Source organism: Rhinoderma darwinii, chromosome 11, assembly GCF_050947455.1.
Source record: "Rhinoderma darwinii isolate aRhiDar2 chromosome 11, aRhiDar2.hap1, whole genome shotgun sequence".
Taxonomy (NCBI): domain Eukaryota; kingdom Metazoa; phylum Chordata; class Amphibia; order Anura; family Rhinodermatidae; genus Rhinoderma; species Rhinoderma darwinii.
This window is the reverse complement of record NC_134697.1, coordinates 93,419,487-93,491,575: the sequence shown is the minus strand read 5'-3', so window position 1 is coordinate 93,491,575 and position 72,089 is coordinate 93,419,487.

Genomic DNA, 72,089 nt, shown 5'->3' with positions numbered 1-72,089 from the left:
TGTTCCTTTATATTACAGGCATTTTGTACCTATTCCTTCATATTACCGCCATTTTGTCCCTGTTTCCTCATCTTACAGGCATTATGTCCCTATTCCTTCATATTACCGGCATTAAGTCCCTGTTCCTTCATCTTACTGGCATTATGTCCCTATTACTTCATATTACCGGCATTATGTCCCTGTTCATTCATCTTACAGCCATTATGTCCCTGTTCCTTCATCTTACAGGCATTATGTCCCTATTCCTTCATATTACAGGCATTATGTCCCTGTTCCCTCATCTTACAGGCATCATGTCCCTGTTTCTTCATATAACAGGCATTATGTCCCTATTCCTTCATAATACCGGCATTATGTCCCTGTTCCCTCATCTTACAGGCATTATTTCCCTGCTCCTTCATATTACCGGCATTATGTCCCCGCTCCCTCATCTTACAGGCATTACCTCCCTATTCCTTCATATTACCGGCATTATGTCCCTGTTCCTTCATCTTACAGGCATTATGTCCCTGTTCCTTTATATTACAGGCATTTTGTACCTATTCCTTCATATTACCGGCATTATGTCCCTGTTCCCTCATCTTACAGGCATTATGTCCCTGTTCCTTCATGTTACCGGCATTATGTCCCTGCTCCCTCATCTTACCGGCATTACGTCCCTATTCCTTCATATTAATGGGATTATGTCCCTGTTCCTTCATCTTGCAGGCATTATGTCCCTGTTCCTTTATATTACAGGCATTTTGTACCTGTTCCTTCTTATTACAGGCATTATGTCCCTGTTCCTTTATATTACCGGCATTATGTCCCTGTTCCCTCATCTTACAGGCATTATGTCCCTGTTCCTTCATATTACCGGCATTATGTCCCTGTTCCTTCATCTTACAGCCATTATGTCCCTGTTCCTTCATCTTACAGGCATTATGTCCCTGTTCCTTAATATTACAGGCATTTTGTACCTGTTCCTTCTTATTACTGGCATTATGTCCCTGTTCCTTCATATTACAGGCATTATGTCCCTGTTTCCTCATCTTACAGGCATTATGTCCCTATTCCTTCATATTACCGGCATTATGTCCCTGTTCCTTCATCTTACAGGCATTATGTCCCTGTTCCTTTATATTACAGGCATTTTGTACCTATTCCTTCATATTACCGGCATTATGTCCCTGTTCCTTCATATTACAGCCATTTTGTCCCTGTTTCCTCATCTTACAGGCATTATGTCCCTATTCCTTCATATTACCGGCATTAAGTCCCTGTTCCTTCATCTTACAGGCATTATGTCCCTGTTCCTTTATATTACAGGCATTTTGTACCTATTCCTTCATATTACCGGCATTATGTCCCTGTTCCTTCATATTACCGGCATCATGTCCCTGTTCCTTCATCTTACAGGAATTTTGTACCTGTTCTTTCATATTACCGGCATTATGTCCCTGTTCCCTCATCTTACAGGCATTTTGTACCTGTTCCTTCTTATTACCGGCATTATGTCCCTGTTCCTTCATCTTACTGGCATTATGTCCCTATTCCTTCATATTACCAGCATTATGTCCCTGTTCATTCATCTTACAGCCATTATGTCCCTGTTCCTTCATATTACAGGCATTATTTCCTTGTTCCTTCATATTACCGGCATTATGTCCCTGTTCCTTCTAACTACAGGCATTATGTCCCTGTTCCTTCATATTACCGGCATTATATCCCTGTTCTTCATATTACCGGCATTATGTCCCTATTCCTTCATCTTACAGGCATTATGTCCCAGTTCCTTCATCTTACAGGCATTATGTCACTGTTCCCTCATCTTACAGGCATTATGTCCCTGTTCCTTCATCTTACAGGCATTATGTCCCTGTTCCTTCATCTTACAGGCATTATGTCCCTGTTCCTTAATATTACAGGCATTTTGTACCTGTTCCTTCTTATTACAGGCTTTATGTCCCTATTCCTTTATATTACCGGCATTTTGTCCCTGTTCCTTCTTATTACAGGCATTATGTCCCTGTTCCTTCATATTACCGGCATTATGTCCCTATTCCTTCATCTTACAGGCATTATGTCCCAGTTCCTTCATCTTACAGGCATTATGTCCCTATTCCTTCATATTACAGGCATTATGTCCCTGTTCCTTCTTATTACAGGCATTATGTCCCTGTTTCTTCTATTACAGGCATTATGGCCCTGTTCCTTCTTATTACAGGCATTATTTCCCTGTTCCTTCTTACTACCGGCATTATGACCCTGTTCCCTCATCTTACAGGCATCATGTCCCTGTTTCTTCATATAACAGGCATTATGTCCCTATTCCTTCATATTAGCGGCATTATGTCCCTGTTCCTTCATCTTACAGACATTATGTCCCTGTTCCTTTATATTACAGGCATTTCGTACCTATTCCTTCATATTACCGGCATTATGTCCCTGTTCCCTCATCTTACAGGCATTATGTCCCTGTTCCTTCATATTACCGGCATTATGTCCCTGCTCCCTCATCTTACCGGCATTACGTCCCTATTCCTTCATATTACCGGCATTATGTCCCTGTTCCTTCATCTTACAGGCATTATGTCCCTGTTCCTTCATATTACCGGCATTATGTCCCTGCTCCCTCATCTTACCGGCATTATGTCCCTGTTCCTTCATATAACCGGCAAAAAGTTCCCTCATCTTACCGGCATTATGTCCCTGTTCCCTCATCTTACCGGCATTATGTCCCTGTTCCTTCATCTTACCGGCATTACGTCACTGTTCCTTCATATTACCGGCGTTACGTCCCTTTTCCTTCATACTACCGAGATTATGTCCCTGTTCCCTCATCTTACCGGCATTTTGTCCCTGTTCCCTCATCTTTTTGGCATTATGTCCCTGTTCCTTCATCTTACCTGCATTACGTTCCTGTTCCTCCATATTACCGGAATTACGTCCCTATTCCTTCATATTACCACAATACGTCCCTGTTCCTTCATATTACAGGCATTATGTCCCTGTTCCTTCATATTACCGGCATTATTTTCCTGTTACTTCATATTACTGCCATTATGTCCACTGCAGGAGGGTACAGGGACATAATGCCGGTAATATGTCCCTGTTCCCTCATATTACCGGCATTACGTCCCTGCTCCTTCATATTATCGGCATTACGTCCCTGTTTCTTCATATTACCAGAATTGCGTCCCTATTCCTTCTTATTACCGGCATTATGTCCTGTTCCTTCATATTATTGGCATTACTTCTCTGTTCCTTCATATTATCGGCATTATGTCCCTGCTCCTTCATATTATCGACATTACGTCCCTGTTCCCTCATATTATTGGCATTACGTCTCTGTTCCTCCATATTATCGGCATTATATCCCTGTTCCTTTATATTACCGGCATTATTTCCCTGTTCCTCCATATTATCGGCATTATGTCCCTGTTCCTTCATATTATCGGAATTATGTCCCTGTTCCTTTATATTACCGGCATTATTTCCCTGTTCCTTCATATTACCGGCTTTACGTTCCTGTTCCTTCATATAACCGGCATTAATTCCCTTTCCCCTCATCTTACCGGCATTATGTCCCTGTTCCCACATTTGAACCGGCATTATGTGCCTGTTCCTTCATATTATCGGCATTACGTCCCTGTTCCTTCATATTATCGGCATTATGTCCCAGTTCCTTCATATTATCGGCATTACGTCCCTGTTCCTTCATATTATCGGCATTATGTCCCTGCTCCTTCATATTATCGGCATTACGTCCCTGTTCCCTCATCTTACCGGCATTTTCTCCCTGTTCCTTCATCTTACCCACATTTAGTCCCTGTTCCCTCATCTTACCGGCATTATGTCCCTTTTCCCTCATCTTACCGGCATTATGTGCCTGTTTCTTCATATTATCGGCATTACGTCCCTGTTCCTTCATATTACCTGCATTATGTCCCTGTTCCTTCATATTATCGGCATTACGTCCCTGTTCCTTCATATTATCGGCATTATGTCCCTGCTCCTTCATATTATCGGCATTATGTCCCTGCTCCTTCATATTACAGACATTATGTCCCTGTTCCCTCATCTTACAGGCATTTTGTACCTGTTCCTTCTTATTACCGGCATTATGTCCCTGTTCCTTCATCTTACAGGCATTATGTCCCTGTTCCTTCATCTTACAGGCATTATGTCCCTATTCCTTCATATTACCAGCATTATGTCCCTGTTCATTCATCTTACAGCCATTATGTCCCTGTTCCTTCATATTACAGGCATTATTTCCCTGTTCCTTCATATTACCGGCATTATGTCCCTGTTCCTTCTTATTACAGGCATTATGTCCCTGTTCCTTCATAATACCGTCATTGTGTCCCTATTCCTTCATATTACCGGCATTTTGTCCCTGTTCCTTCATCTTACAGGCATTATGTCCCCTGTTCCTTTATATTACAGGCATTTTGTACCTATTCCTTCATATTACCGGCATTATGTCCCTGTTCCTTCATCTTACAGGCATTATGTCCCTGTTCCTACTTATTACAGGCATTATGTCCCTGTTTCTTCTTATTACAGCCATTTTGTACCTGTTCCTTCATCTTACAAGCATTATGTCCCTGTTCCTTCATATTACAGGCATTATGTCCCTGTTCCTTCTTATTGCCGGCATTATGTCCCTGTTCCTTCATCTTACAGGCATTATGTCCCCGTTCCTTTATATTACAGGCATTATGTACCTGTTCCTTCTTATTACAGGCATTATGTCCCTGTTCCTTCATCTTACATGCATTATGTCCCTGTTCCTTCATCTTACAGGCATTATGTCCCTATTCCTTCATATTACCGGCATTATGTCCCTGTTCCTTCATATTACCGGCATTATGTCCCTGTTCCTTCTTATTACAGGCATTATGTCCCTGTTCCTTCATATTACCGGTATTATGTCCCTGTTCCTTCATATTACCGGCATTATGTCCCTATTCCTTCATCTTACAGGCATTATGTCCCTGTTCCTTCATCTTACAGGCATTATGTCCCTATTCCTTCATATTACAGGCATTATGTCCCTGTTCCCTCATCTTACAGGCATCATGTCCCTGTTTCTTCATATAACAGGCATTATGTCCCTATTCCTTCATATTACCGGCATTATGTCCCCGCTCCCTCATCTTACAGGCATTACCTCCCTATTCCTTCATATTACCGGCATTATGTCCCTGTTCCTTCATCTTACAGGCATTATGTCCCTGTTCCTTTATATTACAGGCATTTCGTACCTATTCCTTCATATTACCGGCATTATGTCCCTGTTCCCTCATCTTACAGGCATTATGTCCCTGTTCCTTCATATTACCGGCATTATGTCCCTGCTCCCTCATCTTACCGGCATTACGTCCCTATTCCTTCATATTACCGGCATTATGTCCCTGTTCCTTCATCTTACAGGCATTATGTCCCTGTTCCTTCATATTACCGGCATTATGTCCCTGCTCCCTCATCTTACCGGCATTACGTCCCTATTCCTTCATATTACTGGGATTATGTCCCTGTTCCTTCATCTTGCAGGCATTATGTCCCTGTTCCTTCATATTACAGGCATTTTATACCTGTTCCTTCTTATTACTGGCATTATGACCTTGTTCCTTCATATTACCGGCATTATGTCCCTGTTCCTTCATATTACCGGCATTATGTCCCTGTTCCCTCATCTTACAGGCATTATGTCCCTGTTCCTTCATATTTCCGGCATTATGTCCTTGCTCCCTCATCTTACCGGCATTACGTCCCTATTCCTTCATATTACCGGCATTATGTCCCTGCTCCTTCATCTTACAGGCATTATGTCCCTGTTCCTTAATATTACCGGCATTATGTCCCTGTTCCTTCATCTTACAGGCATTATGTCCCTGTTTCTTTTATATTACAGGCATTTTGTACCTATTCCTTCATATTACCGGCATTATGTCCCTGTTCCTTCATATTACAGGCATTATGTCCCTGTTTCCTCATCTTACAGGCATTATGTCCCTATTCCTTCATATTACCGGCATTATGTCCCTGTTCCTTTATATTACAGGCATTTTGTACCTATTCCTTCATATTACCGGCATTATGTCCCTGTTCCTTCATATTACCGGCATCATGTCCCTGTTCCTTCATCTTACAGGAATTTTGTCCCTGTTCTTTCATATTACCGGCATTATGTCCCTGTTCCCTCATCTTACAGGCATTTTGTCCCTATTCCTTCATATTACCAGCAATATGTCCCTGTTCATTCATCTTACAGCCATTATGTCCCTGTTCCTTCATCTTACAGGCATTATGTCCCTATTCCTTCATATTACAGGCATTATGTCCCTGTTCCCTCATCTTACAGGCATCATGTCCCTGTTTCTTTATATAACAGGCATTATGTCCCTATTCCTTCATAATACCGGCATTATGTCCCTGTTCCCTCATCTTACAGGCATTATTTCCCTGTTCCTTCATATTACCGGCATTATGTCCCCGCTCCCTCATCTTACAGGCATTACCTCCCTATTCCTTCATATTACCGGCATTATGTCCCTGTTCCTTCATCTTACAGGCATTATGTCCCTGTTCCTTTATATTACAGGCATTTTGTACCTATTCCTTCATATTACCGGCATTATGTCCCTGTTCCCTCATCTTACAGGCATTATGTCCCTGTTCCTTCATGTTACCGGCATTATGTCCCTGCTCCCTCATCTTTCCGGCATTACGTCCCTATTCCTTCATATTAATGGGATTATGTCCCTGTTCCTTCATCTTGCAGGCATTATGTCCCTGTTCCTTTATATTACAGGCATTTTGTACCTGTTCCTTCTTATTACAGGCATTATGTCCCTGTTCCTTCATATTACCGGCATTATGTCCCTGTTCCCTCATCTTACAGGCATTAGGTCCCTGTTCCTATATATTACCGGCATTATGTCCCTGTTCCTTCATCTTACAGCCATTATGTCCCTGTTCCTTCATCTTACAGGCATTATGTCCCTGTTCCTTCATATTACCGGCATTATGTCCCTGTTCCTTCATATTACCGGAATCATGTCCCTGTTCCTTCATCTTACAGGAATTTTGTCCCTGTTCTTTCATATTACCGCCATTATGTCCCTGTTCCCTCATCTTACAGGCATTTTGTACCTGTTCCTTCTTATTACCGGCATTATGTCCCTGTTCCTTCATCTTACTGGCATTATGTCCCTATTCCTTCATATTACCAGCATTATGTCCCTGTTCATTCATCTTACAGCCATTATGTCCCTGTTCCTTCATATTACAGGCATTATTTCCTTGTTCCTTCATATTACCGGCATTATGTCCCTGTTCCTTCTAACTACAGGCATTATGTCCCTGTTCCTTCATATTACCGGCATTATATCCCTGTTCCTTCATATTACCGGCATTATGTCCCTATTCCTTCATCTTACAGGCATTATGTCCCCAGTTCCTTCATCTTACAGGCATTATGTCCCTGTTCCCTCATCTTACAGGCATTATGTCCCTGTTCCTTCATCTTACAGGCATTATGTCCCTGTTCCTTCATCTTACAGCCATTATGTCCCTGTTCCTTAATATTACAGGCATTTTGTACCTGTTCCTTCTTATTACAGGCTTTATGTCCCTATTCCTTCATATTACCGGCATTTTGTCCCTGTTCCTTCTTATTACAGGCATTATGTCCCTGTTCCTTCATATTACCAGCATTATGTCCCTATTCCTTCATCTTACAGGCATTATGTCCCAGTTCCTTCATCTTACAGGCATTATGTCCCTATTCCTTCATATTACAGGCATTATGTCCCTGTTCCTTCTTATTACAGGCATTATGTCCCTGTTCCTTCTTATTACAGGCATTATGGCCCTGTTCCTTCTTATTACAGGCATTATTTCCCTGTTCCTTCTTATTACCGGCATTATTTCCCTGTTCCCTCATCTTACAGGCATCATGTACCTGTTTCTTCATATAACAGGCATTATGTCCCTATTCCTTCATATTAGCGGCATTATGTCCCTGTTCCTTCATCTTACAGGCATTATGTCCCTGTTCCTTTATATTACAGGCATTTCGTACCTATTCCTTCATATTACCGGCATTATGTCCCTGTTCCCTCATCTTACAGGCATTATGTCCCTGTTCCTTCATATTACCGGCATTATGTCCCTGCTCCCTCATCTTACCGGCATTACGTCCCTATTCCTTCATATTACCGGCATTATGTCCCTGTTCCTTCATCTTACAGGCATTATGTCCCTGTTCCTTCATATTACCGGCATTATGTCCCTGCTCCCTCATCTTACCGGCATTACGTCCCTATTCCTTCATATTACTGGGATTATGTCCCTGTTCCTTCATCTTGCAGGCATTATGTCCCTGTTCCTTCATATTACAGGCATTTTATACCTGTTCCTTCTTATTACTGGCATTATGTCCTTGTTCCTTCATATTACCGGCATTATGTCCCTGTTCCTTCATATTACCGGCATTATGTCCCTGTTCCCTCATCTTACAGGCATTATGTCCCTGTTCCTTCATATTTCCGGCATTATGTCCTTGCTCCCTCATCTTACCGGCATTACGTCCCTATTCCTTCATATTACCGGCATTATGTCCCTGCTCCTTCATCTTACAGGCATTATGTCCCTGTTCCTTAATATTACCGGCATTATGTCCCTGTTCCTTCATCTTACAGGCATTATGTCCCTGTTCTTTTATATTACAGGCATTTTGTACCTATTCCTTCATATTACCGGCATTATGTCCCTGTTCCTTCATATTACAGGCATTATGTCCCTGTTTCCTCATCTTACAGGCATTATGTCCCTATTCCTTCATATTACCGGCATTATGTCCCTGTTCCTTTATATTACAGGCATTTTGTACCTATTCCTTCATATTACCGGCATTATGTCCCTGTTCCTTCATATTACCGGCATCATGTCCCTGTTCATTCATCTTACAGGAATTTTGTCCCTGTTCTTTCATATTACCGGCATTATGTCCCTGTTCCCTCATCTTACAGGCATTTTGTCCCTATTCCTTCATATTACCAGCAATATGTCCCTGTTCATTCATCTTACAGCCATTATGTCCCTGTTCCTTCATCTTACAGGCATTATGTCCCTATTCCTTCATATTACAGGCATTATGTCCCTGTTCCCTCATCTTACAGGCATCATGTCCCTGTTTCTTCATATAACAGGCATTATGTCCCTATTCCTTCATAATACCGGCATTATGTCCCTGTTCCCTCATCTTACAGGCATTATTTCCCTGTTCCTTCATATTACCGGCATTATGTCCCCGCTCCCTCATCTTACAGGCATTACCTCCCTATTCCTTCATATTACCGGCATTATGTCCCTGTTCCTTCATCTTACAGGCATTATGTCCCTGTTCCTTTATATTACAGGCATTTTGTACCTATTCCTTCATATTACCGGCATTATGTCCCTGTTCCCTCATCTTACAGGCATTATGTCCCTGTTCCTTCATGTTACCGGCATTATGTCCCTGCTCCCTCATCTTTCCGGCATTACGTCCCTATTCCTTCATATTAATGGGATTATGTCCCTGTTCCTTCATCTTGCAGGCATTATGTCCCTGTTCCTTTATATTACAGGCATTTTGTACCTGTTCCTTCTTATTACAGGCATTATGTCCCTGTTCCTTCATATTACCGGCATTATGTCCCTGTTCCCTCATCTTACAGGCATTAGGTCCCTGTTCCTATATATTACCGGCATTATGTCCCTGTTCCTTCATCTTACAGCCATTATGTCCCTGTTCCTTCATCTTACAGGCATTATGTCCCTGTTCCTTAATATTACAGGCATTTTGTACCTGTTCCTTCTTATTACAGGCATTATGTCCCTGTTCCTTCATATTACAGGCATTATGTCCCTGTTTCCTCATCTTACAGGCATTATGTCCCTATTCCTTCATATTACCGGCATTATGTCCCTGTTCCTTCATCTTACAGGCATTATGTCCCTGTTCCTTTATATTACAGGCATTTTGTACCTATTCCTTCATATTACAGGCATTATGTCCCTGTTCCTTCATATTACAGGCATTATGTCCCTGTTTCCTCATCTTACAGGCATTATGTCCCTATTCCTTCATATTACCGTCATTATGTCCCTGTTCCTTCATCTTACAGGCATTATGTCCCTGTTCCTTTATATTACAGGCATTTTGTACCTATTCCTTCATATTACCGGCATTATGTCCCTGTTCCTTCATATTACCGGAATCATGTCCCTGTTCCTTCATCTTACAGGAATTTTGTCCCTGTTCTTTCATATTACCGGCATTATGTCCCTGTTCCCTCATCTTACAGGCATTTTGTACCTGTTCCTTCTTATTACCGGCATTATGTCCCTGTTCCTTCATCTTACTGGCATTATGTCCCTATTCCTTCATATTACCAGCATTATGTCCCTGTTCATTCATCTTACAGCCATTATGTCCCTGTTCCTTCATATTACAGGCATTATTTCCTTGTTCCTTCATATTACCGGCATTATGTCCCTGTTCCTTCTAACTACAGGCATTATGTCCCTGTTCCTTCATATTACCGGCATTATATCCCTGTTCCTTCATATTACCGGCATTATGTCCCTATTCCTTCATCTTACAGGCATTATGTCCCAGTTCCTTCATCTTACAGGCATTATGTCCCTGTTCCCTCATCTTACAGGCATTATGTCCCTGTTCCTTCATCTTACAGGCATTATGTCCCTGTTCCTTCATCTTACAGCCATTATGTCCCTGTTCCTTAATATTACAGGCATTTTGTACCTGTTCCTTCTTATTACAGGCTTTATGTCCCTATTCCTTCATATTACCGGCATTTTGTCCCTGTTCCTTCTTATTACAGGCATTATGTCCCTGTTCCTTCATATTACCAGCATTATGTCCCTATTCCTTCATCTTACAGGCATTATGTCCCAGTTCCTTCATCTTACAGGCATTATGTCCCTATTCCTTCATATTACAGGCATTATGTCCCTGTTCCTTCTTATTACAGGCATTATGTCCCTGTTCCTTCTTATTACAGGCATTATGGCCCTGTTCCTTCTTATTACAGGCATTATTTCCCTGTTCCTTCTTATTACCGGCATTATTTCCCTGTTCCCTCATCTTACAGGCATCATGTACCTGTTTCTTCATATAACAGGCATTATGTCCCTATTCCTTCATATTAGCGGCATTATGTCCCTGTTCCTTCATCTTACAGGCATTATGTCCCTGTTCCTTTATATTACAGGCATTTCGTACCTATTCCTTCATATTACCGGCATTATGTCCCTGTTCCCTCATCTTACAGGCATTATGTCCCTGTTCCTTCATATTACCGGCATTATGTCCCTGCTCCCTCATCTTACCGGCATTACGTCCCTATTCCTTCATATTACCGGCATTATGTCCCTGTTCCTTCATCTTACAGGCATTATGTCCCTGTTCCTTCATATTACCGGCATTATGTCCCTGCTCCCTCATCTTACCGGCATTACGTCCCTATTCCTTCATATTACTGGGATTATGTCCCTGTTCCTTCATCTTGCAGGCATTATGTCCCTGTTCCTTCATATTACAGGCATTTTATACCTGTTCCTTCTTATTACTGGCATTATGTCCTTGTTCCTTCATATTACCGGCATTATGTCCCTGTTCCTTCATATTACCGGCATTATGTCCCTGTTCCCTCATCTTACAGGCATTATGTCCCTGTTCCTTCATATTTCCGGCATTATGTCCTTGCTCCCTCATCTTACCGGCATTACGTCCCTATTCCTTCATATTACCGGCATTATGTCCCTGCTCCTTCATCTTACAGGCATTATGTCCCTGTTCCTTAATATTACCGGCATTATGTCCCTGTTCCTTCATCTTACAGGCATTATGTCCCTGTTCTTTTATATTACAGGCATTTTGTACCTATTCCTTCATATTACCGGCATTATGTCCCTGTTCCTTCATATTACAGGCATTATGTCCCTGTTTCCTCATCTTACAGGCATTATGTCCCTATTCCTTCATATTACCGGCATTATGTCCCTGTTCCTTTATATTACAGGCATTTTGTACCTATTCCTTCATATTACCGGCATTATGTCCCTGTTCCTTCATATTACCGGCATCATGTCCCTGTTCCTTCATCTTACAGGAATTTTGTCCCTGTTCTTTCATATTACCGGCATTATGTCCCTGTTCCCTCATCTTACAGGCATTTTGTCCCTATTCCTTCATATTACCAGCAATATGTCCCTGTTCATTCATCTTACAGCCATTATGTCCCTGTTCCTTCATCTTACAGGCATTATGTCCCTATTCCTTCATATTACAGGCATTATGTCCCTGTTCCCTCATCTTACAGGCATCATGTCCCTGTTTCTTCATATAACAGGCATTATGTCCCTATTCCTTCATAATACCGGCATTATGTCCCTGTTCCCTCATCTTACAGGCATTATTTCCCTGTTCCTTCATATTACCGGCATTATGTCCCCGCTCCCTCATCTTACAGGCATTACCTCCCTATTCCTTCATATTACCGGCATTATGTCCCTGTTCCTTCATCTTACAGGCATTATGTCCCTGTTCCTTTATATTACAGGCATTTTGTACCTATTCCTTCATATTACCGGCATTATGTCCCTGTTCCCTCATCTTACAGGCATTATGTCCCTGTTCCTTCATGTTACCGGCATTATGTCCCTGCTCCCTCATCTTTCCGGCATTACGTCCCTATTCCTTCATATTAATGGGATTATGTCCCTGTTCCTTCATCTTGCAGGCATTATGTCCCTGTTCCTTTATATTACAGGCATTTTGTACCTGTTCCTTCTTATTACAGGCATTATGTCCCTGTTCCTTCATATTACCGGCATTATGTCCCTGTTCCCTCATCTTACAGGCATTAGGTCCCTGTTCCTATATATTACCGGCATTATGTCCCTGTTCCTTCATCTTACAGCCATTATGTCCCTGTTCCTTCATCTTACAGGCATTATGTCCCTGTTCCTTCATATTACCGGCATTATGTCCCTGTTCCTTCATATTACCGGAATCATGTCCCTGTTCCTTCATCTTACAGGAATTTTGTCCCTGTTCTTTCATATTACCGCCATTATGTCCCTGTTCCCTCATCTTACAGGCATTTTGTACCTGTTCCTTCTTATTACCGGCATTATGTCCCTGTTCCTTCATCTTACTGGCATTATGTCCCTATTCCTTCATATTACCAGCATTATGTCCCTGTTCATTCATCTTACAGCCATTATGTCCCTGTTCCTTCATATTACAGGCATTATTTCCTTGTTCCTTCATATTACCGGCATTATGTCCCTGTTCCTTCTAACTACAGGCATTATGTCCCTGTTCCTTCATATTACCGGCATTATATCCCTGTTCCTTCATATTACCGGCATTATGTCCCTATTCCTTCATCTTACAGGCATTATGTCCCAGTTCCTTCATCTTACAGGCATTATGTCCCTGTTCCCTCATCTTACAGGCATTATGTCCCTGTTCCTTCATCTTACAGGCATTATGTCCCTGTTCCTTCATCTTACAGCCATTATGTCCCTGTTCCTTAATATTACAGGCATTTTGTACCTGTTCCTTCTTATTACAGGCTTTATGTCCCCATTCCTTCATATTACCGGCATTTTGTCCCTGTTCCTTCTTATTACAGGCATTATGTCCCTGTTCCTTCATATTACCAGCATTATGTCCCTATTCCTTCATCTTACAGGCATTATGTCCCAGTTCCTTCATCTTACAGGCATTACCTCCCTATTCCTTCATATTACCGGCATTATGTCCCTGTTCCTTCATCTTACAGGCATTATGTCCCTGTTCCTTTATATTACAGGCATTTTGTACCTATTCCTTCATATTACCGGCATTATGTCCCTGTTCCCTCATCTTACAGGCATTATGTCCCTGTTCCTTCATGTTACCGGCATTATGTCCCTGCTCCCTCATCTTTCCGGCATTACGTCCCTATTCCTTCATATTAATGGGATTATGTCCCTGTTCCTTCATCTTGCAGGCATTATGTCCCTGTTCCTTTATATTACAGGCATTTTGTACCTGTTCCTTCTTATTACAGGCATTATGTCCCTGTTCCTTCATATTACCGGCATTATGTCCCTGTTCCCTCATCTTACAGGCATTAGGTCCCTGTTCCTATATATTACCGGCATTATGTCCCTGTTCCTTCATCTTACAGCCATTATGTCCCTGTTCCTTCATCTTACAGGCATTATGTCCCTGTTCCTTAATATTACAGGCATTTTGTACCTGTTCCTTCTTATTACAGGCATTATGTCCCTGTTCCTTCATATTACAGGCATTATGTCCCTGTTTCCTCATCTTACAGGCATTATGTCCCTATTCCTTCATATTACCGGCATTATGTCCCTGTTCCTTCATCTTACAGGCATTATGTCCCTGTTCCTTTATATTACAGGCATTTTGTACCTATTCCTTCATATTACAGGCATTATGTCCCTGTTCCTTCATATTACAGGCATTATGTCCCTGTTTCCTCATCTTACAGGCATTATGTCCCTATTCCTTCATATTACCGTCATTATGTCCCTGTTCCTTCATCTTACAGGCATTATGTCCCTGTTCCTTTATATTACAGGCATTTTGTACCTATTCCTTCATATTACCGGCATTATGTCCCTGTTCCTTCATATTACCGGAATCATGTCCCTGTTCCTTCATCTTACAGGAATTTTGTCCCTGTTCTTTCATATTACCGGCATTATGTCCCTGTTCCCTCATCTTACAGGCATTTTGTACCTGTTCCTTCTTATTACCGGCATTATGTCCCTGTTCCTTCATCTTACTGGCATTATGTCCCTATTCCTTCATATTACCAGCATTATGTCCCTGTTCATTCATCTTACAGCCATTATGTCCCTGTTCCTTCATATTACAGGCATTATTTCCTTGTTCCTTCATATTACCGGCATTATGTCCCTGTTCCTTCTAACTACAGGCATTATGTCCCTGTTCCTTCATATTACCGGCATTATATCCCTGTTCCTTCATATTACCGGCATTATGTCCCTATTCCTTCATCTTACAGGCATTATGTCCCAGTTCCTTCATCTTACAGGCATTATGTCCCTGTTCCCTCATCTTACAGGCATTATGTCCCTGTTCCTTCATCTTACAGGCATTATGTCCCTGTTCCTTCATCTTACAGCCATTATGTCCCTGTTCCTTAATATTACAGGCATTTTGTACCTGTTCCTTCTTATTACAGGCTTTATGTCCCTATTCCTTCATATTACCGGCATTTTGTCCCTGTTCCTTCTTATTACAGGCATTATGTCCCTGTTCCTTCATATTACCAGCATTATGTCCCTATTCCTTCATCTTACAGGCATTATGTCCCAGTTCCTTCATCTTACAGGCATTATGTCCCTATTCCTTCATATTACAGGCATTATGTCCCTGTTCCTTCTTATTACAGGCATTATGTCCCTGTTCCTTCTTATTACAGGCATTATGGCCCTGTTCCTTCTTATTACAGGCATTATTTCCCTGTTCCTTCTTATTACCGGCATTATTTCCCTGTTCCCTCATCTTACAGGCATCATGTACCTGTTTCTTCATATAACAGGCATTATGTCCCTATTCCTTCATATTAGCGGCATTATGTCCCTGTTCCTTCATCTTACAGGCATTATGTCCCTGTTCCTTTATATTACAGGCATTTCGTACCTATTCCTTCATATTACCGGCATTATGTCCCTGTTCCCTCATCTTACAGGCATTATGTCCCTGTTCCTTCATATTACCGGCATTATGTCCCTGCTCCCTCATCTTACCGGCATTACGTCCCTATTCCTTCATATTACCGGCATTATGTCCCTGTTCCTTCATCTTACAGGCATTATGTCCCTGTTCCTTCATATTACCGGCATTATGTCCCTGCTCCCTCATCTTACCGGCATTACGTCCCTATTCCTTCATATTACTGGGATTATGTCCCTGTTCCTTCATCTTGCAGGCATTATGTCCCTGTTCCTTCATATTACAGGCATTTTATACCTGTTCCTTCTTATTACTGGCATTATGTCCTTGTTCCTTCATATTACCGGCATTATGTCCCTGTTCCTTCATATTACCGGCATTATGTCCCTGTTCCCTCATCTTACAGGCATTATGTCCCTGTTCCTTCATATTTCCGGCATTATGTCCTTGCTCCCTCATCTTACCGGCATTACGTCCCTATTCCTTCATATTACCGGCATTATGTCCCTGCTCCTTCATCTTACAGGCATTATGTCCCTGTTCCTTAATATTACCGGCATTATGTCCCTGTTCCTTCATCTTACAGGCATTATGTCCCTGTTCTTTTATATTACAGGCATTTTGTACCTATTCCTTCATATTACCGGCATTATGTCCCTGTTCCTTCATATTACAGGCATTATGTCCCTGTTTCCTCATCTTACAGGCATTATGTCCCTATTCCTTCATATTACCGGCATTATGTCCCTGTTCCTTTATATTACAGGCATTTTGTACCTATTCCTTCATATTACCGGCATTATGTCCCTGTTCCTTCATATTACCGGCATCATGTCCCTGTTCCTTCATCTTACAGGAATTTTGTCCCTGTTCTTTCATATTACCGGCATTATGTCCCTGTTCCCTCATCTTACAGGCATTTTGTCCCTATTCCTTCATATTACCAGCAATATGTCCCTGTTCATTCATCTTACAGCCATTATGTCCCTGTTCCTTCATCTTACAGGCATTATGTCCCTATTCCTTCATATTACAGGCATTATGTCCCTGTTCCCTCATCTTACAGGCATCATGTCCCTGTTTCTTCATATAACAGGCATTATGTCCCTATTCCTTCATAATACCGGCATTATGTCCCTGTTCCCTCATCTTACAGGCATTATTTCCCTGTTCCTTCATATTACCGGCATTATGTCCCCGCTCCCTCATCTTACAGGCATTACCTCCCTATTCCTTCATATTACCGGCATTATGTCCCTGTTCCTTCATCTTACAGGCATTATGTCCCTGTTCCTTTATATTACAGGCATTTTGTACCTATTCCTTCATATTACCGGCATTATGTCCCTGTTCCCTCATCTTACAGGCATTATGTCCCTGTTCCTTCATGTTACCGGCATTATGTCCCTGCTCCCTCATCTTTCCGGCATTACGTCCCTATTCCTTCATATTAATGGGATTATGTCCCTGTTCCTTCATCTTGCAGGCATTATGTCCCTGTTCCTTTATATTACAGGCATTTTGTACCTGTTCCTTCTTATTACAGGCATTATGTCCCTGTTCCTTCATATTACCGGCATTATGTCCCTGTTCCCTCATCTTACAGGCATTAGGTCCCTGTTCCTATATATTACCGGCATTATGTCCCTGTTCCTTCATCTTACAGCCATTATGTCCCTGTTCCTTCATCTTACAGGCATTATGTCCCTGTTCCTTCATATTACCGGCATTATGTCCCTGTTCCTTCATATTACCGGAATCATGTCCCTGTTCCTTCATCTTACAGGAATTTTGTCCCTGTTCTTTCATATTACCGCCATTATGTCCCTGTTCCCTCATCTTACAGGCATTTTGTACCTGTTCCTTCTTATTACCGGCATTATGTCCCTGTTCCTTCATCTTACTGGCATTATGTCCCTATTCCTTCATATTACCAGCATTATGTCCCTGTTCATTCATCTTACAGCCATTATGTCCCTGTTCCTTCATATTACAGGCATTATTTCCTTGTTCCTTCATATTACCGGCATTATGTCCCTGTTCCTTCTAACTACAGGCATTATGTCCCTGTTCCTTCATATTACCGGCATTATATCCCTGTTCCTTCATATTACCGGCATTATGTCCCTATTCCTTCATCTTACAGGCATTATGTCCCAGTTCCTTCATCTTACAGGCATTATGTCCCTGTTCCCTCATCTTACAGGCATTATGTCCCTGTTCCTTCATCTTACAGGCATTATGTCCCTGTTCCTTCATCTTACAGCCATTATGTCCCTGTTCCTTAATATTACAGGCATTTTGTACCTGTTCCTTCTTATTACAGGCTTTATGTCCCTATTCCTTCATATTACCGGCATTTTGTCCCTGTTCCTTCTTATTACAGGCATTATGTCCCTGTTCCTTCATATTACCAGCATTATGTCCCTATTCCTTCATCTTACAGGCATTATGTCCCAGTTCCTTCATCTTACAGGCATTATGTCCCTATTCCTTCATATTACAGGCATTATGTCCCTGTTCCTTCTTATTACAGGCATTATGTCCCTGTTCCTTCTTATTACAGGCATTATGGCCCTGTTCCTTCTTATTACCGGCATTATTTCCCTGTTCCCTCATCTTACAGGCATCATGTACCTGTTTCTTCATATAACAGGCATTATGTCCCTATTCCTTCATATTAGCGGCATTATGTCCCTGTTCCTTCATCTTACAGGCATTATGTCCCTGTTCCTTTATATTACAGGCATTTCGTACCTATTCCTTCATATTACCGGCATTATGTCCCTGTTCCCTCATCTTACAGGCATTATGTCCCTGTTCCTTCATATTACCGGCATTATGTCCCTGCTCCCTCATCTTACCGGCATTACGTCCCTATTCCTTCATATTACCGGCATTATGTCCCTGTTCCTTCATCTTACAGGCATTATGTCCCTGTTCCTTCATATTACCGGCATTATGTCCCTGCTCCCTCATCTTACCGGCATTACGTCCCTATTCCTTCATATTACTGGGATTATGTCCCTGTTCCTTCATCTTGCAGGCATTATGTCCCTGTTCCTTCATATTACAGGCATTTTATACCTGTTCCTTCTTATTACTGGCATTATGTCCTTGTTCCTTCATATTACCGGCATTATGTCCCTGTTCCTTCATATTACCGGCATTATGTCCCTGTTCCCTCATCTTACAGGCATTATGTCCCTGTTCCTTCATATTTCCGGCATTATGTCCTTGCTCCCTCATCTTACCGGCATTACGTCCCTATTCCTTCATATTACCGGCATTATGTCCCTGCTCCTTCATCTTACAGGCATTATGTCCCTGTTCCTTAATATTACCGGCATTATGTCCCTGTTCCTTCATCTTACAGGCATTATGTCCCTGTTCTTTTATATTACAGGCATTTTGTACCTATTCCTTCATATTACCGGCATTATGTCCCTGTTCCTTCATATTACAGGCATTATGTCCCTGTTTCCTCATCTTACAGGCATTATGTCCCTATTCCTTCATATTACCGGCATTATGTCCCTGTTCCTTTATATTACAGGCATTTTGTACCTATTCCTTCATATTACCGGCATTATGTCCCTGTTCCTTCATATTACCGGCATCATGTCCCTGTTCATTCATCTTACAGGAATTTTGTCCCTGTTCTTTCATATTACCGGCATTATGTCCCTGTTCCCTCATCTTACAGGCATTTTGTCCCTATTCCTTCATATTACCAGCAATATGTCCCTGTTCATTCATCTTACAGCCATTATGTCCCTGTTCCTTCATCTTACAGGCATTATGTCCCTATTCCTTCATATTACAGGCATTATGTCCCTGTTCCCTCATCTTACAGGCATCATGTCCCTGTTTCTTCATATAACAGGCATTATGTCCCTATTCCTTCATAATACCGGCATTATGTCCCTGTTCCCTCATCTTACAGCCATTATTTCCCTGTTCCTTCATATTACCGGCATTATGTCCCCGCTCCCTCATCTTACAGGCATTACCTCCCTATTCCTTCATATTACCGGCATTATGTCCCTGTTCCTTCATCTTACAGGCATTATGTCCCTGTTCCTTTATATTACAGGCATTTTGTACCTATTCCTTCATATTACCGGCATTATGTCCCTGTTCCCTCATCTTACAGGCATTATGTCCCTGTTCCTTCATGTTACCGGCATTATGTCCCTGCTCCCTCATCTTTCCGGCATTACGTCCCTATTCCTTCATATTAATGGGATTATGTCCCTGTTCCTTCATCTTGCAGGCATTATGTCCCTGTTCCTTTATATTACAGGCATTTTGTACCTGTTCCTTCTTATTACAGGCATTATGTCCCTGTTCCTTCATATTACCGGCATTATGTCCCTGTTCCCTCATCTTACAGGCATTAGGTCCCTGTTCCTATATATTACCGGCATTATGTCCCTGTTCCTTCATCTTACAGCCATTATGTCCCTGTTCCTTCATCTTACAGGCATTATGTCCCTGTTCCTTAATATTACAGGCATTTTGTACCTGTTCCTTCTTATTACAGGCATTATGTCCCTGTTCCTTCATATTACAGGCATTATGTCCCTGTTTCCTCATCTTACAGGCATTATGTCCCTATTCCTTCATATTACCGGCATTATGTCCCTGTTCCTTCATCTTACAGGCATTATGTCCCTGTTCCTTTATATTACAGGCATTTTGTACCTATTCCTTCATATTACAGGCATTATGTCCCTGTTCCTTCATATTACAGGCATTATGTCCCTGTTTCCTCATCTTACAGGCATTATGTCCCTATTCCTTCATATTACCGTCATTATGTCCCTGTTCCTTCATCTTACAGGCATTATGTCCCTGTTCCTTTATATTACAGGCATTTTGTACCTATTCCTTCATATTACCGGCATTATGTCCCTGTTCCTTCATATTACCGGAATCATGTCCCTGTTCCTTCATCTTACAGGAATTTTGTCCCTGTTCTTTCATATTACCGGCATTATGTCCCTGTTCCCTCATCTTACAGGCATTTTGTACCTGTTCCTTCTTATTACCGGCATTATGTCCCTGTTCCTTCATCTTACTGGCATTATGTCCCTATTCCTTCATATTACCAGCATTATGTCCCTGTTCATTCATCTTACAGCCATTATGTCCCTGTTCCTTCATATTACAGGCATTATTTCCTTGTTCCTTCATATTACCGGCATTATGTCCCTGTTCCTTCTAACTACAGGCATTATGTCCCTGTTCCTTCATATTACCGGCATTATATCCCTGTTCCTTCATATTACCGGCATTATGTCCCTATTCCTTCATCTTACAGGCATTATGTCCCAGTTCCTTCATCTTACAGGCATTATGTCCCTGTTCCCTCATCTTACAGGCATTATGTCCCTGTTCCTTCATCTTACAGGCATTATGTCCCTGTTCCTTCATCTTACAGCCATTATGTCCCTGTTCCTTAATATTACAGGCATTTTGTACCTGTTCCTTCTTATTACAGGCTTTATGTCCCTATTCCTTCATATTACCGGCATTTTGTCCCTGTTCCTTCTTATTACAGGCATTATGTCCCTGTTCCTTCATATTACCAGCATTATGTCCCTATTCCTTCATCTTACAGGCATTATGTCCCAGTTCCTTCATCTTACAGGCATTATGTCCCTATTCCTTCATATTACAGGCATTATGTCCCTGTTCCTTCTTATTACAGGCATTATGTCCCTGTTCCTTCTTATTACAGGCATTATGGCCCTGTTCCTTCTTATTACAGGCATTATTTCCCTGTTCCTTCTTATTACCGGCATTATGTCCCTGTTCCCTCATCTTACAGGCATCATGTACCTGTTTCTTCATATAACAGGCATTATGTCCCTATTCCTTCATATTAGCGGCATTATGTCCCTGTTCCTTCATCTTACAGGCATTATGTCCCTGTTCCTTTATATTACAGGCATTTCGTACCTATTCCTTCATATTACCGGCATTATGTCCCTGTTCCCTCATCTTACAGGCATTATGTCCCTGTTCCTTCATATTACCGGCATTATGTCCCTGCTCCCTCATCTTACCGGCATTACGTCCCTATTCCTTCATATTACCGGCATTATGTCCCTGTTCCTTCATCTTACAGGCATTATGTCCCTGTTCCTTCATATTACCGGCATTATGTCCCTGCTCCCTCATCTTACCGGCATTACGTCCCTATTCCTTCATATTACTGGGATTATGTCCCTGTTCCTTCATCTTGCAGGCATTATGTCCCTGTTCCTTCATATTACAGGCATTTTATACCTGTTCCTTCTTATTACTGGCATTATGTCCTTGTTCCTTCATATTACCGGCATTATGTCCCTGTTCCTTCATATTACCGGCATTATGTCCCTGTTCCCTCATCTTACAGGCATTATGTCCCTGTTCCTTCATATTTCCGGCATTATGTCCTTGCTCCCTCATCTTACCGGCAATACGTCCCTATTCCTTCATATTACCGGCATTATGTCCCTGCTCCTTCATCTTACAGGCATTATGTCCCTGTTCCTTAATATTACAGGCATTTTGTACCTGTTCCTTCTTATTACAGGCTTTATGTCCCTATTCCTTCATATTACCGGCATTTTGTCCCTGTTCCTTCTTATTATAGGCATTATGTCCCTGTTCCTTCATATTACAGGCATTATTACCCTGTTTGCTCATCATACAGCCATTATGTCCCTGTTCCTTCATATTACCGGCATTATGTCCCTATTCCTTCATATTACCGGCATTATGTCCCTGTTCCTTCATCTTACAGGAATTTTGTCCCTGTTCGTTCATATTACCGTCATTATGTCCCTCTTCCCTCATCTTACAGGCATTTTGTACCTGTTCCTTCTTATTACCGGCATTATGTCCCTGTTCCTTCATCTTACAGGCATTATGTCCCTATTCCTTCATATTACCGGCATTATGTCCCTGTTCCTTCTTATTACAGGCATTATGTCACTGTTACTTCTTATTACAGGCATTATGTCCCTGTAACTGGGATTATGTCCCTGTTCCTTCATCTTGCAGGCATTATGTCCCTGTTCCTTTATATTACAGGCATTTTGTACCTGTTCCTTCTTATTACAGGCATTATGTCCCTGTTCCTTCATATTACCGGCATTATGTCCCTGTTCCCTCATCTTACAGGCATTATGTCCCTGTTCGTTCATATTACCGGCATTATGTCCCTGTTCCCTCATCTTACAGGCATTTTGTACCTGTTCCTTCTTATTACCGGCATTATGTCCCTGTTCCTTCATCTTACCGGCATTATGTCCCTGTTCCTTCATCTTACAGGCATTATGTCCCTATTCCTTCATATTACCAGCATTATGTCCCTGTTCATTCATCTTACAGCCATTATGTCCCTGTTCCTTCATATTACCGGCATTATGTCCCTGTTCCTTCATATTACCGGCATTATGTCCCTGTTCCTTCATATTACCGGCATTATGTCCCTCTTCCTTCATCTTACATGCATTATGTCCCTGTTCCTTCATCTTACAGGCATTACGTCCCTGTTCCTTCTTATTACAGGCATTATGTCCCTGTTCCTTCTTATTACAGGCATTATGTCCCTGTTCCCTCACATTACCGGCATTATGTCCCTGTTCCTTCATATTACCGGCATTATGTCTCTATTCCTTCATATTACCTGCATTATGTCCCTGTTCATTCATCTTACAGCCATTATGTCCCTGTTCCTTCATATTACAGGCATTATTTCCCTGTTCCTTCATATTACCGGCATTATGTCCCTCTTCCTTCATCTTACATGCATTATGTCCCTGTTCCTTCATCTTACAGGCATTACGTCCCTGTTCCTTCTTATTACAGGCATTTTGTAACTGTTCCTTCTTATTACAGGCATTATGTCCCTGTTCCTTCATCTTACATGCATTATGTCCCTGTTCCTTCATCTTACAGGCATTACGTCCCTGTTCCTTCTTATTACAGGCATTATGTCCCTGTTCCTTCTTATTACAGGCATTATGTCCCTGTTCCCTCACATTACCGGCATTATGTCCCTGTTCCTTCATATTACCGGCATTATGTCTCTATTCCTTCATATTACCTGCATTATGTCCCTGTTCATTCATCTTACAGCCATTATGTCCCTGTTCCTTCATATTACAGGCATTATTTCCCTGTTCCTTCATATTACCGGCATTATGTCCCTGTTCCTTCTTATTACAGGCATTATGTCCCTGTTCCTTCATATTACCGGCATTATGTCCCTGTTCCTTCATATTACCGGCATTATGTCCCTATTCCTTCATCTTACAGGCATTATGTCCCTGTTCCTTCATCTTACAGGCATTATGTCCCTATTCCTTCATCTTACAGGCATTATGTCCCTATTCCTTCTTATTACAGGCATTATGTCCCTGTTCCTTCATATTACAGGCATTATGTCCCTGTTCCTTCTTATTACAGGCATTATGTCCCTGTTCCTTCTTATTACAGGCATTATTTCCCTGTTCCTTCTTATTACCGGCATTGTGTCCCTATTCCTTCATATTACCGGCATTTTGTCCCTGTTCCTTCATCTTACAGGCATTATGTCCCTGTGCCTTTATATTACAGGCATTTTGTACCTGTTCCTTCTTATTACAGGCTTTATGTCCCTATTCCTTCATATTACCAGCATTTTGTCCCTGTTCCTTCTTATTACAGGCATTATGTCCCTGTTCCTTCATATTACCGGCATTATGTCCCTATTCCTTCATCTTACAGGCATTATGTCCCAGTTCCTTCATCTTACAGGCATTATGTCCCTATTCCTTCATATTACAGGCATTATGTCCCTGTTACTTCTTATTACAGGCATTATGTCCCTGTTCCCTCACATTACCGGCATTATGTCCCTGTTCCTTCATATTACCGGCATTATGTCTCTATTCCTTCATATTACCGGCATTATGTCCCTGTTCATTCATCTTACAGCCATTATGTCCCTGTTCCTTCATATTACAGGCATTATTTCCCTGTTCCTTCATATTACCGGCATTATGTCCCTGTTCCTTCTTATTACAGGCATTATGTCCCTGTTCCTTCATATTACCGGCATTATGTCCCTATTCCTTCATCTTACAGGCATTATGTCCCTGTTCCTTCATCTTACAGGCATTATGTCCCTATTCCTTCATCTTACAGGCATTATGTCCCTATTCCTTCTTATTACAGGCATTATGTCCCTGTTCCTTCATATTACAGGCATTATGTCCCTGTTCCTTCTTATTACAGGCATTATGTCCCTGTTCCTTCTTATTACAGGCATTATTTCCCTGTTCCTTCTTATTACCGGCATTGTGTCCCTATTCCTTCATATTACCGGCATTTTGTCCCTGTTCCTTCATCTTACAGGCATTATGTCCCTGTTCCTTTATATTACAGGCATTTTGTACCTGTTCCTTCTTATTACAGGCTTTATGTCCCTATTCCTTCATATTACCGTCATTTTGTCCCTGTTCCTTCTTATTACAGGCATTATGTCCCTGTTCCTTCATATTACCGGCATTATGTCCCTGTTCCTTCGTCTTACAGGCATTATGTCCCTATTTCTTCATATTACCAGCATTATGTCCCTGTTCATTCATCTTACAGCCATTATGTCCCTGTTCCTTCATATTACCGGCATTATTTCCCTGTTCCTTCATATTACCGGCATTATGTCCCTGTTCCTTCTTATTACCGGCATTATGTCCCTGTTCCTTCATATTACCGGCATTATGTCCCTGTTCCTTCATATTACCGGCATTATGTCCCTCTTCCTTCATCTTACAGGCATTATGTCCCTGTTCCTTCTTATTTCAGGCATTTTGTAACTGTTCCTTCTTATTACAGGCATTATGTCCCTGTTCCTTCATCTTACATGCATTATGTCCCTGTTCCTTCATCTTACAGGCATTATGTCCCTGTTCCTTCTTATTACAGGCATTATGTCCCTGTTCCTTCTTATTACAGGCATTATGTCCCTGTTCCCTCACATTACCGGCATTATGTCCCTGTTCCTTCATATTACCGGCATTATGTCTCTATTCCTTCATATTACCGGCATTATGTCCCTGTTCATTCATCTTACAGCCATTATGTCCCTGTTCCTTCATATTACCGGCATTTTGTCCCTGTTCCTTCATCTTACAGGCATTATGTCCCTGTTCCTTTATATTACAGGCATTTTGTACCTATTCCTTCATATTACCGGCATTATGTCCCTGTTCCTTCATCTTACAGGCATTATGTCCCTGTTCCTTCTTATTACAGGCATTATGTCCCTGTTTCTTCTTATTACAGCCATTTTGTACCTGTTCCTTCATCTTACAAGCATTATGTCCCTGTTCCTTCATATTACAGGCATTATGTCCCTGTTCCTTCTTATTGCCGGCATTATGTCCCTGTTCCTTCATCTTACAGGCATTATGTCCCCGTTCCTTTATATTACAGGCATTATGTACCTGTTCCTTCTTATTACAGGCATTATGTCCCTGTTCCTTCATCTTACATGCATTATGTCCCTGTTCCTTCATCTTACAGGCATTATGTCCCTATTCCTTCATATTACCGGCATTATGTCCCTGTTCATTCATCTTACAGCCATTATGTCCCTGTTTCTTCATATTACAGGCATTATTTCCCTGTTCCTTCATATTACCGGCATTATGTCCCTGTTCCTTCTTATTACAGGCATTATGTCCCTGTTCCTTCATATTACCGGTATTATGTCCCTGTTCCTTCATATTACCGGCATTATGTCCCTATTCCTTCATCTTACAGGCATTATGTCCCTGTTCCTTCATCTTACAGGCATTATGTCCCTATTCCTTCATATTACAGGCATTATGTCCCTGTTCCCTCATCTTACAGGCATCATGTCCCTGTTTCTTCATATAACAGGCATTATGTCCCTATTCCTTCATATTACCGGCATTATGTCCCCGCTCCCTCATCTTACAGGCATTACCTCCCTATTCCTTCATATTACCGGCATTATGTCCCTGTTCCTTCATCTTACAGGCATTATGTCCCTGTTCCTTTATATTACAGGCATTTTGTACCTATTCCTTCATATTACCGGCATTATGTCCCTGTTCCCTCATCTTACAGGCATTATGTCCCTGTTCCTTCATATTACCGGCATTATGTCCCTGCTCCCTCATCTTACCGGCATTACGTCCCTATTCCTTCATATTAATGGGATTATGTCCCTGTTCCTTCATCTTGCAGGCATTATGTCCCTGTTCCTTTATATTACAGGCATTTTGTACCTGTTCCTTCTTATTACAGGCATTATGTCCCTGTTCCTTCATATTACCGGCATTATGTCCCTGTTCCCTCATCTTACAGACATTATGTCCCTGTTCCTTCATATTACCGGCATTATGTCCCTGTTCCTTCATCTTACAGCCATTATGTCCCTGTTCCTTCATCTTACAGGCATTATGTCCCTGTTCCTTAATATTACAGGCATTTTGTACCTGTTCCTTCTTATTACTGGCATTATGTCCCTGTTCCTTCATATTACAGGCATTATGTCCCTGTTTCCTCATCTTACAGGCATTATGTCCCTATTCCTTCATATTACCGGCATTATGTCCCTGTTCCTTCATCTTACAGGCATTATGTCCCTGTTCTTTTATATTACAGGCATTTTGTACCTATTCCTTCATATTACCGGCATTATGTCCCTGTTCCTTCATATTACAGGCATTATGTCCCTGTTTCCTCATCTTACAGGCATTATGTCCCTATTCCTTCATATTACCGGCATTATGTCCCTGTTCCTTTATATTACAGGCATTTTGTACCTATTCCTTCATATTACCGGCATTATTGTCCCTGTTCCTTCATATTACCGGCATCATGTCCCTGTTCCTTCATCTTACAGGAATTTTGTCCCTGTTCTTTCATATTACCGGCATTATGTCCCTGTTCCCTCATCTTACAGGCATTTTGTACCTGTTCCTTCTTATTACCGGCATTATGTCCCTGTTCCTTCATCTTACTGGCATTATGTCCCTATTCCTTCATATTACCAGCAATATGTCCCTGTTCATTCATCTTACAGCCATTATGTCCCTGTTCCTTCATCTTACAGGCATTATGTCCCTATTCCTTCATATTACAGGCATTATGTCCCTGTTCCCTCATCTTACAGGCATCATGTCCCTGTTTCTTCATATAACAGGCATTATGTCCCTATTCCTTCATAATACCGGCATTATGTCCCTGTTCCCTCATCTTACAGGCATTATTTCCCTGTTCCTTCATATTACCGGCATTATGTCCCCGCTCCCTCATCTTACAGGCATTACCTCCCTATTCCTTCATATTACCGGCATTATGTCCCTGTTCCTTCATCTTACAGGCATTATGTCCCTGTTCCTTTATATTACAGGCATTTTGTACCTATTCCTTCATATTACCGGCATTATGTCCCTGTTCCCTCATCTTACAGGCATTATGTCCCTGTTCCTTCATGTTACCGGCATTATGTCCCTGCTCCCTCATCTTACCGGCATTACGTCCCTATTCCTTCATATTAATGGGATTATGTCCCTGTTCCTTCATCTTGCAGGCATTATGTCCCTGTTCCTTTATATTACAGGCATTTTGTACCTGTTCCTTCTTATTACAGGCATTATGTCCCTGTTCCTTCATATTACCGGCATTATGTCCCTGTTCCCTCATCTTACAGGCATTAGGTCCCTGTTCCTATATATTACCGGCATTATGTCCCTGTTCCTTCATCTTACAGCCATTATGTCCCTGTTCCTTCATCTTACAGGCATTATGTCCCTGTTCCTTAATATTACAGGCATTTTGTACCTGTTCCTTCTTATTACAGGCATTATGTCCCTGTTCCTTCATATTACAGGCATTATGTCCCTGTTTCCTCATCTTACAGGCATTATGTCCCTATTCCTTCATATTACCGGCATTATGTCCCTGTTCCTTCATCTTACAGGCATTATGTCCCTGTTCCTTTATATTACAGGCATTTTGTACCTATTCCTTCATATTACAGGCATTATGTCCCTGTTCCTTCATATTACAGGCATTATGTCCCTGTTTCCTCATCTTACAGGCATTATGTCCCTATTCCTTCATATTACCGTCATTATGTCCCTGTTCCTTCATCTTACAGGCATTATGTCCCTGTTCCTTTATATTACAGGCATTTTGTACCTATTCCTTCATATTACCGGCATTATGTCCCTGTTCCTTCATATTACCGGAATCATGTCCCTGTTCCTTCATCTTACAGGAATTTTGTCCCTGTTCTTTCATATTACCGGCATTATGTCCCTGTTCCCTCATCTTACAGGCATTTTGTACCTGTTCCTTCTTATTACCGGCATTATGTCCCTGTTCCTTCATCTTACTGGCATTATGTCCCTATTCCTTCATATTACCAGCATTATGTCCCTGTTCATTCATCTTACAGCCATTATGTCCCTGTTCCTTCATATTACAGGCATTATTTCCTTGTTCCTTCATATTACCGGCATTATGTCCCTGTTCCTTCTAACTACAGGCATTATGTCCCTGTTCCTTCATATTACCGGCATTATATCCCTGTTCCTTCATATTACCGGCATTATGTCCCTATTCCTTCATCTTACAGGCATTATGTCCCAGTTCCTTCATCTTACAGGCATTATGTCCCTGTTCCCTCATCTTACAGGCATTATGTCCCTGTTCCTTCATCTTACAGGCATTATGTCCCTGTTCCTTCATCTTACAGGCATTATGTCTCTGTTCCTTAATATTACAGGCATTTTGTACCTGTTCCTTCTTATTACAGGCTTTATGTCCCTATTCCTTCATATTACCGGCATTTTGTCCCTGTTCCTTCTTATTACAGGCATTATGTCCCTGTTCCTTCATATTACCGGCATTATGTCCCTATTCCTTCATCTTACAGGCATTATGTCCCAGTTCCTTCATCTTACAGGCATTATGTCCCTATTCCTTCATATTACAGGCATTATGTCCCTGTTCCTTCTTATTACAGGCATTATGTCCCTGTTCCTTCTTATTACAGGCATTATGGCCCTGTTCCTTCTTATTACAGGCATTATTTCCCTGTTCCTTCTTATTACCGGCATTATGTCCCTGTTCCCTCATCTTACAGGCATCATGTCCCTGTTTCTTCATATAACAGGCATTATGTCCCTATTCCTTCATATTAGCGGCATTATGTCCCTGTTCCTTCATCTTACAGGCATTATGTCCCTGTTCCTTTATATTACAGGCATTTCGTACCTATTCCTTCATATTACCGGCATTATGTCCCTGTTCCCTCATCTTACAGGCATTATGTCCCTGTTCCTTCATATTACCGGCATTATGTCCCTGCTCCCTCATCTTACCGGCATTACGTCCCTATTCCTTCATATTACCGGCATTATGTCCCTGTTCCTTCATCTTACAGGCATTATGTCCCTGTTCCTTCATATTACCGGCATTATGTCCCTGCTCCCTCATCTTACCGGCATTACGTCCCTATTCCTTCATATTACTGGGATTATGTCCCTGTTCCTTCATCTTGCAGGCATTATGTCCCTGTTCCTTCATATTACAGGCATTTTATACCTGTTCCTTCATATTACCGGCATTATGTCCCTGTTCCTTCATATTACCGGCATTATGTCCCTGTTCCCTCATCTTACAGGCATTATGTCCCTGTTCCTTCATATTTCCGGCATTATGTCCTTGCTCCCTCATCTTACCGGCATTACGTCCCTATTCCTTCATATTACCGGCATTATGTCCCTGCTCCTTCATCTTACAGGCATTATGTCCCTGTTCCTTAATATTACAGGCATTTTGTACCTGTTCCTTCTTATTACAGGCTTTATGTCCCTATTCCTTCATATTACCGGCATTTTGTCCCTGTTCCTTCTTATTACAGGCATTATGTCCCTGTTCCTTCATATTACAGGCATTATTACCCTGTTTGCTCATCATACAGCCATTATGTCCCTGTTCCTTCATATTACAGGCATTATGTCCCTATTCCTTCATATTACCGGCATTATGTCCCTGTTCCTTCATCTTACAGGAATTTTGTCCCTGTTCGTTCATATTACCGTCATTATGTCCCTCTTCCCTCATCTAACAGGCATTTTGTACCTGTTCCTTCTTATTACCGGCATTATGTCTCTGTTCCTTCATCTTACAGGCATTATGTCCCTATTCCTTCATATTACCGGCATTATGTCCCTGTTCCTTCTTATTACAGGCATTATGTCCCTGTTCCTTCTTATTACAGGCATTATGTCCCTGTAACTGGGATTATGTCCCTGTTCCTTCATCTTGCAGGCATTATGTCCCTGTTCCTTTATATTACAGGCATTTTGTACCTGTTCCTTCTTATTACAGGCATTATGTCCCTGTTCCTTCATATTACCGGCATTATGTCCCTGTTCCCTCATCTTACAGGCATTATGTCCCTGTTCCTTCATATTACCGGCATTATGTCCCTGTTCCTTCATCTTACAGGCATTATGTCCCTGTTCCTTCATATTACCGGCATCATGTCCCTGTTCCTTCATCTTACAGGAATTTTGTCCCTGTTCGTTCATATTACCGGCATTATGTCCCTGTTCCCTCATCTTACAGGCATTTTGTACCTGTTCCTTCTTATTACCGGCATTATGTCCCTGTTCCTTCATCTTACCGGCATTATGTCCCTGTTCCTTCATCTTACAGGCATTATGTCCCTATTCCTTCATATTACCAGCATTATGTCCCTGTTCATTCATCTTACAGCCATTATGTCCCTGTTCCTTCATATTACCGGCATTATTTCCCTGTTCCTTCATATTACCGGCATTATGTCCCTGTTCCTTCTTATTACCGGCATTATGTCCCTGTTCCTTCATATTACCGGCATTATGTCCCTGTTCCTTCATATTACCGGCATTATGTCCCTCTTCCTTCATCTTACAGGCATTATGTCCCTGTTCCTTCTTATTACAGGCATTTTGTAACTGTTCCTTCTTATTACAGGCATTATGTCCCTGTTCCTTCATCTTACATGCATTATGTCCCTGTTCCTTCATCTTACAGGCATTATGTCCCTGTTCCTTCTTATTACAGGCATTATGTCCCTGTTCCTTCTTATTACAGGCATTATGTCCCTGTTCCCTCACATTACCGGCATTATGTCCCTGTTCCTTCATATTACCGGCATTATGTCTCTATTCCTTCATATTACCGGCATTATGTCCCTGTTCATTCATCTTACAGCCATTATGTCCCTGTTCCTTCATATTACAGGCATTATTTCCCTGTTCCTTCATATTACCGGCATTATGTCCCTGTTCCTTCTTATTACAGGCATTATGTCCCTGTTCCTTCATATTACCGGCATTATGTCCCTATTCCTGCATAATACCGGCATTATGTCCCTGTTCCCTCATCTTACAGGCATTATTTCCCTGTTCCTTCATATTACCGGCATTATGTCCCCGCTCCCTCATCTTACAGGCATTACCTCCCTATTCCTTCATATTACCGGCATTATGTCCCTGTTCCTTCATCTTACAGGCATTATGTCCCTGTTCCTTTATATTACAGGCATTTTGTACCTATTCCTTCATATTACCGGCATTATGTCCCTGTTCCCTCATCTTACAGGCATTATGTCCCTGTTCCTTCATGTTACCGGCATTATGTCCCTGCTCCCTCATCTTACCGGCATTACGTCCCTATTCCTTCATATTAATGGGATTATGTCCCTGTTCCTTAATCTTGCAGGCATTATGTCCCTGTTCCTTTATATTACAGGCATTTTGTACCTGTTCCTTCTTATTACAGGCATTATGTCCCTGTTCCTTCATATTACCGGCATTATGTCCCTGTTCCCTCATCTTACAGGCATTAGGTCCCTGTTCCTATATATTACCGGCATTATGTCCCTGTTCCTTCATCTTACAGCCATTATGTCCCTGTTCCTTCATCTTACAGGCATTATGTCCCTGTTCCTTAATATTACAGGCATTTTGTACCTGTTCCTTCTTATTACAGGCATTATGTCCCTGTTCCTTCATATTACAGGCATTATGTCCCTGTTTCCTCATCTTACAGGCATTATGTCCCTATTCCTTCATATTACCGGCATTATGTCCCTGTTCCTTCATCTTACAGGCATTATGTCCCTGTTCCTTTATATTACAGGCATTTTGTACCTATTCCTTCATATTACAGGCATTATGTCCCTGTTCCTTCATATTACAGGCATTATGTCCCTGTTTCCTCATCTTACAGGCATTATGTCCCTATTCCTTCATATTACCGTCATTATGTCCCTGTTCCTTCATCTTACAGGCATTATGTCCCTGTTCCTTTATATTACAGGCATTTTGTACCTATTCCTTCATATTACCGGCATTATGTCCCTGTTCCTTCATATTACCGGAATCATGTCCCTGTTCCTTCATCTTACAGGAATTTTGTCCCTGTTCTTTCATATTACCGGCATTATGTCCCTGTTCCCTCATCTTACAGGCATTTTGTACCTGTTCCTTCTTATTACCGGCATTATGTCCCTGTTCATTCATCTTACAGCCATTATGTCCCTGTTCCTTCATATTACAGGCATTATTTCCTTGTTCCTTCATATTACCGGCATTATGTCCCTGTTCCTTCTAACTACAGGCATTATGTCCCTGTTCCTTCATATTACCGGCATTATATCCCTGTTCCTTCATATTACCGGCATTATGTCCCTATTCCTTCATCTTACAGGCATTATGTCCCAGTTCCTTCATCTTACAGGCATTATGTCCCTGTTCCCTCATCTTACAGGCATTATGTCCCTGTTCCTTCATCTTACAGGCATTATGTCCCTGTTCCTTCATCTTACAGGCATTATGTCTCTGTTCCTTAATATTACAGGCATTTTGTACCTGTTCCTTCTTATTACAGGCTTTATGTCCCTATTCCTTCATATTACCGGCATTTTGTCCCTGTTCCTTCTTATTACAGGCATTATGTCCCTGTTCCTTCATATTACCGGCATTATGTCCCTATTCCTTCATCTTACAGGCATTATGTCCCAGTTCCTTCATCTTACAGGCATTATGTCCCTATTCCTTCATATTACAGGCATTATGTCCCTGTTCCTTCTTATTACAGGCATTATGTCCCTGTTCCTTCTTATTACAGGCATTATGGCCCTGTTCCTTCTTATTACAGGCATTATTTCCCTGTTCCTTCTTATTACCGGCATTATGTCCCTGTTCCCTCATCTTACAGGCATCATGTCCCTGTTTCTTCATATAACAGGCATTATGTCCCTATTCCTTCATATTAGCGGCATTATGTCCCTGTTCCTTCATCTTACAGGCATTATGTCCCTGTTCCTTTATATTACAGGCATTTCGTACCTATTCCTTCATATTACCGGCATTATGTCCCTGTTCCCTCATCTTACAGGCATTATGTCCCTGTTCCTTCATATTACCGGCATTATGTCCCTGCTCCCTCATCTTACCGGCATTACGTCCCTATTCCTTCATATTACCGGCATTATGTCCCTGTTCCTTCATCTTACAGGCATTATGTCCCTGTTCCTTCATATTACCGGCATTATGTCCCTGCTCCCTCATCTTACCGGCATTACGTCCCTATTCCTTCATATTACTGGGATTATGTCCCTGTTCCTTCATCTTGCAGGCATTATGTCCCTGTTCCTTCATATTACAGGCATTTTATACCTGTTCCTTCATATTACCGGCATTATGTCCCTGTTCCTTCATATTACCGGCATTATGTCCCTGTTCCCTCATCTTACAGGCATTATGTCCCTGTTCCTTCATATTTCCGGCATTATGTCCTTGCTCCCTCATCTTACCGGCATTACGTCCCTATTCCTTCATATTACCGGCATTATGTCCCTGCTCCTTCATCTTACAGGCATTATGTCCCTGTTCCTTAATATTACAGGCATTTTGTACCTGTTCCTTCTTATTACAGGCTTGATGTCCCTATTCCTTCATATTACCGGCATTTTGTCCCTGTTCCTTCTTATTACAGGCATTATGTCCCTGTTCCTTCATATTACAGGCATTATTACCCTGTTTGCTCATCATACAGCCATTATGTCCCTGTTCCTTCATATTACAGGCATTATGTCCCTATTCCTTCATATTACCGGCATTATGTCCCTGTTCCTTCATCTTACAGGAATTTTGTCCCTGTTCGTTCATATTACCGTCATTATGTCCCTCTTCCCTCATCTTACAGGCATTTTGTACCTGTTCCTTCTTATTACCGGCATTATGTCCCTGTTCCTTCATCTTACAGGCATTATGTCCCTATTCCTTCATATTACCGGCATTATGTCCCTGTTCCTTCTTATTACAGGCATTATGTCCCTGTTCCTTCTTATTACAGGCATTATGTCCCTGTAACTGGGATTATGTCCCTGTTCCTTCATCTTGCAGGCATTATGTCCCTGTTCCTTTATATTACAGGCATTTTGTACCTGTTCCTTCTTATTACAGGCATTATGTCCCTGTTCCTTCATATTACCGGCATTATGTCCCTGTTCCCTCATCTTACAGGCATTATGTCCCTGTTCCTTCATATTACCGGCATTATGTCCCTGTTCCTTCATCTTACAGGCATTATGTCCCTGTTCCTTCATATTACCGGCATCATGTCCCTGTTCCTTCATCTTACAGGAATTTTGTCCCTGTTCGTTCATATTACCGGCATTATGTCCCTGTTCCCTCATCTTACAGGCATTTTGTACCTGTTCCTTCTTATTACCGGCATTATGTCCCTGTTCCTTCATCTTACCGGCATTATGTCCCTGTTCCTTCATCTTACAGGCATTATGTCCCTATTCCTTCATATTACCAGCATTATGTCCCTGTTCATTCATCTTACAGCCATTATGTCCCTGTTCCTTCATATTACCGGCATTATTTCCCTGTTCCTTCATATTACCGGCATTATGTCCCTGTTCCTTCTTATTACCGGCATTATGTCCCTGTTCCTTCATATTACCGGCATTATGTCCCTGTTCCTTCATATTACCGGCATTATGTCCCTCTTCCTTCATCTTACAGGCATTATGTCCCTGTTCCTTCTTATTACAGGCATTTTGTAACTGTTCCTTCTTATTACAGGCATTATGTCCCTGTTCCTTCATCTTACATGCATTATGTCCCTGTTCCTTCATCTTACAGGCATTATGTCCCTGTTCCTTCTTATTACAGGCATTATGTCCCTGTTCCTTCTTATTACAGGCATTATGTCCCTGTTCCCTCACATTACCGGCATTATGTCCCTGTTCCTTCATATTACCGGCATTATGTCTCTATTCCTTCATATTACCGGCATTATGTCCCTGTTCATTCATCTTACAGCCATTATGTCCCTGTTCCTTCATATTACAGGCATTATTTCCCTGTTCCTTCATATTACCGGCATTATGTCCCTGTTCCTTCTTATTACAGGCATTATGTCCCTGTTCCTTCATATTACCGGCATTATGTCCCTGTTCCTTCATATTACCGGCATTATGTCCCTATTCCTTCATCTTACAGGCATTATGTCCCTGTTCCTTCATCTTACAGGCATTATGTCCCTATTCCTTCATCTTACAGGCATTATGTCCCTATTCCTTCTTATTACAGGCATTATGTCCCTGTTCCTTCATATTACAGGCATTATGTCCCTGTTCCTTCTTATTACAGGCATTATGTCCCTGTTCCTTCTTATTACAGGCATTATTTCCCTGTTCCTTCTTATTACCGGCATTGTGTCCCTATTCCTTCATATTACCGGCATTTTGTCCCTGTTCCTTCATCTTACAGGCATTATGTCCCTGTGCCTTTATATTACAGGCATTTTGTACCTGTTCCTTCTTATTACAGGCTTTATGTCCCTATTCCTTCATATTACCAGCATTTTGTCCCTGTTCCTTCTTATTACAGGCATTATGTCCCTGTTCCTTCATATTACCGGCATTATGTCCCTATTCCTTCATCTTACAGGCATTATGTCCCAGTTCCTTCATCTTACAGGCATTATGTCCCTATTCCTTCATATTACAGGCATTATGTCCCTGTTCCTTCTTATTACAGGCATTATGTCCCTGTTCCCTCACATTACCGGCATTATGTCCCTGTTCCTTCATATTACCGGCATTATGTCTCTATTCCTTCATATTACCCCATTATGTCCCTGTTCATTCATCTTACAGCCATTATGTCCCTGTTCCTTCATATTACAGGCATTATTTCCCTGTTCCTTCATATTACCGGCATTATGTCCCTGTTCCTTCTTATTACAGGCATTATGTCCCTGTTCCTTCATATTACCGGCATTATGTCCCTATTCCTTCATCTTACAGGCATTATGTCCCTGTTCCTTCATCTTACAGGCATTATGTCCCTATTCCTTCATCTTACAGGCATTATGTCCCTATTCCTTCTTATTACAGGCATTATGTCCCTGTTCCTTCATATTACAGGCATTATGTCCCTGTTCCTTCTTATTACAGGCATTATGTCCCTGTTCCTTCTTATTACAGGCATTATTTCCCTGTTCCTTCTTATTACCGGCATTGTGTCCCTATTCCTTCATATTACCAGCATTTTGTCCCTGTTCCTTCATCTTACAGGCATTATGTCCCTGTTCCTTTATATTACAGGCATTTTGTACCTGTTCCTTCTTATTACAGGCATTATGTCCCTGTTCCTTCATATTACCGGCATTATGTCCCTATTCCTTCATCTTACAGGCATTATGTCCCAGTTCCTTCATCTTACAGGCATTATGTCCCTATTCCTTCATATTACCAGAATTTTGTCCCTGTTCCTTCATCTTACAGGCATTATGTCCCTGTTCCTTCATCTTACAGGCATTATGTACCTGTTCCTTCTTATTACAGGCATTATGTCCCTGTTCCTTCATATTACCGGCATTATGTCCCAGTTCCTTCATCTTACAGGCATTATGTCCCTATTCCTTCATATTACAGGCATTATGTCCCTGTTCCTTCTTATTACAGGCATTATGTCCCTGTTCCTTCTTATTACAGACATTATGGCCCTGTTCCTTCTTATTACAGGCATTATTTCCCTGTTCCTTCTTATTACCGGCATTATGTCCCTGTTCCCTTATCTTACAGGCATCATGTCCCTGTTTCTTCATATAACAGGCATTATGTCCCTATTCCTTCATATTAGCGGCATTATGTCCCTGTTCCTTCATCTTACAGACATTATGTCCCTGTTCCTTTATATTACAGGCATTTCGTACCTATTCCTTCATATTACCGGCATTATGTCCCTGTTCCCTCATCTTACAGGCATTATGTCCCTGTTCCTTCATATTACCGGCATTATGTCCCTGCTCCCTCATCTTACCGGCATTACGTCCCTATTCCTTCATATTACCGGCATTATGTCCCTGTTCCTTCATCTTACAGGCATTATGTCCCTGTTCCTTCATATAACCGGCATTATGTCCCTGCTCCCTCATCTTACCGGCATTACGTCCCTATTCCTTCATATTACTGGGATTATGTCCCTGTTCCTTCATCTTGCAGGCATTATGTCCCTGTTCCTTCATATTACAGGCATTTTGTACCTGTTCCTTCTTATTACTGGCATTATGTCCTTGTTCCTTCATATTACCGGCATTATGTCCCTGTTCCTTCATATTACCGGCATTATGTCCCTGTTCCCTTATCTTACAGGCATTATGTCCCTGTTCCTTCATATTTCCGGCATTATGTCCTTGCTCCCTCATCTTACCGGCATTACGTCCCTATTCCTTCATCTTACCGGCATTATGTCCCTGCTCCTTCATCTTACAGGCATTATGTCCCTGTTCCTTAATATTACAGGAATTTTGTACCTGTTCCTTCTTATTACAGGCTTTATGTCCCTATTCCTTCATATTACCGGCATTTTGTCCCTGTTCCTTCTTATTACAGGCATTATGTCCCTGTTCCTTCATATTACAGGCATTATGTCCCTGTTTCCTCATCTTACAGGCATTATGTCCCTATTCCTTCATATTACCGGCATTATGTCCCTGTTCCTTCATCTTACAGGAATTATGTCCCTGTTCCTTTATATTACAGGCATTTTGTACCTATTCCTTCATATTACCGGCATTATGTCCCTGTTCCTTCATATTACCGGCATCATGGCCCTGTTCCTTCATCTTACAGGAATTTTGTCCCTGTTCTTTCATATTACCGGCATTATGTCCCTGTTCCTTCTTATTACAGGCATTATGTCCCTGTTCCTTCTTATTACAGGCATTATGTCCCTGTTCCTTCATATTACCGGTATTATGTCCCTGTTCCTTCATATTACCGGCATTATGTCCCTATTCCTTCATCTTACAGGCATTATGTCCCTGTTCCTTCATCTTACAGGCATTATGTCCCTATTCCTTCATATTACAGGCATTATGTCCCTGTTCCCTCATCTTACAGGCATCATGTCCCTGTTTCTTCATATAACAGGCATTATGTCCCTATTCCTTCATATTACCGGCATTATGTCCCTGTTCCCTCATCTTACAGGCATCATGTCCCTGTTCCTTCATATTACCGGCATTATGTCCCCGCTCCCTCATCTTACAGGCATTACCTCCCTATTCCTTCATATTACCGGCATTATGTCCCTGTTCCTTCATCTTACAGGCATTATGTCCCTGTTCCTTTATATTACAGGCATTTTGTACCTATTCCTTCATATTACCGGCATTTTGTCCCTGTTCCCTCATCTTACAGGCATTATGTCCCTGTTCCTTCATATTACCGGCATTATGTCCCTGCTCCCTTATCTTACCGACATTACGTCCCTATTCCTACATATTAATGGGATTATGTCCCAGTTCCTTCATCTTGCAGGCATTATGTCCCTGTTCCTTTATATTACAGGCATTTTGTACCTGTTCCTTCTTATTACAGGCATTATGTCCCTGCTCCTTCATATTACCGGCATTATGTCCCTGTTCCCTCATCTTACAGGCATTATGTCCCTGTTCCTTCATCTTACAGCCATTATGTCCCTGTTCCTTCATCTTACAGGCATTATGTCCCTGTTCCTTTATATTACAGGCATTTTGTACCTATTCCTTCATATTACAGGCATTATGTCCCTGTTCCTTCATATTACAGGCATTATGTCCCTGTTTCCTCATCTTACAGGCATTATGTCCCTATTCCTTCATATTACCGGCATTATGTCCCTGTTCCTTCATCTTACAGGAATTATGTCCCTGTTCCTTTATATTACAGGCATTTTGTACCTATTCCTTCATATTACCGGCATTATGTCCCTGTTCCTTCATATTACCGGCATCATGGCCCTGTTCCTTCATCTTACAGGAATTTTGTCCCTGTTCTTTCATATTACCGGCATTATGTCCCTGTTCCTTCTTATTACAGGCATTATGTCCCTGTTCCTTCTTATTACAGGCATTATGTCCCTGTTCCTTCATATTACCGGTATTATGTCCCTGTTCCTTCATATTACCGGCATTATGTCCCTATTCCTTCATCTTACAGGCATTATGTCCCTGTTCCTTCATCTTACAGGCATTATGTCCCTATTCCTTCATATTACAGGCATTATGTCCCTGTTCCCTCATCTTACAGGCATCATGTCCCTGTTTCTTCATATAACAGGCATTATGTCCCTATTCCTTCATATTACCGGCATTATGTCCCTGTTCCCTCATCTTACAGGCATCATGTCCCTGTTCCTTCATATTACCGGCATTATGTCCCCGCTCCCTCATCTTACAGGCATTACCTCCCTATTCCTTCATATTACCGGCATTATGTCCCTGTTCCTTCATCTTACAGGCATTATGTCCCTGTTCCTTTATATTACAGGCATTTTGTACCTATTCCTTCATATTACCGGCATTTTGTCCCTGTTCCCTCATCTTACAGGCATTATGTCCCTGTTCCTTCATATTACCGGCATTATGTCCCTGCTCCCTTATCTTACCGACATTACGTCCCTATTCCTACATATTAATGGGATTATGTCCCAGTTCCTTCATCTTGCAGGCATTATGTCCCTGTTCCTTTATATTACAGGCATTTTGTACCTGTTCCTTCTTATTACAGGCATTATGTCCCTGCTCCTTCATATTACCGGCATTATGTCCCTGTTCCCTCATCTTACAGGCATTATGTCCCTGTTCCTTCATCTTACAGCCATTATGTCCCTGTTCCTTCATCTTACAGGCATTATGTCCCTGTTCCTTTATATTACAGGCATTTTGTACCTATTCCTTCATATTACAGGCATTATGTCCCTGTTCCTTCATATTACAGGCATTATGTCCCTGTTTCCTCATCTTACAGGCATTATGTCCCTATTCCTTCATATTACCGTCATTATGTCCCTGTTCCTTCATCTTACAGGCATTATGTCCCTGTTCCTTTATATTACAGGCATTTTGTACCTATTCCTTCATATTACCGGCATTATGTCCCTGTTCCTTCATATTACCGGAATCATGTCCCTGTTCCTTCATCTTACAGGAATTTTGTCCCTGTTCTTTCATATTACCGGCATTATGTCCCTGTTCCCTCATCTTACAGGCATTTTGTACCTGTTCCTTCTTATTACCGGCATTATGTCCCTGTTCCTTCATCTTACTGGCATTATGTCCCTATTCCTTCATATTACCAGCATTATGTCCCTGTTCATTCATCTTACAGCCATTATGTCCCTGTTCCTTCATATTACAGGCATTATTTCCTTGTTCCTTCATATTACCGGCATTATGTCCCTGTTCCTTCTAACTACAGGCATTATGTCCCTGTTCCTTCATATTACCGGCATTATATCCCTGTTCCTTCATATTACCGGCATTATGTCCCTATTCCTTCATCTTACAGGCATTATGTCCCAGTTCCTTCATCTTACAGGCATTATGTCCCTGTTCCCTCATCTTACAGGCATTATGTCCCTGTTCCTTCATCTTACAGGCATTATGTCCCTGTTCCTTCATCTTACAGGCATTATGTCTCTGTTCCTTAATATTACAGGCATTTTGTACCTGTTCCTTCTTATTACAGGCTTTATGTCCCTATTCCTTCATATTACCGGCATTTTGTCCCTGTTCCTTCTTATTACAGGCATTATGTCCCTGTTCCTTCATATTACCGGCATTATGTCCCTATTCCTTCATCTTACAGGCATTATGTCCCAGTTCCTTCATCTTACAGGCATTATGTCCCTATTCCTTCATATTACAGGCATTATGTCCCTGTTCCTTCTTATTACAGGCATTATGTCCCTGTTCCTTCTTATTACAGGCATTATGGCCCTGTTCCTTCTTATTACAGGCATTATTTCCCTGTTCCTTCTTATTACCGGCATTATGTCCCTGTTCCCTCATCTTACAGGCATCATGTCCCTGTTTCTTCATATAACAGGCATTATGTCCCTATTCCTTCATATTAGCGGCATTATGTCCCTGTTCCTTCATCTTACAGGCATTATGTCCCTGTTCCTTTATATTACAGGCATTTCGTACCTATTCCTTCATATTACCGGCATTATGTCCCTGTTCCCTCATCTTACAGGCATTATGTCCCTGTTCCTTCATATTACCGGCATTATGTCCCTGCTCCCTCATCTTACCGGCATTACGTCCCTATTCCTTCATATTACCGGCATTATGTCCCTGTTCCTTCATCTTACAGGCATTATGTCCCTGTTCCTTCATATTACCGGCATTATGTCCCTGCTCCCTCATCTTACCGGCATTACGTCCCTATTCCTTCATATTACTGGGATTATGTCCCTGTTCCTTCATCTTGCAGGCATTATGTCCCTGTTCCTTCATATTACAGGCATTTTATACCTGTTCCTTCATATTACCGGCATTATGTCCCTGTTCCTTCATATTACCGGCATTATGTCCCTGTTCCCTCATCTTACAGGCATTATGTCCCTGTTCCTTCATATTTCCGGCATTATGTCCTTGCTCCCTCATCTTACCGGCATTACGTCCCTATTCCTTCATATTACCGGCATTATGTCCCTGCTCCTTCATCTTACAGGCATTATGTCCCTGTTCCTTAATATTACAGGCATTTTGTACCTGTTCCTTCTTATTACAGGCTTGATGTCCCTATTCCTTCATATTACCGGCATTTTGTCCCTGTTCCTTCTTATTACAGGCATTATGTCCCTGTTCCTTCATATTACAGGCATTATTACCCTGTTTGCTCATCATACAGCCATTATGTCCCTGTTCCTTCATATTACAGGCATTATGTCCCTATTCCTTCATATTACCGGCATTATGTCCCTGTTCCTTCATCTTACAGGAATTTTGTCCCTGTTCGTTCATATTACCGTCATTATGTCCCTCTTCCCTCATCTTACAGGCATTTTGTACCTGTTCCTTCTTATTACCGGCATTATGTCTCTGTTCCTTCATCTTACAGGCATTATGTCCCTATTCCTTCATATTACCGGCATTATGTCCCTGTTCCTTCTTATTACAGGCATTATGTCCCTGTTCCTTCTTATTACAGGCATTATGTCCCTGTAACTGGGATTATGTCCCTGTTCCTTCATCTTGCAGGCATTATGTCCCTGTTCCTTTATATTACAGGCATTTTGTACCTGTTCCTTCTTATTACAGGCATTATGTCCCTGTTCCTTCATATTACCGGCATTATGTCCCTGTTCCCTCATCTTACAGGCATTATGTCCCTGTTCCTTCATATTACCGGCATTATGTCCCTGTTCCTTCATCTTACAGGCATTATGTCCCTGTTCCTTCATATTACCGGCATCATGTCCCTGTTCCTTCATCTTACAGGAATTTTGTCCCTGTTCGTTCATATTACCGGCATTATGTCCCTGTTCCCTCATCTTACAGGCATTTTGTACCTGTTCCTTCTTATTACCGGCATTATGTCCCTGTTCCTTCATCTTACCGGCATTATGTCCCTGTTCCTTCATCTTACAGGCATTATGTCCCTATTCCTTCATATTACCAGCATTATGTCCCTGTTCATTCATCTTACAGCCATTATGTCCCTGTTCCTTCATATTACCGGCATTATTTCCCTGTTCCTTCATATTACCGGCATTATGTCCCTGTTCCTTCTTATTACCGGCATTATGTCCCTGTTCCTTCATATTACCGGCATTATGTCCCTGTTCCTTCATATTACCGGCATTATGTCCCTCTTCCTTCATCTTACAGGCATTATGTCCCTGTTCCTTCTTATTACAGGCATTTTGTAACTGTTCCTTCTTATTACAGGCATTATGTCCCTGTTCCTTCATCTTACATGCATTATGTCCCTGTTCCTTCATCTTACAGGCATTATGTCCCTGTTCCTTCTTATTACAGGCATTATGTCCCTGTTCCTTCTTATTACAGGCATTATGTCCCTGTTCCCTCACATTACCGGCATTATGTCCCTGTTCCTTCATATTACCGGCATTATGTCTCTATTCCTTCATATTACCGGCATTATGTCCCTGTTCATTCATCTTACAGCCATTATGTCCCTGTTCCTTCATATTACAGGCATTATTTCCCTGTTCCTTCATATTACCGGCATTATGTCCCTGTTCCTTCTTATTACAGGCATTATGTCCCTGTTCCTTCATATTACCGGCATTATGTCCCTGTTCCTTCATATTACCGGCATTATGTCCCTATTCCTTCATCTTACAGGCATTATGTCCCTGTTCCTTCATCTTACAGGCATTATGTCCCTATTCCTTCATCTTACAGGCATTATGTCCCTATTCCTTCTTATTACAGGCATTATGTCCCTGTTCCTTCATATTACAGGCATTATGTCCCTGTTCCTTCTTATTACAGGCATTATGTCCCTGTTCCTTCTTATTACAGGCATTATTTCCCTGTTCCTTCTTATTACCGGCATTGTGTCCCTATTCCTTCATATTACCGGCATTTTGTCCCTGTTCCTTCATCTTACAGGCATTATGTCCCTGTGCCTTTATATTACAGGCATTTTGTACCTGTTCCTTCTTATTACAGGCTTTATGTCCCTATTCCTTCATATTACCAGCATTTTGTCCCTGTTCCTTCTTATTACAGGCATTATGTCCCTGTTCCTTCATATTACCGGCATTATGTCCCTATTCCTTCATCTTACAGGCATTATGTCCCAGTTCCTTCATCTTACAGGCATTATGTCCCTATTCCTTCATATTACAGGCATTATGTCCCTGTTCCTTCTTATTACAGGCATTATGTCCCTGTTCCCTCACATTACCGGCATTATGTCCCTGTTCCTTCATATTACCGGCATTATGTCTCTATTCCTTCATATTACCCCATTATGTCCCTGTTCATTCATCTTACAGCCATTATGTCCCTGTTCCTTCATATTACAGGCATTATTTCCCTGTTCCTTCATATTACCGGCATTATGTCCCTGTTCCTTCTTATTACAGGCATTATGTCCCTGTTCCTTCATATTACCGGCATTATGTCCCTATTCCTTCATCTTACAGGCATTATGTCCCTGTTCCTTCATCTTACAGGCATTATGTCCCTATTCCTTCATCTTACAGGCATTATGTCCCTATTCCTTCTTATTACAGGCATTATGTCCCTGTTCCTTCATATTACAGGCATTATGTCCCTGTTCCTTCTTATTACAGGCATTATGTCCCTGTTCCTTCTTATTACAGGCATTATTTCCCTGTTCCTTCTTATTACCGGCATTGTGTCCCTATTCCTTCATATTACCAGCATTTTGTCCCTGTTCCTTCATCTTACAGGCATTATGTCCCTGTTCCTTTATATTACAGGCATTTTGTACCTGTTCCTTCTTATTACAGGCATTATGTCCCTGTTCCTTCATATTACCGGCATTATGTCCCTATTCCTTCATCTTACAGGCATTATGTCCCAGTTCCTTCATCTTACAGGCATTATGTCCCTATTCCTTCATATTACCAGAATTTTGTCCCTGTTCCTTCATCTTACAGGCATTATGTCCCTGTTCCTTCATCTTACAGGCATTATGTACCTGTTCCTTCTTATTACAGGCATTATGTCCCTGTTCCTTCATATTACCGGCATTATGTCCCAGTTCCTTCATCTTACAGGCATTATGTCCCTATTCCTTCATATTACAGGCATTATGTCCCTGTTCCTTCTTATTACAGGCATTATGTCCCTGTTCCTTCTTATTACAGACATTATGGCCCTGTTCCTTCTTATTACAGGCATTATTTCCCTGTTCCTTCTTATTACCGGCATTATGTCCCTGTTCCCTTATCTTACAGGCATCATGTCCCTGTTTCTTCATATAACAGGCATTATGTCCCTATTCCTTCATATTAGCGGCATTATGTCCCTGTTCCTTCATCTTACAGACATTATGTCCCTGTTCCTTTATATTACAGGCATTTCGTACCTATTCCTTCATATTACCGGCATTATGTCCCTGTTCCCTCATCTTACAGGCATTATGTCCCTGTTCCTTCATATTACCGGCATTATGTCCCTGCTCCCTCATCTTACCGGCATTACGTCCCTATTCCTTCATATTACCGGCATTATGTCCCTGTTCCTTCATCTTACAGGCATTATGTCCCTGTTCCTTCATATAACCGGCATTATGTCCCTGCTCCCTCATCTTACCGGCATTACGTCCCTATTCCTTCATATTACTGGGATTATGTCCCTGTTCCTTCATCTTGCAGGCATTATGTCCCTGTTCCTTCATATTACAGGCATTTTGTACCTGTTCCTTCTTATTACTGGCATTATGTCCTTGTTCCTTCATATTACCGGCATTATGTCCCTGTTCCTTCATATTACCGGCATTATGTCCCTGTTCCCTTATCTTACAGGCATTATGTCCCTGTTCCTTCATATTTCCGGCATTATGTCCTTGCTCCCTCATCTTACCGGCATTACGTCCCTATTCCTTCATCTTACCGGCATTATGTCCCTGCTCCTTCATCTTACAGGCATTATGTCCCTGTTCCTTAATATTACAGGAATTTTGTACCTGTTCCTTCTTATTACAGGCTTTATGTCCCTATTCCTTCATATTACCGGCATTTTGTCCCTGTTCCTTCTTATTACAGGCATTATGTCCCTGTTCCTTCATATTACAGGCATTATGTCCCTGTTTCCTCATCTTACAGGCATTATGTCCCTATTCCTTCATATTACCGGCATTATGTCCCTGTTCCTTCATCTTACAGGAATTATGTCCCTGTTCCTTTATATTACAGGCATTTTGTACCTATTCCTTCATATTACCGGCATTATGTCCCTGTTCCTTCATATTACCGGCATCATGGCCCTGTTCCTTCATCTTACAGGAATTTTGTCCCTGTTCTTTCATATTACCGGCATTATGTCCCTGTTCCTTCTTATTACAGGCATTATGTCCCTGTTCCTTCTTATTACAGGCATTATGTCCCTGTTCCTTCATATTACCGGTATTATGTCCCTGTTCCTTCATATTACCGGCATTATGTCCCTATTCCTTCATCTTACAGGCATTATGTCCCTGTTCCTTCATCTTACAGGCATTATGTCCCTATTCCTTCATATTACAGGCATTATGTCCCTGTTCCCTCATCTTACAGGCATCATGTCCCTGTTTCTTCATATAACAGGCATTATGTCCCTATTCCTTCATATTACCGGCATTATGTCCCTGTTCCCTCATCTTACAGGCATCATGTCCCTGTTCCTTCATATTACCGGCATTATGTCCCCGCTCCCTCATCTTACAGGCATTACCTCCCTATTCCTTCATATTACCGGCATTATGTCCCTGTTCCTTCATCTTACAGGCATTATGTCCCTGTTCCTTTATATTACAGGCATTTTGTACCTATTCCTTCATATTACCGGCATTATGTCCCTGTTCCCTCATCTTACAGGCATTATGTCCCTGTTCCTTCATATTACCGGCATTATGTCCCTGCTCCCTTATCTTACCGACATTACGTCCCTATTCCTACATATTAATGGGATTATGTCCCAGTTCCTTCATCTTGCAGGCATTATGTCCCTGTTCCTTTATATTACAGGCATTTTGTACCTGTTCCTTCTTATTACAGGCATTATGTCCCTGCTCCTTCATATTACCGGCATTATGTCCCTGTTCCCTCATCTTACAGGCATTATGTCCCTGTTCCTTCATCTTACAGCCATTATGTCCCTGTTCCTTCATCTTACAGGCATTATGTCCCTGTTCCTTAATATTACAGGCATTTTATACCTGTTCCTTCTTATTACAGGCATTATGTCCCTGTTCCTTCATATTACAGGCATTATGTCCCTGTTTCCTCATCTTACAGGCATTATGTCCCTATTCCTTCATATTACCGGCATTATGTCCCTGTTCCTTCATCTTACAGGCATTATGTCCCTGTTCCTTTATATTACAGGCATTTTGTACCTATTCCTTCATATTACCGGCATTATGTCCCTGTTCCTTCATATTACCGGCATTATGTCCCTGTTCCTTCATCTTACAGGCATTATGTCCCTGTTCCTTTATATTACAGGCATTTTGTACCTATTCCTTCATATTACCGGCATTATGTCCCTGTTCCTTCATATTACCGGCATCATGTCCCTGTTCCTTCATCTTACAGGAATTTTGTCCCTGTTCTTTCATATTACCGGCATTATGTCCCTGTTCCCTCATCTTACAGGCATTTTGTACCTGTTCCTTCTTATTACCGGCATTATGTCCCTGTTCCTTCATCTTACTGGCATTATGTCCCTATTCCTTCATATTACCAGCATTATGGCCCTGTTCATTCATCTTACAGCCATTATGTCCCTGTTCCTTCATCTTACAGGCATTATGTCCCTATTCCTTCATATTACAAGCATTACGTCCCTGTTCCCTCATCTTACAGGCATCATGTCCCTGTTTCTTCATATAACAGGCATTATGTCCCTATTCCTTCATAATACAGGCATTATGTCCCTGTTCCCTCATCTTACAGGCATTATTTCCCTGTTCCTTCATATTACCGGCATTATGTCCCCGCTCCCTCATCTTACAGGCATTACCTCCTTATTCCTTCATATTACCGGCATTATGTCCCTGTTCCTTCATCTTACAGGCATTATGTCCCTGTTCCTTTATATTACAGGCATTTTGTACCTATTCCTTCATATTACCGGCATTATGTCCCTGTTCTCTCATCTTACAGGCATTATGTCCCTGTTCCTTCATGTTACCGGCATTATGTCCCTGCTCCCTCATCTTACCGGCATTACGTCCCTATTCCTTCATATTACAGGCATTATGTCCCTGTTTCCTCATCTTACAGGCATTATGTCCCTATTCCTTCATATTACCGCCATTATGTCCCTGTTCCTTCATCTTACAGGCATTATGTCCCTGTTCCTTTATATTACAGGCATTTTGTACCTATTCCTTCATATTACCGGCATTATGTCCCTGTTCCTTCATATTACCGGCATTATGTCCCTGTTCCTTCATCTTACAGGCATTATGTCCCTGTTCCTTTATATTACAGGCATTTTGTACCTATTCATTCATATTACCGGCATTATGTCCCTGTTCCTTCATATTACCGGCATCATGTCCCTGTTCCTTCATCTTACAGGAATTTTGTCCCTGTTCTTTCATATTACCGGCATTATGTCCCTGTTCCCTCATCTTACAGGCATTTTGTACCTGTTCCTTCTTATTACCGGCATTATGTCCCTGTTCCTTCATCTTACTGGCATTATGTCCCTATTCCTTCATATTACCAGCATTATGGCCCTGTTCATTCATCTTACAGCCATTATGTCCCTGTTCCTTCATCTTACAGGCATTATGTCCCTATTCCTTCATATTACAGGCATTATGTCCCTGTTCCCTCATCTTACAGGCATCATGTCCCTGTTTCTTCATATAACAGGCATTATGTCCTATTCCTTCATATTACCGGCATTATGTCCCTGTTCCCTCATCTTACAGGCATTATGTCCCTGTTTCTTCATATAACAGGCATTATGTCCCTATTCCTTCATATTACCGGCATTATGTCCCTGTTCCCTCATCTTACAGGCATTATGTCCCTGTTCCTTCATATTACCGGCATTATGTCCCCGCTCCCTCATCTTACTGGCATTACCTCCCTATTCCTTCATATTACCGGCATTATGTCCCTGTTCCTTCATTTTACAGGCATTATGTCCCTGTTCCTTTATATTACAGGCATTTTGTACCTATTCCTTCATATTACCGGCATTATGTCCCTGTTCCCTCATCTTACAGGCATTATGTCCCTGTTGCTTCATATTACCGGCATTATGTCCCTGCTCCCTTATCTTACCGACATAACGTCCCTATTCCTACATATTAATGGGATTATGTCCCTGTTCCTTCATCTTGCAGGCATTATGTCCCTGTTCCTTCTTATTACAGGCATTATGTCCCTGTTCCCTCATCTTACAGGCATTATGTCCCTGTTCCTTCATATTACCGGCATTATGTCCCTGTTCCTTCATCTTACAGCCATTATGTCCCTGTTCCTTCATCTTACAGGCATTATGTCCCTGTTCCTTAATATTACAGGCATTTTATACCTGTTCCTTCTTATTACAGGCATTATGTCCCTGTTCCTTCATATTACAGGCAATATGTCCCTGTTTCCTCATCTTACAGGCATTATGTCCCTATTCCTTCATATTACCGGCATTATGTCCCTGTTCCTTCATCTTACAGGCATTATGTCCCTGTTCCTTTATATTACAGGCATTTTGTACCTGTTCCTTCTTATTACTGGCATTATGTCCTTGTTCCTTCATATTACCGGCATTATGTCCCTGTTCCTTCATATTACCGGCATTATGTCCCTGTTCCCTTATCTTACAGGCATTATGTCCCTGTTCCTTCATATTTCCGGCATTATGTCCTTGCTCCCTCATCTTACCGGCATTACGTCCCTATTCCTTCATCTTACCGGCATTATGTCCCTGCTCCTTCATCTTACAGGCATTATGTCCCTGTTCCTTAATATTACAGGAATTTTGTACCTGTTCCTTCTTATTACAGGCTTTATGTCCCTATTCCTTCATATTACCGGCATTTTGTCCCTGTTCCTTCTTATTACAGGCATTATGTCCCTGTTCCTTCATATTACAGGCATTATGTCCCTGTTTCCTCATCTTACAGGCATTATGTCCCTATTCCTTCATATTACCGGCATTATGTCCCTGTTCCTTCATCTTACAGGAATTATGTCCCTGTTCCTTTATATTACAGGCATTTTGTACCTATTCCTTCATATTACCGGCATTATGTCCCTGTTCCTTCATATTACCGGCATCATGGCCCTGTTCCTTCATCTTACAGGAATTTTGTCCCTGTTCTTTCATATTACCGGCATTATGTCCCTGTTCCTTCTTATTACAGGCATTATGTCCCTGTTCCTTCTTATTACAGGCATTATGTCCCTGTTCCTTCATATTACCGGTATTATGTCCCTGTTCCTTCATATTACCGGCATTATGTCCCTATTCCTTCATCTTACAGGCATTATGTCCCTGTTCCTTCATCTTACAGGCATTATGTCCCTATTCCTTCATATTACAGGCATTATGTCCCTGTTCCCTCATCTTACAGGCATCATGTCCCTGTTTCTTCATATAACAGGCATTATGTCCCTATTCCTTCATATTACCGGCATTATGTCCCTGTTCCCTCATCTTACAGGCATTATGTCCCTGTTCCTTCATATTACCGGCATTATGTCCCCGCTCCCTCATCTTACAGGCATTACCTCCCTATTCCTTCATATTACCGCCATTATGTCCCTGTTCCTTTATCTTACAGGCATTATGTCCCTGTTCCTTTATATTACAGGCATTTTGTACCTATTCCTTCATATTACCGGCATTATGTCCCTGTTCCCTCATCTTACAGGCATTATGTCCCTGTTCCTTCATATTACCGGCATTATGTCCCTGCTCCCTTATCTTACCGACATTACGTCCCTATTCCTACATATTAATGGGATTATGTCCCTGTTCCTTCATCTTGCAGGCATTATGTCCCTGTTCCTTTATATTACAGGCATTTTGTACCTGTTCCTTCTTATTACAGGCATTATGTCCCTGTTCCTTCATATTACCGGCATTATGTCCCTGTTCCCTCATCTTACAGGCATTATGTCCCTGTTCCTTCATATTACCGGCATTATGTCCCTGTTCCTTCATCTTACAGCCATTATGTCCCTGTTCCTTCATCTTACAGGCATTATGTCCCTGTTCCTTAATATTACAGGCATTTTATACCTGTTCCTTCTTATTACAGGCATTATGTCCCGGTTCCTTCATATTACAGGCATTATGTCCCTGTTTCCTCATCTTACAGGCATTATGTCCCTATTCCTTCATATTACCGGCATTATGTCCCTGTTCCTTCATCTTACAGGCATTATGTCCCTGTTCCTTTATATTACAGGCATTTTGTACCTATTCCTTCATATTACCGGCATTATGTCCCTGTTCCTTCATATTACCGGCATTATGTCCCTGTTCCTTCATCTTACAGGCATTATGTCCCTGTTCCTTTATATTACAGGCATTTTGTACCTATTCCTTCATATTACCGGCATTATGTCCCTGTTCCTTCATATTACCGACATCATGTCCCTGTTCCTTCATCTTACAAGAATTTTGTCCCTGTTCTTTCATATTACCGGCATTATGTCCCTGTTCCCTCATCTTACAGGCATTTTGTACCTGTTCCTTCTTATTACCGGCATTATGTCCCTGTTCCTTCATCTTACTGGCATTATGTCCCTATTCCTTCATATTACCAGCATTATGGCCCTGTTCATTCATCTTACAGCCATTATGTCCCTGTTCCTTCATCTTACAGGCATTATGTCCCTATTCCTTCATATTAAAAGCATTACGTCCCTGTTCCCTCATCTTACAGGCATCATGTCCCTGTTTCTTCATATAACAGGCATTATGTCCCTATTCCTTCATAATACAGGCATTATGTCGCTGTTCCCTCATCTTACAGGCATTATTTCCCTGTTCCTTCATATTACCGGCATTATGTCCCCGCTCCCTCATCTTACAGGCATTACCTCCCTATTCCTTCATATTACCGGCATTATGTCCCTGTTCCTTCATCTTACAGGCATTATGTCCCTGTTCCTTTAAATTACAGGCATTTTGTACCTATTCCTTCATATTACCGGCATTATGTCCCTGTTCCCTCATCTTACAGGCATTATGTCCCTGTTCCTTCATGTTACCAGCATTATGTCCCTGCTCCCTCATCTTACCGGCATTACGTCCCTATTCCTTCATATTACAGGCATTATGTCCCTGTTTCCTCATCTTACAGGCATTATGTCCCTATTCCTTCATATTACCGCCATTATGTCCCTGTTCCTTCATCTTACAGGCATTATGTCCCTGTTCCTTTATATTACAGGCATTTTGTACCTATTCCTTCATATTACCTGCATTATGTCCCTGTTCCTTCATATTACCGGCATTATGTCCCTGTTCCTTCATCTTACAGGCATTATGTCCCTGTTCCTTTATATTACAGGCATTTTGTACCTATGCATTCATATTACCGGCATTATGTCCCTGTTCCTTCATATTACCGGCATCATGTCCCTGTTCCTTCATCTTACAGGAATTTTGTCCCTGTTCTTTCATATTACCGGCATTATGTCCCTGTTCCCTCATCTTACAGGCATTTTGTACCTGTTCCTTCTTATTACCGGCATTATGTCCCTGTTCCTTCATCTTACCGGCATTATTTCCCTGTTCCTTCATATTACCGGCATTATGTCCCCGCTCCCTCATCTTACAGGCATTACCTCCCTATTCCTTCATATTACCGGCATTATGTCCCTGTTCCTTCATCTTACAGGCATTATGTCCCTGTTCCTTTATATTACAGGCATTTTGTACCTATTCCTTCATATTACCGGCATTATGTCCCTGTTCCCTCATCTTACAGGCATTATGTCCCTGTTCCTTCATGTTACCGGCATTATGTCCCTGCTCCCTCATCTTACCGGCATTACGTCCCTATTCCTTCATATTACAGGCATTATGTCCCTGTTTCCTCATCTTACAGGCATTATGTCCCTATTCCTTCATATTACCGCCATTATGTCCCTGTTCCTTCATCTTACAGGCATTATGTCCCTGTTCCTTTATATTACAGGCATTTTGTACCTATTCATTCATATTACCGGCATTATTTCCCTGTTCCTTCATATTACCGGCATCATGTCCCTGTTCCTTCATCTTACAGGAATTTTGTCCCTGTTCTTTCATATTACCGGCATTATGTCCCTGTTCCCTCATCTTACAGGCATTTTGTACCTGTTCCTTCTTATTACCGGCATTATGTCCCTGTTCCTTCATCTTACCGGCATTATGTCCCTATTCCTTCATATTACCAGCATTATGGCCCTGTTCATTCATCTTACAGCCATTATGTCCCTGTTCCCTCATCTTACAGGCATTATGTCCCTGTTCCTTCATCTTACAGGCATTATGTCCCTATTCCTTCATATTACAGGCATTATGTCCCTGTTCCCTCATCTTACAGGCATCATGTCCCTGTTTCTTCATATAACAGGCATTATGTCCCTATTCCTTCATATTACCGGCATTATGTCCCTGTTCCCTCATCTTACAGGCATTATGTCCCTGTTCCTTCATATTACCGGCATTATGTCCCCGCTCCCTCATCTTACAGGCATTACCTCCCTATTCCTTCATATTACCGGCATTATGTCCCTGTTCCTTCATCTTACAGGCATTATGTCCCTGTTCCTTTATATTACAGGCATTTTGTACCTATTCCTTCATATTACCGGCATTATGTCCCTGTTCCCTCATCTTACAGGCATTATGTCCCTGTTCCTTCATATTACCGGCATTATGTCCCTGCTCCCTTATCTTACCGACATTACGTCCCTATTCCTACATATTAATGGGATTATGTCCCTGTTCCTTCATCTTGCAGGCATTATGTCCCTGTTCCTTTATATTACAGGCATTATGTCCCTGTTCCTTCATATTACCGGCATTATGTCCCTGTTCCCTCATCTTACAGGCATTATGTCCCTGTTCCTTCATATTACCGGCATTATGTCCCTGTTCCTTCATCTTACAGCCATTATGTCCCTGTTCCTTCATCTTACAGGCATTATGTCCCTGTTCCTTAATATTACAGGCATTTTATACCTGTTCCTTCTTATTACAGGCATTATGTCCCTGTTCCTTCATATTACAGGCATTATGTCCCTGTTTCCTCATCTTACAGGCATTATGTCCCTATTCCTTCATATTACCGGCATTATGTCCCTGTTCCTTCATCTTACAGGCATTATGTCCCTGTTCCTTTATATTACAGGCATTTTGTACCTATTCCTTCATATTACCGGCATTATGTCCCTGTTCCTTCATATTACCGGCATTATGTCCCTGTTCCTTCATCTTACAGGCATTATGTCCCTGTTCCTTTATATTACAGGCATTTTGTACCTATTCCTTCATATTACCGGCATTATGTCCCTGTTCCTTCATATTACCGGCATCATGTCCCTGTTCCTTCATCTTACAGGAATTTTGTCCCTGTTCTTTCATATTACCGGCATTATGTCCCTGTTCCCTCATCTTACAGGCATTTTGTACCTGTTCCTTCTTATTACCGGCATTATGTCCCTGTTCCTTCATCTTACTGGCATTATGTCCCTATTCCTTCATATTACCAGCATTATGGCCCTGTTCATTAATCTTACAGCCATTATGTCCCTGTTCCTTCATCTTACAGGCATTATGTCCCTATTCCTTCATATTACAGGCATTACGTCCCTGTTCCCTCATCTTACAGGCATCATGTCCCTGTTTCTTCATATAACAGGCATTATGTCCCTATTCCTTCATAATACCGGCATTATGTCCCTGTTCCCTCATCTTACAGGCATTATTTCCCTGTTCCTTCATATTACCGGCATTATGTCCCCGCTCCCTCATCTTACAGGCATTACCTCCCTATTCCTTCATATTACCGGCATTATGTCCCTGTTCCTTCATCTTACAGGCATTATGTCCCTGTTCCTTTATATTACAGGCATTTTGTACCTATTCCTTCATATTACCGGCATTATGTCCCTGTTCCCTCATCTTACAGGCATTATGTCCCTGTTCCTTCATGTTACCGGCATTATGTCCCTGCTCCCTCATCTTACCGGCATTACGTCCCTATTCCTTCATATTACAGGCATTATGTCCCTGTTTCCTCATCTTACAGGCATTATGTCCCTGTTCCTTTATATTACAGGCATTTTGTACCTATTCCTTCATATTACCGGCATTATGTCCCTGTTCCTTCATATTACCGGCATCATGTCCCTGTTCCTTCATCTTACAAGAATTTTGTCCCTGTTCTTTCATATTACCGGCATTATGTCCCTGTTCCCTCATCTTACAGGCATTTTGTACCTGTTCCTTCTTATTACCGGCATTATGTCCCTGTTCCTTCATCTTACTGGCATTATGTCCCTATTCCTTCATATTACCAGCATTATGGCCCTGTTCATTCATCTTACAGCCATTATGTCCCTGTTCCTTCATCTTACAGGCATTATGTCCCTATTCCTTCATATTAAAAGCATTACGTCCCTGTTCCCTCATCTTACAGGCATCATGTCCCTGTTTCTTCATATAACAGGCATTATGTCCCTATTCCTTCATAATACAGGCATTATGTCCCTGTTCCCTCATCTTACAGGCATTATTTCCCTGTTCCTTCATATTACCGGCATTATGTCCCCGCTCCCTCATCTTACAGGCATTACCTCCCTATTCCTTCATATTACCGGCATTATGTCCCTGTTCCTTCATCTTACAGGCATTATGTCCCTGTTCCTTTATATTACAGGCATTTTGTACCTATTCCTTCATATTACCGGCATTATGTCCCTGTTCCCTCATCTTACAGGCATTATGTCCCTGTTCCTTCATGTTACCGGCATTATGTCCCTGCTCCCTCATCTTACCGGCATTACGTCCCTATTCCTTCATATTACAGGCATTATGTCCCTGTTTCCTCATCTTACAGGCATTATGTCCCTATTCCTTCATATTACCGCCATTATGTCCCTGTTCCTTCATCTTACAGGCATTATGTCCCTGTTCCTTTATATTACAGGCATTTTGTACCTATTCCTTCATATTACCTGCATTATGTCCCTGTTCCTTCATATTACCGGCATTATGTCCCTGTTCCTTCATCTTACAGGCATTATGTCCCTGTTCCTTTATATTACAGGCATTTTGTACCTATTCATTCATATTACCGGCATTATGTCCCTGTTCCTTCATATTACCGGCATCATGTCCCTGTTCCTTCATCTTACAGGAATTTTGTCCCTGTTCTTTCATATTACCGGCATTATGTCCCTGTTCCCTCATCTTACAGGCATTTTGTACCTGTTCCTTCTTATTACCGGCATTATGTCCCTGTTCCTTCATCTTACCGGCATTATGTCCCTATTCCTTCATATTACCAGCATTATGGCCCTGTTCATTCATCTTACAGCCATTATGTCCCTGTTCCCTCATCTTACAGGCATTATGTCCCTGTTCCTTCATCTTACAGGCATTATGTCCCTATTCCTTCATATTACAGGCATTATGTCCCTGTTCCCTCATCTTACAGGCATCATGTCCCTGTTTCTTCATATAACAGGCATTATGTCCCTATTCCTTCATATTACCGGCATTATGTCCCTGTTCCCTCATCTTACAGGCATTATGTCCCTGTTCCTTCATATTACCGGCATTATGTCCCCGCTCCCTCATCTTACAGGCATTACCTCCCTATTCCTTCATATTACCGGCATTATGTCCCTGTTCCTTCATCTTACAGGCATTATGTCCCTGTTCCTTTATATTACAGGCATTTTGTACCTATTCCTTCATATTACCGGCATTATGTCCCTGTTCCCTCATCTTACAGGCATTATGTCCCTGTTCCTTCATATTACCGGCATTATGTCCCTGCTCCCTTATCTTACCGACATTACGTCCCTATTCCTACATATTAATGGGATTATGTCCCTGTTCCTTCATCTTGCAGGCATTATGTCCCTGTTCCTTTATATTACAGGCATTATGTCCCTGTTCCTTCATATTACCGGCATTATGTCCCTGTTCCCTCATCTTACAGGCATTATGTCCCTGTTCCTTCATATTACCGGCATTATGTCCCTGTTTCTTCATCTTACAGCCATTATGTCCCTGTTCCTTCATCTTACAGGCATTATGTCCCTGTTCCTTAATATTACAGGCATTTTATACCTGTTCCTTCTTATTACAGGCATTATGTCCCTGTTCCTTCATATTACAGGCATTATGTCCCTGTTTCCTCATCTTACAGGCATTATGTCCCTATTCCTTCATATTACCGGCATTATGTCCCTGTTCCTTCATCTTACAGGCATTATGTCCCTGTTCCTTTATATTACAGGCATTTTGTACCTATTCCTTCATATTACCGGCATTATGTCCCTGTTCCTTCATATTACCGGCATTATGTCCCTGTTCCTTCATCTTACAGCCATTATGTCCCTGTTCCTTTATATTACAGGCATTTTGTACCTATTCCTTCATATTACCGGCATTATGTCCCTGTTCCTTCATATTACCGGCATCATGTCCCTGTTCCTTCATCTTACAGGAATTTTGTCCCTGTTCTTTCATATTACCGGCATTATGTCCCTGTTCCCTCATCTTACAGGCATTTTGTACCTGTTCCTTCTTATTACCGGCATTATGTCCCTGTTCCTTCATCTTACTGGCATTATGTCCCTATTCCTTCATATTACCAGCATTATGGCCCTGTTCATTCATCTTACAGCCATTATGTCCCTGTTCCTTCATCTTACAGGCATTATGTCCCTATTCCTTCATATTACAGGCATTACGTCCCTGTTCCCTCATCTTACAGGCATCATGTCCCTGTTTCTTCATATAACAGGCATTATGTCCCTATTCCTTCATAATACCGGCATTATGTCCCTGTTCCCTCATCTTACAGGCATTATTTCCCTGTTCCTTCATATTACCGGCATTATGTCCCCGCTCCCTCATCTTACAGGCATTACCTCCCTATTCCTTCATATTACCGGCATTATGTCCCTGTTCCTTCATCTTACAGGCATTATGTCCCTGTTCCTTTATATTACAGGCATTTTGTACCTGTTCCTTCATATTACCGGCATTATGTCCCTGCTCCCTCATCTTACCGGCATTACGTCCCTATTCCTTCATATTACAGGCATTATGTCCCTGTTTCCTCATCTTACAGGCATTATGTCCCTATTCCTTCATATTACCGCCATTATGTCCCTGTTCCTTCATCTTGCAGGCATTATGTCCCTGTTCCTTTATATTACAGGCATTTTGTACCTATTCCTTCATATTACCGGCATTATGTCCCTGTTCCTTCATATTACCGGCATTATGTCCCTGTTCCTTCATCTTACAGGCATTATGTCCCTGTTCCTTTATATTACAGGCATTTTGTACCTATTCCTTCATATTACCGGCATTATGTCCCTGTTCCTTCATATTACCGGCATCATGTCCCTGTTCCTTCATCTTACAGGAATTTTGTCCCTGTTCTTTCATATTACCGGCATTATGTCCCTGTTCCCTCATCTTACAGGAATTTTGTACCTGTTCCTTCTTATTACCGGCATTATGTCCCTGTTCCTTCATCTTACAGGCATTATGTCCCTATTCCTTCATATTACAGGCATTATATCCCTGTTCCCTCATCTTACAGGCATCATGTCCCTGTTTCTTCATATTACCAGCATTATGTCCCTGTTCCCTCATCTTACAGGCATCATGTCCCTGTTTCTTCATATAACAGGCATTATGTCCCTATTCCTTCATAATACCGGCATTATGTCCCTGTTCCCTCATCTTACAGGCATTATTTCCCTGTTCCTTCATATTACCGGCATTATGTCCCCGCTCCCTCATCTTACAGGCATTACCTCCCTATTCCTTCATAATACCGGCATTATGTCCCTGTTCCTTCATCTTACAGGCATTATGTCCCTGTTCCTTTATATTACAGGCATTTTGTACCTATTCCTTCATATTACCGGCATTATGTCCCTGTTCCCTCATCTTACAGGCATTATGTCCCTGTTCCTTCATGTTACCGGCATTATGTCCCTGCTCCCTCATCTTACCAGCATTACGTCCCTATTCCTTCATATTAATGGGATTATGTCCCTGTTCCTTCATCTTGCAGGCATTATGTCCCTGTTCCTTTATATTACAGGCATTTTGTACCTGTTCCTTCTTATTACAGGCATTATGTCCCTGCTCCTTCATATTACCGGCATTATGTCCCTGTTCCCTCATCTTACAGGCATTATGTCCCTGTTCCTTCATATTACCGGCATTATGTCCCTGTTCCTTCATCTTACAGCCATTATGTCCCTGTTCCTTCATCTTACAGCCATTATGTCCCTGTTCCTTAATATTACAGGCATTATGTCCCTGTTCCTTTATATTACAGGCATTTTGTACCTATTCCTTCATATTACAGGCATTATGTCCCTGTTCCTTCATATTACAGGCATTATGTCCCTGTTTCCTCATCTTACAGGCATTATGTCCCTATTCCTTCATATTACCGGCATTATGTCCCTGTTCCTTCATCTTACAGGCATTATGTCCCTGTTCCTTTATATTACAGGCATTTTGTACCTATTCCTTCATATTACCGGCATTATGTCCCTGTTCCTTCATATTACCGACATCATGTCCCTGTTCCTTCATCTTACAGGAATTTTGTCCCTGTTCCTTCATCTTACAGGAATTTTGTCCCTGTTCTTTCATATTACCGGCATTATGTCCCTGTTCCCTCATCTTACAGGCATTTTGTACCTGTTCCTTCTTATTACCGGCATTATGTCCCTGTTCCTTCATCTTACTGGCATTATGTCCCTATTCCTTCATATTACCAGCATTATGTCCCTGTTCATTCATCTTACAGCCATTATGTCCCTGTTCCTTCATATTACAGGCATTATGTCCCTGTTCCTTTATATTACAGGCATTTTGTACCTGTTCCTTCTTATTACAGGCATTATGTCCCTGCTCCTTCATATTACCGGCATTATGTCCCTGTTCCCTCATCTTACAGGCATTATGTCCCTGTTCCTTCATATTACCGGCATTATGTCCCTGTTCCTTCATCTTACAGCCATTATGTCCCTGTTCCTTCATCTTACAGCCATTATGTCCCTGTTCCTTAATATTACAGGCATTATGTCCCTGTTCCTTTATATTACAGGCATTTTGTACCTATTCCTTCATATTACAGGCATTATGTCCCTGTTCCTTCATATTACAGGCATTATGTCCCTGTTTCCTCATCTTACAGGCATTATGTCCCTATTCCTTCATATTACCGGCATTATGTCCCTGTTCCTTCATCTTACAGGCATTATGTCCCTGTTCCTTTATATTACAGGCATTTTGTACCTATTCCTTCATATTACCGGCATTATGTCCCTGTTCCTTCATATTACCGACATCATGTCCCTGTTCCTTCATCTTACAGGAATTTTGTCCCTGTTCCTTCATCTTACAGGAATTTTGTCCCTGTTCTTTCATATTACCGGCATTATGTCCCTGTTCCCTCATCTTACAGGAATTTTGTACCTGTTCCTTCTTATTACCGGCATTATGTCCCTGTTCCTTCATCTTACAGGCATTATGTCCCTATTCCTTCATATTACAGGCATTATATCCCTGTTCCCTCATCTTACAGGCATCATGTCCCTGTTTCTTCATATTACCAGCATTATGTCCCTGTTCCCTCATCTTACAGGCATCATGTCCCTGTTTCTTCATATAACAGGCATTATGTCCCTATTCCTTCATAATACCGGCATTATGTCCCTGTTCCCTCATCTTACAGGCATTATTTCCCTGTTCCTTCATATTACCGGCATTATGTCCCCGCTCCCTCATCTTACAGGCATTACCTCCCTATTCCTTCATAATACCGGCATTATGTCCCTGTTCCTTCATCTTACAGGCATTATGTCCCTGTTCCTTTATATTACAGGCATTTTGTACCTATTCCTTCATATTACCGGCATTATGTCCCTGTTCCCTCATCTTACAGGCATTATGTCCCTGTTCCTTCATGTTACCGGCATTATGTCCCTGCTCCCTCATCTTACCAGCATTACGTCCCTATTCCTTCATATTAATGGGATTATGTCCCTGTTCCTTCATCTTGCAGGCATTATGTCCCTGTTCCTTTATATTACAGGCATTTTGTACCTGTTCCTTCTTATTACAGGCATTATGTCCCTGCTCCTTCATATTACCGGCATTATGTCCCTGTTCCCTCATCTTACAGGCATTATGTCCCTGTTCCTTCATATTACCGGCATTATGTCCCTGTTCCTTCATCTTACAGCCATTATGTCCCTGTTCCTTCATCTTACAGCCATTATGTCCCTGTTCCTTAATATTACAGGCATTATGTCCCTGTTCCTTTATATTACAGGCATTTTGTACCTATTCCTTCATATTACAGGCATTATGTCCCTGTTCCTTCATATTACAGGCATTATGTCCCTGTTTCCTCATCTTACAGGCATTATGTCCCTATTCCTTCATATTACCGGCATTATGTCCCTGTTCCTTCATCTTACAGGCATTATGTCCCTGTTCCTTTATATTACAGGCATTTTGTACCTATTCCTTCATATTACCGGCATTATGTCCCTGTTCCTTCATATTACCGACATCATGTCCCTGTTCCTTCATCTTACAGGAATTTTGTCCCTGTTCCTTCATCTTACAGGAATTTTGTCCCTGTTCTTTCATATTACCGGCATTATGTCCCTGTTCCCTCATCTTACAGGCATTTTGTACCTGTTCCTTCTTATTACCGGCATTATGTCCCTGTTCCTTCATCTTACTGGCATTATGTCCCTATTCCTTCATATTACCAGCATTATGTCCCTGTTCATTCATCTTACAGCCATTATGTCCCTGTTCCTTCATATTACAGGCATTATTTCCTTGTTTCTTCATATTACCGGCATTATGTCCCTGTTCCTTCTAACTACAGGCATTATGTCCCTGTTCCTTCATATTACCGGCATTATATCCCTGTTCCTTCATATTACAGGCATTATGTCCCTGTTTCCTCATCTTACAGGCATTATGTCCCTATTCCTTCATATTACCGGCATTATGTCCCTGTTCCTTCATCTTACAGGCATTATGTCCCTGTTCCTTTATATTACAGGCATTTTGTACCTATTCCTTCATATTACCGGCATTATGTCCCTGTTCCTTCATATTACCGACATCATGTCCCTGTTCCTTCATCTTACAGGAATTTTGTCCCTGTTCCTTCATCTTACAGGAATTTTGTCCCTGTTCTTTTATATTACCGGCATTATGTCCCTGTTCCCTCATCTTACAGGCATTTTGTACCTGTTCCTTCTTATTACCGGCATTATGTCCCTGTTCCTTCATCTTACTGGCATTATGTCCCTATTCCTTCATATTACCAGCATTATGTCCCTGTTCATTCATCTTACAGCCATTATGTCCCTGTTCCTTCATATTACCGGCATTATGTCCCTGTTCCTTCATATTACCGGCATTATGTCCCTGTTCCTTCATCTTACAGGCATTATGTCCCTGTTCCTTAATATTACAGGCATTTTGTACCTGTTCCTTCTTATTACAGGCATTATGTCCCTGTTCCTTCATATTACAGGCATTATGTCCCTGTTTCCTCATCTTACAGGCATTATGTCCCTATTCCTTCATATTACCGGCATTATGTCCCTGTTCCTTCATCTTACAGGCATTATGTCCCTGTTCCTTTATATTACAGGCATTTTGTACCTATTCCTTCATATTACCGGCATTATGTCCCTGTTCCTTCATATTACCGGCATCATGTCCCTGTTCCTTCATCTTACAGGAATTTTGTCCCTGTTCTTTCATATTACCGGCATTATGTCCCTGTTCCCTCATCTTACAGGCATTTTGTACCTGTTCCTTCTTATTACCGGCATTATGTCCCTGTTCCTTCATCTTACTGGCATTATGTCCCTATTCCTTCATATTACCAGCATTATGTCCCTGTTCATTCATCTTACAGCAATTATGTCCCTGTTCCTTCATATTACAGGCATTATTTCCTTGTTCCTTCATATTACCGGCATTATGTCCCTGTTCCTTCTAACTACAGGGATTTTGTCCCTGTTCCTTCATATTACCGGCATTATATCCCTGTTCCTTCATATTACCGGCATTATGTCCCTATTCCTTCATCTTACATGCATTATGTCCCAGTTCCTTCATCTTACAGGCATTATGTCCCTGTTCCCTCATCTTACAGGCATTATGTCCCTGTTCCTTCATCTTACAGGCATTATGTCCCTATTCCTTCATCTTACAGGCATTATGTCCCTGTTCCTTCTTATTACAGGCATTATGTCCCTGTTCCTTCTTATTACAGGCATTATGGCCCTGTTCCTTCTTATTACAGGCATTATGTCCCTGTTCCTTTATATTACAGGCATTTCGTACCTATTCCTTCATATTACCGGCATTATGTCCCTGTTCCTTCATCTTACAGGCATTATGTCCCTATTCCTTCATCTTACAGGCATTATGTCCCTGTTCCTTCTTATTACAGGCATTATGTCCCTGTTCCTTCTTATTACAGGCATTATGGCCCTGTTCCTTCTTATTACAGGCATTATGTCCCTGTTCCTTTATATTACAGGCATTTCGTACCTATTCCTTCATATTACCGGCATTATGTCCCTGTTCCCTCATCTTACAGGCATTATGTCCCTGTTCCTTCATATTACCGGCATTATGTCCCTGCTCCCTCATCTTACCGGCATTACGTCCCTATTCCTTCATATTACCGGCATTATGTCCCTGTTCCTTCATCTTACAGGCATTACGTCCCTGTTCCTTCATATTACCGGCATTATGTCCCTGCTCCCTCATCTTACCGGCATTACGTCCCTATTCCTTCATATTACTGGGATTATGTCCCTGTTCCTTCATCTTGCAGGCATTATGTCCCTGTTCCTTCATATTACAGGCATTTTGTACCTGTTCCTTCTTATTACTGGCATTATGTCCTTGTTCCTTCATATTACCGGCATTATGTCCCTGTTCCTTCATATTACCGGCATTATGTCCCTGTTCCTTCATATTACCGGCATTATGTCCCTGTTCCTTCATATTACCGGAATTATGTCCCTGTTCCTTCATATTACCGGCATTATGTCCCTGTTCCTTCATCTTACAGGCATTATGTCCCTGTTCCTTCATATTACCGGCATTATGTCCCTGCTCCCTCATCTTACCGGCATTACGTCCCTATTCCTTCATATTACCGGCATTATGTCCCTGCTCCTTCATCTTACAGGCATTATGTTCCTGTTCCTTAATCTTACTGGCATTTTGTACCTGTTCCTTCTTATTACAGGCTTTATGTCCCTATTCCTTCATATTACCGGCATTTTGTCCCTGTTCCTTCTTATTACAGGCATTATGTCCCTGTTCCTTCATATTACAGGCATTATGACCCTGTTTCCTCATCATACAGCCATTATGTCCCTGTTCCTTCATATTACAGGCATTATGTCCCTATTCCTTCATATTACCGGCATTATGTCCCTGTTCCTTCATCTTACAGGAATTTTGTCCCTGTTCGTTCATATTACCGTCATTATGTCCCTCTTCCCTCATCTTACAGGCATTTTGTACCTGTTCCTTCTTATTTCCGGCATTATGTCCCTGTTCCTTCATCTTACAGGCATTATGTCCCTATTCCTTCATATTACCAGCATTATGTCCCTGTTCATTCATCTTACAGCCATTATGTCCCTGTTCCTTCTTAATACAGGCATTATGTCCCTGTTCCTTCTTATTACAGGCATTATGTCCCTGTTCCTTCTTATTACAGGCATTATGTCCCTGTAACTGGGATTATGTCCCTGTTCCTTCATCTTGCAGGCATTATGTCCCTGTTCCTTTATATTACAGGCATTTTGTACCTGTTCCTTCTTATTACAGGCATTATGTCCCTGTTCCTTCATATTACCGGCATTATGTCCCTGTTCCCTCATCTTACAGGCATTATGTCCCTGTTCCTTCATATTACCGGCATTATGTCCCTGTTCCTTCATCTTACAGGCATTATGTCCCTGTTCCTTCATATTACCGGCATTATGTCTCTATTCCTTCATATTACCGGCATTATGTCTCTATTCCTTCATATTACCGGCATTATGTCCCTGTTCATTCATCTTACAGCCATTATGTCCCTGTTCCTTCATATTACAGGCATTATTTCCCTGTTCCTTCATATTACCGGCATTATGTCCCTGTTCCTTCTTATTACAGGCATTATGTCCCTGTTCCTTCATATTACCGGCATTATGTCCCTGTACCTTCATATTACCGGCATTATGTCCCTATTCCTTCATCTTACAGGCATTATGTCCCTGTTCCTTCATCTTACAGGCATTATGTCCCTATTCCTTCATCTTACAGGCATTATGTCCCTATTCCTTCTTATTACAGGCATTATGTCCCTGTTCCTTCATATTACAGGCATTATGTCCCTGTTCCTTCTTATTACAGGCATTATGTCCCTGTTCCTTCTTATTACAGGCATTATTTCCCTGTTCCTTCTTATTACCGGCATTGTGTCCCTATTCCTTCATATTACCGGCATTTTGTCCCTGTTCCTTCATCTTACAGGCATTATGTCCCTGTGCCTTTATATTACAGGCATTTTGTACCTGTTCCTTCTTATTACAGGCTTTATGTCCCTATTCCTTCATATTACCGGCATTTTGTCCCTGTTCCTTCTTATTACAGGCATTATGTCCCTGTTCCTTCATATTACCGCCATTATGTCCCTATTCCTTCATCTTACAGGCATTATGTCCCAGTTCCTTCATCTTACAGGCATTATGTCCCTATTCCTTCATATTACAGGCATTATGTCCCTGTTCCTTCTTATTACAGGCATTATGTCCCTGTTCCCTCACATTACCGGCATTATGTCCCTGTTCCTTCATATTACCGGCATTATGTCTCTATTCCTTCATATTACCGGCATTATGTCCCTGTTCATTCATCTTACAGCCATTATGTCCCTGTTTCTTCATATTACAGGCATTATTTCCCTGTTCCTTCATATTACCGGCATTATGTCCCTGTTCCTTCTTATTACAGGCATTATGTCCCTGTTCCTTCATATTACCGGCATTATGTCCCTGTTCCTTCATCTTACAGGCATTATGTCCCTGTTCCTTTATATTACAGGCATTTTGTACCTATTCCTTCATATTACCGGCATTATGTCCCTGTTCCTTCATATTACCGGCATCATGTCCCTGTTCCTTCATCTTACAGGAATTTTGTCCCTGTTCTTTCATATTACCGCCATTATGTCCCTGTTCCCTCATCTTACAGGCATTTTGTACCTGTTCCTTCTTATTACCGGCATTATGTCCCTGTTCCTTCATCTTACTGGCATTATGTCCCTATTCCTTCATATTACCAGCATTATGGCCCTGTTCATTCATCTTACAGCCATTATGTCCCTGTTCCTTCATCTTACAGGCATTATGTCCCTATTCCTTCATATTACAGGCATTACGTCCCTGTTCCCTCATCTTACAGGCATCATGTCCCTGTTTCTTCATATAACAGGCATTATGTCCCTATTCCTTCATAATACCGGCATTATGTCCCTGTTCCCTCATCTTACAGGCATTATTTCCGTGTTCCTTCATATTACCGGCATTATGTCCCCGCTCCCTCATCTTACAGGCATTACCTCCCTATTCCTTCATATTACCGGCATTATGTCCCTGTTCCTTCATCTTACAGGCTTTATGTCCCTGTTCCTTTATATTACAGGCATTTTGTACCTATTCCTTCATATTACCGGCATTATGTCCCTGTTCCCTCATCTTACAGGCATTATGTCCCTGTTCCTTCATGTTACCGGCATTATGTCCCTGCTCCCTCATCTTACCGGCATTACGTCCCTATTCCTTCATATTACAGGCATTATGTCCCTGCTTCCTCATCTTACAGGCATTATGTCCCTATTCCTTCATATTACCGCCATTATGTCCCTGTTCCTTCATCTTACAGGCATTATGTCCCTGTTCCTTTATATTACAGGCATTTTGTACCTATTCCTTCATATTACCGGCATTATGTCCCTGTTCCTTCATATTACCGGCATTATGTCCCTGTTCCTTCATCTTACAGGCATTATGTCCCTGTTCCTTCATATTACCGGCATTATGTCCCCGCTCCCTCATCTTACAGGCATTACCTCCCTATTCCTTCATATTACCGGCATTATGTCCCTGTTCCTTCATCTTACAGGCATTATGTCCCTGTTCCTTCATCTTACAGGCTTTATGTCCCTGTTCCTTTATATTACAGGCATTTTGTACCTATTCCTTCATATTACCGGCATTATGTCCCTGTTCCCTCATCTTACAGGCATTATGTCCCTGTTCCTTCATGTTACCGGCATTATGTCCCTGCTCCCTCATCTTACCGGCATTACGTCCCTATTCCTTCATATTAATGGGATTATGTCCCTGTTCCTTCATCTTGCAGGCATTATGTCCCTGTTCCTTTATATTACAGGCATTTTGTACCTGTTCCTTCTGATTACAGGCATTATGTCCCTGTTCCTTCATATTACCGGCATTATGTCCCTGTTCCCTCATCTTACAGGCATTATGTCCCTGTTCCTTCATATTACAGCCATTATGTCCCTGTTCCTTCATCTTACAGCCATTATGTCCCTGTTCCTTAATATTACAGGCATTTTGTACCTGTTCCTTCTTATTACAGGCATTATGTCCCTGTTCCTTCATATTACAGGCATTATGTCCCTGTTTCCTCATCTTACAGGCATTATGTCCCTATTCCTTCATATTACCGGCATTATGTCCCTGTTCCTTCATCTTACAGGCATTATGTCCCTGTTCCTTTATATTACAGGCATTTTGTACCTATTCCTTCATATTACAGGCATTATGTCCCTGTTCCTTCATATTACAGGCATTATGTCCCTGTTTCCTCATCTTACAGGCATTATGTCCCTATTCCTTCATATTACCGGCATTATGTCCCTGTTCCTTCATCTTACAGGCATTATGTCCCTGTTCCTTTATATTACAGGCATTTTGTACCTATTCCTTCATATTACCGGCATTATGTCCCTGTTCCTTCATATTACCGACATCATGTCCCTGTTCCTTCTTCTTACAGGAATTTTGTCCCTGTTCTTTCATATTACCGGCATTATGTCCCTGTTCCCTCATCTTACAGGCATTTTGTACCTGTTCCTTCTTATTACCGGCATTATGTCCCTGTTCCTTCATCTTACTGGCATTATGTCCCTATTCCTTCATATTACCAGCATTATGTCTCCCTGTTCATTCATCTTACAGCCATTATGTCCCTGTTCCTTCATATTACAGGCATTATTTCCTTGTTTCTTCATATTACCGGCATTATGTCCCTGTTCCTTCTAACTACAGGCATTATGTCCCTGTTCCTTCATATTACCGGCATTATATCCCTGTTCCTTCATATTACCGGCATTATGTCCCTGTTCCTTCATATTACCGGCATTATGTCCCTGTTCCTTCATCTTACAGGCATTATGTCCCTGTTCCTTAATATTACAGGCATTTTGTACCTGTTCCTTCTTATTACAGGCATTATGTCCCTGTTCCTTCATATTACAGGCATTATGTCCCTGTTTCCTCATCTTACAGGCATTATGTCCCTATTCCTTCATATTACCGGCATTATGTCCCTGTTCCTTCATCTTACAGGCATTATGTCCCTGTTCCTTTATATTACAGGCATTTTGTACCTATTCCTTCATATTACCGGCATTATGTCCCTGTTCCTTCATATTACCGGCATTATATCCCTGTTCCTTCATATTACCGGCATTATGTCCCTATTCCTTCATCTTACATGCATTATGTCCCAGTTCCTTCATCTTACAGGCATTATGTCCCTGTTCCTTCATCTTACAGGCATTATGTCCCTATTCCTTCATCTTACAGGCATTATGTCCCTGTTCCTTCTTATTAAAGGCATTATGTCCCTGTTCCTTCATATTACCGGCATTATGTCCCTGTTCCTTCATATTACCGGCATTATGTCCCTGTTCCTTCATATTACCGGCATTATGTCCCTGTTCCTTCATATTACCGGCATTATGTCCCTGTTCCTTCATCTTACAGGCATTATGTCCCTGTTCCTTCATATTACCGGCATTATGTCCCTGCTCCCTCATCTTACCGGCATTACGTCCCTATTCCTTCATATTACCGGCATTATGTCCCTGCTCCTTCATCTTACAGGCATTATGTCCCTGTTCCTTAATCTTACAGGCATTTTGTACCTGTTCCTTCTTATTACAGGCTTTATGTCCCTATTCCTTCATATTACCGGCATTTTGTCCCTGTTCCTTCTTATTACAGGCATTATGTCCCTGTTCCTTCATATTACAGGCATTATGACCCTGTTTCCTCATCATACAGCCATTATGTCCCTGTTCCTTCATATTACAGGCATTATGTCCCTATTCCTTCATATTACCGGCATTATGTCCCTGTTCCTTCATCTTACAGGAATTTTGTCCCTGTTCGTTCATATTACCGTCATTATGTCCCTCTTCCCTCATCTTACAGGCATTTTGTACCTGTTCCTTCTTATTTCCGGCATTATGTCCCTGTTCCTTCATCTTACAGGCATTATGTCCCTATTCCTTCATATTACCAGCATTATGTCCCTGTTCATTCATCTTACAGCCATTATGTCCCTGTTCCTTCATATTACAGGCATTATTTCCCTGTTCCTTCATATTACCGGCATTATGTCCCTGTTCCTTCTTATTACAGGCATTATGTCCCTGTTCCTTCATATTACCGGCATTATGTCCCTGTTCCTTCATATTACCGGCATTATGTCCCTATTCCTTCATCTTACAGGCATTATGTCCCTGTTCCTTCATCTTACAGGCATTATGTCCCTATTCCTTCATCTTACAGCCATTATGTCCCTATTCCTTCTTATTACAGGCATTATGTCCCTGTTCCTTCATATTACAGGCATTATGTCCTTGTTCCTTCTTATTACAGGCATTATGTCCCTGTTCCTTCTTATTACAGGCATTATTTCCCTGTTCCTTCTTATTACCGGCATTGTGTCCCTATTCCTTCATATTACCGGCATTTTGTCCCTGTTCCTTCATCTTACAGGCATTATGTCCCTGTTCCTTTATATTACAGGCATTTTGTACCTGTTCCTTCTTATTACAGGCTTTATGTCCCTATTCCTTCATATTACCGGCATTTTGTCCCTGTTCCTTCTTATTACAGGCATTATGTCCCTGTTCCTTCATATTACCGGCATTATGTCCCTATTCCTTCATCTTACAGGCATTATGTCCCAGTTCCTTCATCTTACAGGCATTATGTCCCTATTCCTTCATATTACAGGCATTATGTCCCTGTTCCTTCTTATTACAGGCATTATGTCCCTGTTCCTTCTTATTGCAGGCATTATGGCCCTGTTCCTTCTTATTACAGGCATTATGTCCCTGTTCCTTCTTATTACAGGCATTATTTCCCTGTTCCTTCTTATTACCGGCATTATGTCCCTGTTCCCTCACCTTACAGGCATCATGTCCCTGTTTCTTCATATAACAGGCATTATGTCCCTATTCCTTCATCTTACAGGCATTATGTCCCTGTTCCTTTATATTACAGGCATTTCGTACCTATTCCTTCATATTACCGGCATTATGTCCCTGTTCCCTCATCTTACAGGCATTATGTCCCTGTTCCTTCATATTACCGTCATTATGTCCCTGCTCCCTCATCTTACCGGCAATACGTCCCTATTCCTTCATATTACCGGCATTATGTCCCTGTTCCTTCATCTTACAGGCATTATGTCCCTGTTCCTTCATATTACCGGCATTATGTCCCTGCTCCCTCATCTTACCGGCATTACGTCCCTATTCCTTCATATTACTGGGATTATGTCCCTGTTCCTTCATCTTGCAGGCATTATGTCCCTGTTCCTTCATATT